Source organism: Sander lucioperca, chromosome 15 (assembly GCF_008315115.2).
Source record: "Sander lucioperca isolate FBNREF2018 chromosome 15, SLUC_FBN_1.2, whole genome shotgun sequence".
In the NCBI taxonomy this organism is placed as follows: domain Eukaryota; kingdom Metazoa; phylum Chordata; class Actinopteri; order Perciformes; family Percidae; genus Sander; species Sander lucioperca.
Window position 1 is genome coordinate 8,316,221 of NC_050187.1, and position 72,089 is coordinate 8,388,309.

General features: G+C 39.8%; 1 protein-coding gene across 2 annotated transcripts; it reads left to right on the forward strand.

Moving 5' to 3' along the window:
• Positions 1 to 16,080: 16,080 nt before the first annotated feature.
• LOC116047882 (B-cadherin-like) lies at positions 16,081 to 41,736 on the forward strand. 2 transcript variants are annotated; one of them, XM_031296907.2, is made up of 18 exons: positions 16,081 to 16,478; positions 17,391 to 17,505; positions 24,717 to 24,805; positions 25,130 to 25,342; positions 26,795 to 26,917; positions 27,666 to 27,821; positions 28,569 to 28,713; positions 29,317 to 29,489; positions 32,644 to 32,772; positions 33,334 to 33,519; positions 33,719 to 33,963; positions 35,654 to 35,796; positions 35,957 to 36,048; positions 36,655 to 36,787; positions 38,564 to 38,782; positions 39,569 to 39,699; positions 40,391 to 40,534; positions 40,868 to 41,736. In XM_031296907.2, exons 1-18 carry the CDS (start codon positions 16,428 to 16,430, stop codon positions 41,081 to 41,083), a joined length of 2,703 nt encoding a protein of 900 aa, XP_031152767.1. In that variant the 5' UTR covers positions 16,081 to 16,427; the 3' UTR covers positions 41,084 to 41,736. The 2 variants fall into 2 exon arrangements, with proteins under 2 accessions (XP_031152767.1, XP_031152766.1); XM_031296906.2 differs by having other exon boundaries at positions 16,082 to 16,478; positions 26,777 to 26,917.
• The last annotated feature ends 30,353 nt before the right edge of the window (positions 41,737 to 72,089 follow it).

Sequence of the window (72,089 nt, forward strand, 5' to 3'; positions counted from 1 at the left end):
ACCACCAGAACCAGACCGAGTACCCTACAGAGACAATCTCACATTTAGCCGGGCTTGTGTGTGTGTGTGTGTGTGTGTGTGTGTGTCCAATATCCAATGCTGTCCAAATTGCTCCAAAATCCAAACCCCAAGTTCATTGGGTACCCAGGAAACCAAGTGTTTATGAGATATTTCAAAGACAGACGCACATACATACATACATACATACACACACACACACACACAGAGTCGTCCCGATTTATTAGATAGATGATCTCTTATTTCTTGATTCCTAATTGCATTGTTGGCCAAAATCATATTTATAATTGCAGTCTCTTGTACATCTATAAACATGTGTCCTTGTCCTTCATGATATCTTTGCTTTTCCGCTCTGTAGAGAATTTAAAAACTGTGTGAGTGTGTGCAGTATAGTTACTATAAAAAAAATTACAAAATATTGTAGCAAAGCATGATAACCAACCTCATTCATACAATACAGTGCAGTAAATGGATGGCTATTAGAGCTACAAATGTTTATGCAATAGCCTATATAGTCATTCAATAGTTGCATGTCGTTTTTTGACCAGTAGCCATGGAAAATACATGTTTCCTTCGCCTTTGTTGAATCTGATTGCTATGATATGGAATATCCACGGAAGTAAAAATGTCAGCGGTCGGCACTACATGGGTCAGCACAAGGTAGAATACTTGCTCTGGATAAAGGGAAGGCTGAAGCACATAGGTAGAGAGGACAGATGCAGTATATATAGCTGCGGCTTTACAGCAGTATCAATTTCTCCTCCACTGTTGTTGTTGTTGTTGTTCTTCAGCACTTGTAGGATGTGATGATTGGTCATTGTGGAATTTGACCCGCCCTTCCTCCACTGTGATTGGATGGCAGGGTAAAAAATGTCCAGTGACGAGTGTAGCCTTTCACCCAAAATTCTCTGTAAACCGAAAGAAAACCAGGCAAAATCAAACAGGCAGCGCTTAGCGCAGAATACACTCTCAGCACCTCGTCACACTGCAGGTGTTTTTTTGCATCATGTGAATATGCAGCGCTTCCATGGCAAAGCATTAAAAATGTATATTGGCCTCAGGAAAAACACGCTTTCATGGACACACAACACTAGAAAATAGAGTGCACTTAGTGCTCTGTGGACAATTTAGTTAAAGTAACTACTTTGTATATGTAACTTTTAAATGTTTCTGAAACTGTGTAATTTTTCATCTAATGATCATAAATGACCTATAAAAGCAAATCAGACTTACAGTGAAAAGAGCTATTTTTATATAGTTTTTATTAATGCCTTTTCCCGGGTCCGATTTTTCCCGGAAGTCACAAAATGATTTATGGCCGGCAGACTGGCTCTACAATCATATTTTGATGGGTCACAAATTTCGGTGTAACACCGGAAAAGCCTGTCCAGCTAGGTAAAAGGTAGCAGGAGATTTCTTTTTATAGGCCTAATTGTATTTAATTTGATATGTTTTCTGTTGTAGTTATAGCTCATACTGGTCGGGAGCCATCATAGAAAAAAAGGAAATTAAACGAAGAACATTTAAAGGCTAAAAGGGAGAGTTAGAGACAACTGGCGAAAACCTGAGTCAATCTCGGTCGGGCTTTCAACAGATGGAGACAATTACGGGATTGTAAATTATTCAAAACTGACCCTGAATTGGCCCTCGCGTATTTCATTCATAAAATTACTTTACAATACGCAATGGGGTTGTATGTGAGTGGTCTACATTAATTTACGTCCCCCTTCCATTTAGCGCCCGGTTTTTATTTCTTTTCAGTCTGTGTTTGTGTTGGCTTACTATTTTCTTTTTGTCCCCCTGTATTTGTGTAAAGCGTCATGGGTTTCATGAAAGGCGATATATAAATGTAAGTTATTATTATTATTATTATTATTATTACGTTGGTTGCTACAACAAACTCTAATTGCTTTCGCTCATGACACAGTGAGAGTGATACTCGGTTTAGCTCACGATACATCCAAAGTAGGCTAAGTTACCGTATGCAACACTTGAAATGCAACGATGCATCTGTAATGTATTCTCTTACTGTAAGTGAATGATTTTCTGTCTGAGCAAAACATTCATCGTAAGTATATGACCTCCTGGTAACGATAACTCAGTAATACAGAACCATAAAGAAAAGACCTTTTATGACAGAAGGCGTGGTAAAAAAAACTACCGCTTTTGTCCAAAGCGGCCGCTAGAATCAACACAAACTGAAAGTTACAAATAGCCACTTTAATATAGAGATAACGTGCAGATTTTTTTTCCCCATTGACCAATCGATTGGTTGAAGAGTAGGACGAATTTCAGTTTTTTTCAGCCCTAGAAATCAGAGAAGTCCCGACCCACCACAACGGCAGGTGGGAGCACTCTTTCAACAGAGTTTCAGTCTGAGTTCCTCTTCTCACAGCATGACCAACAGACTCATCACAGCCTGACTCACAAGGCATCAGGGGCATGACACACACACATGTACGCACCATTTACCATTGTCCTAGTTTCTTTTTACTGTAGACTACTTTGTGCATCATACGATTCTTTGAAATAGGTTTCACAACATCAGCACATGGACAGAAGTGCTGCCTGGGCCTTTTACTGTAAATGAGGGGTAGTCTCAATTATTAGTTTTGTATTGCCTTTATGTTTTATCTGAATATTGTCTTGATCTGATCTTGTTTTAGCTGAAATATGCCTTATTTTCCTTTTTCATTGATTATAACTTTAATTCTGCTTGACATTTCATTGTATTTTAACATTAAAGGTGATTCTTCTTAGACTCATTTTAGTCATTGTCATTCGTTGTTTTTAGGTATTTAGGTATTTTAATATATATATATATATATATATATAATATTTATTTTAGTAGTTAGGTGCAGATGTATTAGCACAGAAGTGTTGGGTTTAGCAAGGGTTTTAGGTATGCCCTTGTGCTTATTTTATCTGTTTTGATTATTGCAGTGTTTATGTGCTTCATGTGGAGTCGGTAGGCCATTTGCCCAGCCCAACTACCCCTTTTTGTAATCAGCTACAGCCTTTATCTGTGGACTTGCCTGTGTTGGTGGGAACCTTCTTGTTTTGAGACTGACAAATGTGTATTCTCTGTGCCAAGGTGGCGTTGCTGATAATTTTGCTTTCGAGTACTACACATGTAATGTTGAAATTGGGTTGTAAAAGCCTTCAAAATGATATCAACGGATTTATTGATGTGTGTAACTCGGTGTATTCAAAAGTAATTGCTGAAAATACAGTATATGACTAAAGAAAGGAGGATAGTGGTGCAAGGGTATGAAAAAGTGATGAGAAGGAACTATTGCCAAAGAATGTGAAGGTATTGGCCTTATACGGACTTTGCAGACAGTAATGATGAACTGATCATTTAAAGTTGTATCATGACTAGTTTTGGTAAAGTTTTATACAATATATATTACCAGATTTAAAAAAAACAATCAGTTTTCATTTTTTTCCAGGGCTATGGCAGTGTAAGGTAAATAAGTAGCTGCTGACTATACACTATATTTTTTATTCTATTCTTATTTTAGTTTTATATACCTTTTTTCACTTTTCTATTTATCTGTACTGCAAACTAAACTTCCTGCCTGGGAAATAAAGGCTTATGTCACTTAATAGGCGACTTCAGCTTTCCCTGGATGGGGCACTTACTCACAGGTTTAGAAGACAATTTTGCATTTTACTCATGAAGCAGAAGCTTGTCTATTTCTAATCTACTCTTCTATTCATGAATGCAGACAAGTAATTTAATCTGCATTAGTTTAGTGGTTAGGCAGTAAACAAGAATGTGTTAAAACAATTATTCAAGAAGAGTAAGATGATCTCTCACCTCTCCTCTCCTCCCCTTTCTCATCCCCCCACTGCATTAATGTGGCTCTTCAGGTGAAACCAAAGCACAACACACATTCCAGGAAAAGCAATCATGATTGGGCCTGTCCTCAGTCAACACACACACACACACACACACACACACACACACACACACACACACACACACACACACAGAAGCTGGTTTCAGAAGCCAGAGTTTGTGTCTGCGTATGCATGCATTGTGATCATGTTAATGTGTATATGCGAAGCTCTATTCAGAAAGTGAATGGCTTTTTTGCCATTAAGATTTGATGGCAACTAAAAGCTTATAAATGGCTTGATGATGGGCTTTTACTGTAACAGGAAGTCCAGTGTTAGGGTGTTGGAAGTGCTTTTGTGATGTAGTCAGCTGCAGACATATAGATAAACACTGGACTCCTCTACAGAGACAGAGGGACACAGAGAGCTTATGTACTCTGATCCCTAGGAGTATTTCCTGTTATCCCACTGTGTATTACTGTAACACTGAGCAGGAACTAAGACTTGTCTGCTAGCACCTACTTCTTTTACATTACATTGTCACAGTTCAGAAATGTTGATGTATAATAATTAGGGCTGTCAGCATTAAAGTGTTAATTGCGATGCGATTAAGGGCCGGGCATAATGCGTTCATTTTTTTAAATCGCATTAATCGCATGCCGGCATTTATTAATTTATTTTACACTTCACTCAGTTTTGCGTCGTGCCTAACTATTGGCTACTACTACTACTACTACGTGGCTCCTATTTTAACCCCTTGCTGCACCGTTACTTATTATCAAGCTGCCATACTTCCTCATAACACATCCTGCTGGAGAAAGACAGCGACAACACAATCTGAATGGCGCTTTTTATTTTCCAAAACTCCCGGATGGCTCGTAGACAAGTCGAAAGCCATATGCACATTGTGTAAAGCCGAATTAAAATATCACCGAAGCACGTCAAGCTTGAGCTACCACCTACGAGCTAATTAACGTGACTCTGGTTGATGCTACCCACTAGCATGCTACCCATTCAGGCAAAGCACTATTTTGGAGAGTGCTACTTGCCGACCTGTGGATGAAACCAAATCCCAAAAAATTACTACAGCTCTTGCGAAATGGGTAGCAACTAACTGCAGACCTGTCAGCATCGTAGAGGACTCGGGTCTTAAAGACGTACTACGGTTTGCATGTTCTGACCCGTCTCATTGCCATCGAGGGGAACAGTAGTTTCACGCATACACATCCTGTCGGACACGGAGAAAGCAGCCCAACTGGAACTGCTGCAAAGTACAAACGCTGTCTCATTAACCGGTGATCACTGGACATCAGTGAGTAATTAAAATTATTTAGGAGTTACTAAACACTATATTGACTCTGGTAAGGATAGGGATTTTTAGTTAGGTACTTGGAGGAACTGTGCAATAATGACAGATTCACACATTTTTCTTTTGTTTACAGTAAATAAATACTAAACAAATACAAATCTTAAAGTCAAGTTCATAAAGTAACTTTCTTTGCATTAATTTGATTCCCAGTCAAGATACACTGGTAAGAATTGCTTTCCATTGTTAATATGTACTGAAAAAAATGCAAAATAATAGAACTTTAATCATATGATAAATATGCAATTAATCGTGATTAACTATAGAAATTCAGCGATTAATCGCGATTAAAAAGAATTATCGTTTGACAGCCATAATAATAATTTATCTACTTTATTAATTACTTGAAGGGATTTTGGTTGTAAAAGGAATGTCTTTTTGAGACTGTCCTCAAGAAAAACGACCCCATAGGTTGTTTGTACAAGCAGCAATTACGACCCATATTCACATCTATTGTAAGGCTAGGCGTCCTCCTCTAGTGGTTGTAGTACTTATGACGTGAGCAAAGCAGAAAGTCATGTAACATAGTAATAAGATGTGGTATTAACGTCCGTTGAGGGAGGGCAGGAGGGGAGGTGCATGGGTTAAACAAATACAGGACTTTTACCCAGGAGAACGCTGTTCGTGTGCCGTTTGAAAATAAAAGTAAACAAGTTTTAACTTTACTTAACAAACAGAACTATATCACAGTCGCTTCACCTGTAGTTCAAAGTTAGCCCTCCTACGTACTTATGCTCAATTTTCATTTTCCTTCAGTACACCGTCTGGATTTACGGTATATTCGCGAGTTTTCTCTGGCCAAATATTTGGCAGTCCAATCAGCGAACAGAGGGAGTAGCTGAGAACGATGACGTTGAGGTCGTGCGCTAGTTTGAATTGTGGGCAGAGAAAGATGCGAGCCAAGCCATTCAGTCCGTTGTGGCAACGCTGACGGAAATCCAGAAGTTAAAGCCCGAGGAAGAACAATCTTTGGTGAGTTTTGTTGGCTGCCATGATGTTGTGGCCCTCCTCCCCACGGGGTTCGGGAAAAGTTTGATTTTCCAGCTCGCTCCGTTAGTGGTGAAGGAGTCGGCTAAGGCGAACGCTAGCGATGCTAAGCCGATGTCACAACCAAACGTTAGTGATTGGTTATGGCAGATCCAGAGTGGCTCTGGGCACTGACAACAGAGTACCCGCCTTCAAGGAAGTTAACACTTGTCAAAGGGAGAGTGGCCAGACTCTCTGTACAAAGGAAATGTACGAGAGTCTGGTAGGACCAAGCTAGTTCAAAGTAACATTAGGGAGAAATATATACTGACAGCTAGAGTTTTAAATGGGTACTGCAGTCCAAATTCAAAATACTGGAGAGAGTCCTCTCCCCCAGCCCCTCCTTCACAGACTCGAAGCTCACACAGGTTGCCAAGTTAATGCTGAACCCAATGTCAATGTTAGCTTGATGCTGGCTAAACTTAACTGCAATGGTCCGCTAAAAAGACTGTGACCTAAAGGTGCTCTGTACCCAGGTCACATTCACCGTTTGTCAGCTAAACTTATGTGCTACACTTCGACAAACATAAATCAACAAAGAACCCTGTAACGCTAATCTGTCTCTACCGTAATAAGATCTCACAATGCCTTTGTTGTGGATGCTGTGGTCTCAGCCTGGCAACCTCCGTGAACTTCGAGTCTGGGGAGGAGGGAGTGGGGGAGACGACGCTCTCAAGAATTTTGAATTTGTACTGCAGTAAATATTTTAAACACTAGCCGTCAGTATTACATATTGCACCTTTAAACTGTTAAACTCACTCAGTGCTGTTGTTTTAAATCCACCAGTTTCCCCACTGCTGTCAGCAGATACTAGCTTATTCTAAACATTGACCTCACAGTTAATGATTAACTTGATAACCCTTTAGCAGCCACCACTAACAGCCTAGACAAAGTCAGACAATCTGCTGGGGAGTAAAAACAAAAAGTACTTATAGGTTTGCTTATTTTGTGGTCTGTGAGTATGGAAGCCCTTAGAGGCAATGAGCCAAAGGGACATACAGTAGAAGAAACAACAGTTTGCGGCTTGCAGCTCTCTCTCTGTCTGTCTCTCTCTGTCTCTCCCTCTCTCTCTCTCTGTGTCTCTCTCTCTGTCTCTCTCTCTCTCTCTCTCGCTCTCTTTCTATCCCTCTCTATAAATACATAATTGCAATTATAAATGTGTTGCCTTTCAACAAGAACACAGTTGGCAGAACAATGGCAGAAAGAAAAATAAAAATAGTCCTGACTGACAAGGTGCAAATGCTTTCCTCCAAACTTCAAGAAGGAATTTTAACGTGACAGAAAGATTTAATATTCCAGTCTGTCAGTGCTGTTGCTGTTTTCAAATGCACACCTTTGTGCGTAAATGCGCACAGCGTCACTTTTAATGGGGTCACACAGCAGTAGCGGACAGCAGCTCTACAGCTTTACTCTGCTCTCTGCTATGTTCACATTTTAGAGAATGTGTCTTGCTCCTGGGTGTGTGTGATGTATTTAGCCTTCCGCATGACTCTTCTACAAATATGAGCTACTGTATGAGCACTGCAACGATGATTGTGGAAACATGGCCTGATGGCTGGTATTTGAAATCTGTGCGGTAGGCTAACCAGAGTTTTATGGTGGCGTTGTATCGGTAATGTTAAAACATGCAAAAAACATTAATCAATCCATCTTTCTCCTGCTTACTCACTTGCTCGCTGAGTAGACTGCGTATGTGCGAAACCTAGACGTGAGATGGGTGGTTCTTCTGCGTACTATGAAATAGAATCCTGCTGGCGCCTATGCTCAGCTCCATTATGTTTTACAGTGGACATTAAATTAGTTAACTGAGAAGGTGCCGCATTTCAATAATGGTGCACTAAGCACTTCTTTCTGCAAGCTTTCTCACTCTTAAAACAGCTTATTTAAGCCTAAAAGTGTATCTCTTACGTAGGAGATAATTTCTATAGATAAACATTTTGGCCAACATTGCCCGTGAAAAAAAGTTTTCACCTTGCCTCTCAGGGCTTCCATAGATGAGTACACAAAAAACAGACATAATGATCAAAACTTAACAACTGAGCCATCTTTATGGCAACTGAGCAAAGACCATACGCTATGGTTGAAAGCTTCGGAAAAAGGTATTTTAATGGGTTTTGTTGTACTACTACTACTACTACTACTACTGGTGTGGACTAAATACACATGGTATAAAAAATAAACTGAGTCAATATATGTATGTATGTATGTGCGCATATACCAGTCCCTCCAGAAAAACGCGATTATGCGATCACATAATTCAATGCATAATCAGCCAAAGTTCGCATATTTATGCTGGGACCGCACTTTCGCCGCACTTTCGCCGCATAAATTGCCGATTTCCACGCAAAATATGCGGGGCTTTCATGATTTCATAATCCCCGCATTTTCGTTGCAAAAAAGTCACATATATCTTAAGAGAAAGTTGAAAAATATTGTGTTTACTTCTGTTGCCATGGGAACGTTATGAAGTGACGTAATTACGCGACGTGAACATCATCGAAAAGCTGCAAACCCCGCGATGAAGCCATGATGAAAAAGTTACTGCAATTTTTGCAAGTTCCCGCAATTTCATTGCATAAAATTACATAAATATCCCACATATTCCATCGCATTTTTTAAGAAAACGTGCCGCATAATCAAGGATTTTTGCCCGCAACAATCACAAAAAAACTCTGCATTTTTCTGGAAGGACTGATATACATATATATAGGCTATAGGATATATGAATATATATAATGTGAAATGTATATATATATAGGCTATGCATATACAATACAAATAATATTTAATTTATTAATACTAAAAAACAAAAAACAACAAAAAACGTTTAAAAAAATAAAAGTAGAATGTTCAATTTGTGTTATTTCATTGTATGCTAATTTGTAATATACAATGTGTCAAACTGTATTACTGTAATTCTCAAATAGTGGCTGAGTTTGTATTTGCCTCAACTGTAAAAAGAGCCAGGCATTTATTAAAAACAGGTTTGTAATCGTGACTGGCCTGTTTAATGTTGCTGGTGATGCTGACTGCAAACATCCCCCCTGTTTACCTGTTGTCTTGGTAAATTCAGTAGGCTATAATGTGTATTCCCATAGTGTTAGTCTCCCTTTGCCAGACCTATTTTTACAGAGCTGTGTCAGCATGTAAGGGTTGGCTACACCACACATACATTCTGGGATAGAAGATAAACAGTAAAAGAAAAGCAAACATTCCGCTGTTCTTTCCTAATGTGATATCAGTGCAGTTACTCATTGATCATGACCAGTTGTTTTACGACAAGACAAGAGTCTACAGTCATGCTGGCATACTTTTGCACAGCAGTGCTTTGAGCTAAATGCTAATGTTAGCATGGCAATATGGAGACAGTGACATTGCTAACATGCTGATGATTAGTAGGTATAATGTTAACTATGTTTGCTGCCACAGTTTGGAGTGTAAGCTTGTTAACATTTGGTTATTAGCACTAAACACAAAGTACAGGTGTGGCTGATGGAAATGTCATTAGTTTTTCAGGTATTTGGTTGGGTTCTTCCTGTAAGCTGTGCTCTAAAACTGCTTTATACTTAAATAACGTAATAACATTTGCTTGCTTGCTACTTCTCAGACACTATCTCTCCTACTACCAACTATTTGCTTTATCTGCCAATTAACCACATTCAAGTTCATCTGGAGTTTGGAAGCTTGTTATACATTCCAGTATGATAGTGAGGGACACAGTGTGTGTGTGTGTGTGTGTGTGTGTGTGTGTGTGTGTGTGTGTGTGTGTGTTAGTGTGTGTGTTAGGGATAAGTGATCTGGTCAGAATAAACTTTGTCTCTTATTTGATACACAAAAACAGTCAAGGTCAGTGGTTTTTTTTGTTCTACTTGAATAAGACGGGTGGTTGGTAGACTGCTACAGCTCGGTTTCCTTAGTCTTTACTCACTGAACTGTTAAAGTTGCAATACAAGTCAAGACATATATATCTGCATTAACAATACAAATAGACCATCAGATAACAGATGAAGTTTGACAGAGTCAGCACAAAGGCGTAGACTATTACTTCATTTGTTTAGCTTTAATTTAAATAATTTAGGCAGTTCAAACTGGCAGGGAAGGCTGGATGGCTTTATACATGGATATATTGTAATATCATCATACCCACCTTAAACTGGTATTAGGGAGTAGGGTGAGTATAGATCAACCTTACACTAAACACACCAAGATCGGTTTTAAATCAATGTACAGCACTTAAAACTAAAGATTAAGACAGTGTTTCAGGCTGAGTAGTGAAGGAAATGCTGCATATGTCAAGGCCTTCTCAAACCTGGAATTCCTAACATTGCTGGCTTCATCATTCTATTAAAGTAATGGCTTTTTGTTATTAAGACATTGGTGTATGTTACATAAATGTTCGTTATAGTTTTATTCAGACATAACAGGACCGCTACAGAAACAGATGCAGTAGTACTTAAAAGGGTTTGTTCCCTGGTATGTAAAACTGATTTTATTAAGTACTTATTCATACATGAGACCAACATGTAAAATTGCCATCACATTTATGTGACGTGCATGTCTGAAAAGGGCTGACATTAGAACCACTGACAGACGAATTATGATAAAAATGCCAATGACAGGTAAGAAATGGTATCAACAAAGTCACACAATGGTGATAGGTAATTACATAATTACTTGTTTCCCTAAACAAATGTAGTTAGACAAAACCAGTCACTCACTGTCACTTCCTGCACTTCGATACTTGCACTTATTTGATCATTACTCTTTTACTGTTTTTATTCTGTTTTATATGTCTTGTTAGGATTATTTTTTGTATGCACCCTGTGGAGTAGCGCTCCTAATTTCGCTGTATTGTAAAGTACAATGACAATAAAGGCATTCAATTCAATTAAGGAGAATAACGTGTAATTCATAATGAATTACTAATTTACATTTTAATTTATCCTTTAACAATACCTAAAAAAAAAGGTGTCTATTAAAAAGGTGATTAGAACTCTCGATTATTGGTATTTGGACATATTTTACAATCCAGTCCACCCCTACTTTTGAGTCAAAAAGATAAAGTCAAGAAGAGTAAAAAAAACTCCTTCAGTTGGACACCACCTGCAAGCGCAAAAAGCAGAGTTGGAGCAGATTTTGTCATGGGACCTTGGCAATGGAAAGGGACACCTGGAATGTGAAACATCACTTCTCTGTTGCGGGAGGGTGCTGAGCTGTGTTGGCTGTGGAACTCTACTCTCTGATAGGGGACGGTCTTTTTCCTGGAGAGCCAGCACAAACTAAGCAATAATGTGATGATTCCAAAGTGCTTATGCACGGTTCAATCTTACCCTGATGAACACTTGATGTTGACATGGTGGTTTCCAAAAGGCTAAATTATTGTCCACTTGGTGTAAAGTGTGCCATGTGAATCTAAATGAGCCAAAAACCAACAAATAATTACATTCCACCCATAGCCATTGAAGGCGTGATTACACCCATAGTCACACATAAGGAAATTAATGCCTTACTCTTCAGACCCAACAAACTAAAAATGTAATCTGACACTGCTCACTTCCTTCCTCCAACTACTGCCCCCTTTCTTCACTGCCACCTCATTCCATTCCTCCTCTTTTCTTTTCTCCCTCTCTATCCCACATTGACCCTTTTTAGTGGTGACCACTGTAAACTGACCAGTCTTTCTTCTGCCCACACATCCCTCTCTCTTTCTGTGGGAAGGATGGATGACTGATGGAGAGGAAGAGCAAAAGATAACATCATTTAATTGCTTTTCAAGAACTCCCCATTCTTTCATGTTTATCTACTCTAAAGCTGTAAGAGGGCTACAGTATATTACAATGCCTATGATGGAAGGGGCACATAAAATAACTTTTACAATTGAATGCTGCGACTGAAAATCTCAGATCTGTTAAGTCAAATTTCAGTTCTCCTTCCATCTTTTTTTTACTTTGTTAAAATTATTCATTGTGTTCAGACAGATGTTTACTGTAAAATAGGGTTTGAAGTACCTTCATGGCTCGCACACTCATCAGTAGGCATAGTTGGTGCAATATGATATAATAATAGAAGATGTTTCTTTTAGGATATTTCCAGTTATGTAACTATTTATTGTAGAAAAGTCTTGACAGGGTGTACAGGCATGCCTTTGTCTTGTACGTATTGCATTCATGTGTGTGTGTGTGTATGGTTCTGAAAAGTGAGAAGTTAGATACAATGTAAAAAAAACTATTAAACTACTCATTAAAGCACTAAAAATACACCACTATGCACAGCACTGCTACAAGGTAGAACCAAAAGACCTGGTGCTAACCATACTAAATTATCCCACTAAATAGAATAGGTAACAGCTAGGCAGCAATTAACAATAAAGATGTATATAGTTATATAACCCATATATAAGATTTATACAAGCATATGAAAATTCTGTCCTGGGTTTTAACTTATTAATAATCCAAAGGAAAAATCACAAAGACATGTAAAGGTCAGGCTCTTAATTATTGAAAAGTAGCTGTAGCGTATCGGTATCGGCAATACTGGCCCTGTATTTACTTGGTATAGGATCGATACCAAATTTTGCAGTATCGCACACCACTACTAGCCTACTGAACGCTCAAAACACTCTTGCGAACTGCGCTCTGCGCTGGCCGCCGGATAGATGGAACATACCACAGAGGGGGGGGGTGGGGGTGGAAGAGTCCAAGTGGTGCTGGCCTTTTTAACCTCGTTTAAGTAAATAATACTAAATACATTGAAAAATGCATTATTTGTGATTAAAAAAAATAATGGTGGTTAGCAATGTAGTAGATTAACGACCCCCACAGATGCATGATTTTACTGCTTTCATGGGAGCTCAGACCCCTCCTTATGGGCCACGTAACTCGAACCCTGGTGGTTGCACGCATAGACTGTTAAAACTAGGTTGACTCAGACTGTTTGATCCAGAAATGCAGTTGTAGACGTAAAGAAACTGTGCTGCGCGTGCTCCCCCTGCTCCCGCCCACGGCGATCGCTTTTTGGCACGACATGGCTTTAGCCACTTTCCAATCTCGCCGTCACTCCAGACTGTAAAACACCCTGGGGATAAATAAAATAATAACAAATATCGTTAATGTACAAAGACACAAACTATTTTTAACATTTCAGAACACAGTAACAGTTACATTAAAATTACGATGGTCCTATATTTCTTTTTAAACCATATTATATGTTATGTATTTATTGATCAGCCCCAAGTCAGAAAGTAAAAAAAAAAAAGCAAGAGGATCTAACGTTAACATTTCCTGCTCCTGAGATTGTCTTATGACATTACTGATGGTAAGTACATTAAGATTTAACGTTAGTGCTTTTACTTGCTTATCGATCATCAATAATTTAAGTTAACGTTACTTATATTTGAAGCAGTTAGCTAAATGGTTGCAGCTGTTAAATTGTTTGCAAACTGGTTTAGTTGAGTTAAGTTAATAAACATTAGCAAGGACTTGCTAGCCCCTTAGCAAAAAAATCCTGCTACAAGGTAAAGTTAGCTAGCTAACGTTAACGTCATATCATGATCATAACATCATGTATTAACAGTCATCATTTAAATAAACTAAGTAAAGTTACACAGCTAACGTTAAGTTGCAGGAATCAATACTAGACTTATGTTAAGCAAAGTCTTCTGTTAACATTAAATATAAAATAGTTAATGGCTGTGTTATCTAGCTAACGTTAGCATTGCTCAGACCCCCTCTCCCCTTGCGGCACATGCCGCTCAATACAGCGGCATTTGCCGGTGTCGCTGATGGCAAGCCACTGTGTTATAGCGGCATAAATCGATCCCCTATCACTATACCGACCTGTGCCGGTCGTCAGAGGAGTGGCATGCCGCTTGTGTTCCACCGGCACACCTTTTAACAGCAGGTGGAAGTGGTAGGCTACTGTCAGTGACAAACGGCAAAGTAATGTCATATATCCTTGCTGATGTACTCAGTGTTAAAAGGCTATTAAAGACAGCATGAGCTAACATGGCCATTATTAGCCTTGTCACCATAGATTTTATAATTATACATATATATGTTTATGTATATGCTCGCCACCGTAGCCAGTCTGACAAATCATTAACAGAAATATAAAGGGAATGCTGCGTCATACCTTTCTCTCGTTCGTTCTGTTGCTGGGATATGAGCGATGCTTTTGAAAGGAAAGTAACGTTAAAGTAATTTCATACAGTAATATCATCATTACCTATACCTAAGCCTAAATTCATATTAGAGCTGCCTTAGCTAAAATTCTTATATATCCAACAGATAGTTAAAGCTAACACCTTTAGAGCAAACTAAACTGTACTTTACGCCATAATAAAATGAAAAATAAAAGTCGAAAGGATGGTAACGTTATGTGGTCAAGCGAGACTGGAGAGAGGGAGGGCCCATACTGTCTATGGGGAGCGCCCAGGGGCGCTAGAACAAAGCAGCGAGTCAGAGAAATAAAACGTGTTTTCGCCGTTTCATCACTAGAAATGCAACTGTAGCAAGCATCTCAATATCACTAACGTTATCCACATTCATATTTAGACGAAAGAAATGATATATTTAGCTACAAAAAGCCTGGAAGTCGGAAGTTAGAACGGAAGTACAAAGAGTCGTCTCGTTGGTGTGAGCTGGCAGGTTTTAGAACGCTGCAGACCGGCTCGTTGCAAGAAGTTGCAAGTTTCAACTCGTCTTGAATCTTTGGTCTGCATTGGGCTTTAGGCTACTTTAATAAGAGTAAATCAAATTCAGCCTTATTGTGAATCAGCTAATGGTGTGTGTGTGTGTGTGTGTGTGTGTGTGTGTGTGTGTGTGTGTGGTGGTGGGGGGGGGTCAGTAGTCCCTTAGTAGTGGTCACTGACTGCAAAACGATCACAGTGCAAGCATATTAACCTGTCTTTCAGTCAACTGGCCCAGACAGTCAGGGGAAGAAAAGAATGTATGGATGAAGAAAGTGCTCCTTTCTTAGAGATGAATTATTGATGCTTATCCCTATTGAGAATGACTTCAATGAGCACATTAAGAAAATGGTTTATAGGAATCACTGTACTACAGCCTATTAGCTAATGATTTTGTTAATGATGTATGTTGCATACTTAAATGAAACACTGAAGATAGAGGTATGAAAGAAAGCTGAATAGACACATCCAGCAATTAGTATTAGCCACTATACCAACTCAGTATTTCTCTGGCAGGCTAGTTTTTGTGTGTCACCCTTCTTTAGAGTGTCCTGCCTATCAGTGGGCCTGAACTGTGTACTATGTAAATACAGCATCAATATTAAACACATCAAATCTTGCCTGAAATCTGTGGTGCATGGCGTTCTGAAATCTGCCTTGTCTCACTTTATTTTTGAATTAGGTAAGGATCTCATTTAGTTTTATGAATATGGGGAACCTGTAACTTCCACTGCTACCTTCAAAAGGCTGGTTTCATACTAATGACAGCACTCCTTAACTAGGTACATATTCTTTTGTCATTCTTGATGAACAACCATAGTTTGAAGTTTAATTCCCACAGGGTAGTGTATTATCGGACTCTCACGTCACCAAATATGAAAACATGTTGTCAATATTAGAATATAAAGTTTTGTCAATTTTACGCAATGTGTATGTGTGAAAGAAGAATAAAGATTTTGTCATGCCAATGAAGCCAACTGAAATTGAAAATCGAAAATAGAGAGAGAGAGAGAGAGAGAGAGAGAGAGAGAGAGAGAGAGAGAGAGAGAGAGAGAGAGAGAGGGGGGGAGGGGGTTGTCAGAATGAGGAAATGAGACAGACAGTTGTAGAATGCTGCTCTCTTAGCTCAGATACAGCTCATTGCTGGTAAATAAGAATCCTGTCGCTCTGTTGTATATGTGATACCTATTTAGGAATAGGAAGTAACAGAAACTGTCTGCTGGTATCTGTCTCTTTAGGTGTGTTCAGCCTGTATGACCATACACGGAACCCGGAACCCGCGCACCTGTAAACTGACGTCATACGCTGAAAATACCTGCAGCAACTCGTTCAGCTGAACTCAGTCACTTACTGAAGCTACTTTCTGGAGACAAGACAAAGAAGCCCAGGCCAATACTCGCAAAGGAATATATTTATAATTCACTTCACAATTCAGTTTTTTTGGTTTACTTTTATTGCGAAGAATATCGAAAGAGGATTTACAGACAAATGGGGACCGCTGGGCTCGCGGTTTTGGGCATTTTAATCGTCGTTTTTCAGGTGAGATTTCCTGCTGTCGTTGTAACGTTAACTCTTCAAATGGGCTTGCGCCCATTTCTGTCATTCCCTCGTGTTTAACTTAGAGAACGAGAAATAAACTGGTCACGTTAGTTAATTTAACCTTACTTATTTACATTTCAAAGAACACTATTTGGTTGTTTTTTTTAGAAACCTTTGTTTTGTGTCGATTTCTGATGATAATTTCGGTTATGTAGCAAACGGCTTTTTATTTAAGTAAAATCTCTACTTTTATTAGTCACATAACTTGCGCGGCTCTGCACTGTGTTTAACTTAACGGAGCTAAGTTGCTGGAGATAATAGCGACATTTTTATTTTAATAAATGCTGCTTCGACCATATACGTTAACAAGGCTGAATCTAAGAAAGGGCCTAGAATCTCACATAATTAAAAGCAATGCCTAGGCAAACGTGTCATCCCCACACAAGACAGCTTTTAAATCGGCTTTTTTAGAGTTTGACTTTTCCTTCCCTTGAGTCGGTGAGTCAACACAGGCCTCACCCTAGTTTCGTTGATGACGTTGTTGGCAGGTTGAATTCCAATTCCACATGAGATCGATAATTGATTCAATTGTTACTCAATTAAGAAGACACTACTTGTGATCATGTTTCAGTTTGTTTTTACCTTTCTTTGACCAAATTAATAGATCAACAAAAAAATTGAGAGATTAATTGATAATGCAAATATTTGTTAGTTGCTCGTCCCTGAATGGAACCTACGACTCATTGTGTGGTGGTTTAGTTTATCTACTTCGGTTGCAGATTACACAGGTGTTGAATAGTTTGTTTTAATCACAAGGAATCCCATATTAAGTTTCCTCAATAAATCCTCTTTGTTGCACATTTTCTGTACATCTGGATTATGATTCATTAAAACACAGTTTTCCTCTCTCAGGCCTCTGCTTTAGTGACTAATGAGGAGCCAACATGTGTACCTGGATTCGAGTCAGATATGTTGATTTTTAAAGTGTCCAGAAAGCACCTGAAGCAGAACACGAGACTTGGAAAAGGTAAGAATAATCCAGAAAGCTGATATCTTACTCATTGGCTAATGCAACCACTTCTGAAAAAAATGGTGTTCATTTCTAATGTTCAATAATATAATACATGAATTATTTTTTACATTGTACATTCTAGAAAGAACATTTTAGCTATGGAAGCATCTAGACTTAAGATAAAGTGCTCATATTATGCTTTTTGGCTTTTTCCCTTTCCTTTATTGTGTGTATGTGTGTGTGTGTGCTGTCAAACAATTCATTTTTAATTTTTTGAATTTCTACAGTTAATTGCATATTTTATCACATGATTAAAATTCTATTTTGCATTTCAGAACAGTTTAAGTACATATTAATCGAAAGCAATTTTTACCAGTGTATCTTGATTGGGAATCAAATGAATGCAAAGAAAGTTACTTTATGAACTTGATTTTAAGATTTGTAATTATGTATTTACTGTAAACAAGAAATGTGTGAATCTGTCATTATTGCACAATTCCTCCAAGTACCTAACTAAAAATCCTTATCCTTACTAGAGTCAATATAGTGTTTAGTAACTCCTAAATAATGTTGATTACTCACTGACGTCCAGTGATCACCGGTTAATGAGACAGCGTTTGCAGCACTTTGCATCTGTTCCAGTTGGGCTGCTTTCTCCGTGTCGTACAGGCTGTGTATGGTGAAACTACTGTCCCCCTCGACGGCAACGAGACAGGTCAACCGTAGTACGTCTTTAAGACCGGAGTCCTCTACGATGCTGACAGGTCTGCAGTTAGTTGCCACCCGTTTCGCAAGAGCTGTAGTAATTTTTTGGGATTTGGTTTCATCCACAGGTCGGCAAGTAGCACTCGTAGCATGCTAGTGGGTAGCATCACGTTAACTGTACTACTATGCTTAGCTCCGTAGGTGGTAGCTCAAGCTTGACGTGCTACGGTGATATTTTAATTCGGCTTTACACGATGTGCATATGGCTTTCGACTTGTCTACGAGCCGTCCGAGAGTAAATAAAAAGCGCCATTCAGATTGTGTTGCTGCTGTCTTTCTTCATTATGCCTGCAGCAGCAGGATGTGTTACGAGGAAGTGGCAGCTTGATGATAAGTAACGGTGCTGCAAAGGGTCAAAATAGTAGCCTGTTAGGCACGACGCAAAGCCGAGTGAAGTGTAAAATAAATTAATAAATGCCGGCATGCGATTAATTTGATTAAAAGAATTAATCGCATCGCGTCGGCCCTTATCGCATCGCGATTAACGCGTTAACGCTGACAGCCCTAAAGGGACTTACTATCTCGAACTGAAAACACTGTTCACAAACTGCTCCAAACAGCTCTATTGTAGTCCAGCCTTTACTTCCGTGACGAACGTGCATAACACACGTTTTAATGCTCACCTAGCTGCTAGTGTGGCACGCCCTCATACTCTGCTTCTGACTATAGCAGTGCTTACCTGGGTACTGCGCATGTGCGACTCCCAACAAAGATGGAATAGAAGTGAGATGCCTCACTCTATAGCTAAAACGTAGAGGTCAACACACAGGGTGAAAAGAGGAGCTGCAGCAATATGCAGTACAACAAAAATATGGTGTTTTTTGAAAATTAAACCATGTAAACCTATTCTGATATAACCTATAAATACAATTATGAACCTGAAAATGATAAACTGACAAAATCACTTTAAAGCTTAACTCCTCAGCTTTTCTAAAGTGTTCCTCTGGCTCACATGGCCTACAGATTAGCTGTTCACATTGTATTCACCCCTAGACAAACTCATGTCTCAGCTTGCACCTCTTATAATGCTTTTACCTGGAGGGCAAAACCATGTCCCTGAGCCTGTTTTGCAGGTCTTTCTTTACAAATAGTGTCAAATACTTGGGGAAAAACAGTACACAGCTTCAGTTTTGCATGTTTGTCAGGACATGGAAGTTTACCACTGCATTTCTTTCCCAACTGTCTCAGTAGAATAACTAACTTCCCTCTTTTGGTGTGGCCTATGTTTTTGTCTGATTGTTAAATCTTTGCTCGTCTAAGACAAGGTTATACGATAATGAATTGGGGATCCACTGATCTGAGTTTTTCAGTTCTGATACTGATACCTGGGCTTTGGGTATCGGTCGATACCAAGTACCATTTAAAAAGTTCCGCAAGTCTTAATGCCTAATTCAGAATTTTTGCTCAGATACGATTTTTTTGTTAGGCTGTTCACATTACCTTTTTAAAATGTGGTCTATATCAGATTCCAGTGTGAACTGTTTGCGGTTTTGAAATGACCCGCATGCGCAAAAGAACAATAACAATGACATCAGTGCTGTTGCACTAAAGTTAGGGAGGTTATGGAGGAAGTAAGCATTTTCGCTTTTATTTCAAAATGTATGTTTAATGGCAGCCATAACATTAATGAGCAGGTGCTGAGGAGGAGAAGAATGAAGAGAAAGAGAGCCAAATTGGCTATTTTGGCCTTTTGTGGGGTTATGGCTGCAAATTCACTATAGAGGTCTGTGTGACCCGACGACCGATTTGCACGTCAGGACCGCTACGGCCCTCCACCAGAGTTTCCTCTGGCTTCACCCTCGCACGCGCTCACGCTCCACCTCCCCGACGGTGCGGGCGAGACGGGCCGGTGGTGCGCCCGACCCCGAGGGACCGGGATCCCACTTCAGCCGGCGCGCGCCGGCCCTCACTTTCATTGCGCCACAGGGTGACCCTCTGACTCGCGCGCTCGTTGGTCCGTGTTTCAAGACGGCTCGGGTGGGTTGCTGACATTGCCTTTTTTACGTGAGCCGATCCCTGCCCTGGCGACGTGGTTGGGGCACACTGAGGACAGTCCGCCCAGGTTGACAGCTGCACTGGGAGCAGGGGGCCCCCGCCCCTCCCCGCAGGGAGAAAGGGCGCAGCGAGGGTTACGGTACAGATCCATTTGACCGTCAGGACTGAAGCGTGGTGTCGCGACGTCATACATCCATGGTTGATGCTCCATTCCCTTGACCGGGAGCTGATTGGACGAATGCCTGACGTGGGTCTGGCTTCTCGAGAATTTCATCAGTGTCATGGCGGCGCGTTGAATACAATCTAGTATTTTATGAAAATAGTTCAGCAAAACGTGTTTCTGTATTTAATTTGTAAAGAAGTACATAACATGTATCTGGTCATCGTAGATGTTGGTTTCTGACTGCCAGTGTTGGTAAGCGCGCAAGCGAGCCATCCTTTTACCAGAATCATGTCTGGTGGCAGACAGAATTGCATAATGAAATGCAATCCAAATGCACAATATATAACACAAGAACACTTTTTTTGTGCGATGGCCTTTCTAATACCTCTTTCACACCAATGGCCAGGGTGGGGCCAACCCTTCTTTTGGAAATTCAAACCAAGCCAGTCAATTGGGTATATTCCTGGTCATAATAATTCAGATACTACCATGGAGCAATGCATAACAATTACCTTAAGTGCTAGAAGTGGGCGGGGCTTTACACGTCATATTAAGTGAACACGCATATATCACCTACTCCAGTCCAGCTGTACACCACAAGAACTAATGTTTTGTAGCTACTTGACTTTGTCATTGTACAGTAGAGCAAGAGAAATAAATGTTTGTTTGGCAGTAAGTACGTTCTACAGCACAAATAACCATCAAACACGAATCAGATGATTTTGTGCAGATGCTGATTTCTCCTCTGCTTTTCTTTGCAGCAGCTGGACAAGGAATTGGCTGCTATAGTATCAATTTATGACAATTTTAAGAGGGAGAGCATTCTTTGCTTGATATCATTAAAAGTAAAAGTTGGGCTTTGCTGTCGGGTCATTTAAAAAAAAAAAAGCGAGATTCACGCTAGCACGCAGCAGCTGCACTGAGCAGTCCCAGTCGCGTGTCTCGTGCGAGAGAGAGCAGCGGGGGAGCAGCAGTTGTTTTTTCAAGGCGGTGACGTGACGACAGCCCCACTCACTCACATTGGTCTTTCCAACCAATCACTTAATTTGTCCTGCCCTGGTTGTTGGCAACCGTGGTCATGTGCAATTCACATTGAAATAGTGTGCAATTCACATTGAAATAGACCCTAGTCCTACCTAGGCATGGACCGGTTACTGGTTTCAAGGTATACTGTGGTTTGAAAAAGTCATGGTTTTAAAACCACTAACATTTTCTGTCATACCGTTCCTAAGGTATGAGCGTTATTTTGAGTTTTCAAGGACAGAAAGTGCACTTTAGAAATCCCTCTCCCTGCCAGTGTGCTGTGGGAAAAAAAAATACATTGTGTTCAAAGGAAAAACACAAAGTCGACCTTGGTATAACCCTGGTTGAGCTGTGAGCCAAGCAGTGGTGGAAGTTACAATATGTTATGATCGAGGAGCACACTAGCTAGTTGAAATACATATACTTATAGATTGAAATACCGCAGTGGGTGCTAAATATGGTTCACATGAGCCTAAGGGGCCGTTCACATTGTACGCGGCATGCGCTGCGCTCGCCGCTAGGTTGTCCTATTCCCAACTATATTTATTGTGCTCGCCGCCGGGCTCAGCGCAAATTTACGTCATACATGCGCCAATATTTTAATGCACGTCACGTCTGCGTCCGGTGTTTACATCAGACGTGCAGTAGGCTACATGCAACATTGTGTAGGATACACAGTAGTGATTTGGTGGAGATGATGTTTGTCTTTGAAACATAGGAAAGCCTTGTTCCGTTTGTGGATCCACGTGTGTTCGGTGTTAACTTTTTTTCTTTTTATTCAGACACATCACAGCGCACCGCGGCCGCTCTTGCGCATGCCGCGGTCAAAGTTGAACCATGTTGAACTTTGACCGCGGCACGCGCAAGAGCGGCCAGCCGCAAAATGCCGCTTGCGCTGCGCTTTGCTGAGTGCAGCGGCAGACCAGTTCTTGCGCGCGCAAGCCATTGACAATAATGGGTTTCATAGCGCAGCGCTGCCGTTTGCGCGTACAATGTGAATGGCCCTTAAGGCATGCAGTTTGTGTGTGTGTGTGTATATATATGTATATATATATATATATATATATATATATATATATATATATATATATATATATATATATATATATATATATATATATATATATCTATCTATATATCTATATCTTTGTTTTTCATCTTTTAAGAGCTGGGGGGGTATTGCACAAAAGTAGAATTTATAAATCCAGGATAACCGATAAAGCAAGGCTTGACCTAGTCTAATCTGTAGGTGCGTTTCATGAAGGCCAAGCTGAGGAGGAGCGACTAGGTCGAGCCAGGATGAAGTCATTCGGATAGATGCGCGTTACTTTCTCTAACAGGCCGTGAGGTTGATCACAGATTTACTGATGCTAAAATGGAGAATACGTGTTGTGCATACTTTACACAGAGTGAACAGCAGCTTCATATGGAATTATGACAACGTGAAATACATTATTTGTAAAAAAGAAACACGGCCGCTGTAATGAAACAGCGAGAGAAAGCGAGGCAGATGATCACGGACTGACTGAATGCGTAAATAGCCCAAAAATATACATTTACTGACCACTCTTCTTAATTGAAACCACCATACCATTCAAGGAGTTAGGCTAATTATTTGCACAAATGAGCAGTTGTACTCTTTGCCTTAAAAGTGAGCAGAACAGCCTAATGTTACTCAGGAAATTTACCATGAAGATCCATTAGAACCACAAATCTACAATGCTAGATTGTGATGTGTACATATCTCTCTCTCTCTCTCTCTCTCACTGTCTCTCCCTCTCTCGTATGGGCTAAAATATAAATTACCTAAGTAACATATTTACTCCCACTGCTCGCTTTTTAGGCAACGTGTACAACAGTTTGTTTGTGGAAATAAATGGTCAAACTCCTTGAATGGTTTCATTTAAGAGCAGTAGTTTGTAAATGTATATTTTTAGATATATCATTCATTCGGTCCGCTTCTGCCACGCTTTTTCTCAATTTTTTTTTTTTTTTTTTTACAGAGGCAGTTTCCTTCTTTATATATATTATATGCTTTACTTCCTCGTAGGCCCATATATTGACATAGAAAAGAGACACTGAAGAAATTGGCCTGAAATATATAAACTATAAAGATAATTAAGTGATAGCCTAAATTTAATGCACACTGTAAACCAGGGGACACCAACCTTTTAGAAACTGAGAGCTACTTCATGGGTACTGAGTCATACGAAGGGCTACCAGTTTGATACACTCTTCTGAAATAACTAATGTTCTCAGTTTGCCTTTAGTAATATATGATTATTAATGATACTCATCTATGTGAAGACACTGATCACGTTAATGATTTCTCATTATCAATAATTATCAACAATGACTTAACAAGGTGGGAAACAGATAAAATCAATATTCAATTTTCATTTTTAGAACAGGCCTGAGGGCTACTCATGTGGTCCTTGGGGGCTACCTGGTGCCCGCGGGCACCGTGTTGGTGACCCCTGCTGTAAACAATGATTGTAACAGTGTATTCATCAGTTATTTCCGCCCAGCAAAATATAGGATCAAAAACCATTGAGGTGTCCTCTCCTTGTTGTTTCATGAATTGTAGTATGTACATTAGCCTAAACTAGGCTATATAGTTACTGGTCCAGTGAACTAAAACTATAATTTAGGAGGATTGTACAGTTATAAAAACCTATAATAATTGTTCAATCCTTCCAAATTATAGTCCCAGTTCACTGGAGAGAACACAAATTGTGTGTCAAGAATGCCAAATACAGTGCAGATGGAAGAGGAACATACATGGTTCTTTGTTAAAGAATACTAAAAGATATAAATCAACTAAAATAATTAAAGGTGTATTTGTCCTTGACCAGTCTGCCATTGTTAGAACCACTAACACGTGTATAGCACTTTATATATTGTCCTTAAGGGTCGCCAAATACTCTTTGGCGGCCCTTAATATATAGCCTACCTGAGCGGCCCACCCCAAGTAAAGTTTGTGTGGGAAACATTGGACACGTCAATAATGAGTTTACTGCATTCTTTCGGATTTAATGCATCAGACGTACCTAGCAACATATGACTGACAGATGACTCTTTTTAAATGAATTAAATAAAATGTTGATGGATCATCTCATTTGTATGTCATTATTTGCTAAAGGTCACTTTGAATGTCAAGTAATGACAAAGTAGGACTTGTAGAATGAAAACGGATTAAAAGGGTGTACATTACTTTGTTCTGTTTTTTGTTTTCTCTATGTACTGCATTTGTAATGATGACAATTTCTTCTAATTGCAGTGGCCTTCACTGACTGCACAGACCGCACAAGATTTGTTTTCAGCAGTGATGACAGCCATTTCATGGTACAGACAGATGGCATATTGAAGGTCAGTACAGTTCAACAGACTCGATTGTAAAATTGCAGTTTCTAATGCTCACCTCTACAGATATCTCCCCCATAATTTTTATGCCTATACAAAGTAAAATTATTAGGGGATTGTGTCAGTGAAAATATAATTTCTCAGCAAGAATTTAGGTAGTTTATCCAAGATTCGGTAACAACACACAACTTTGACTTAACTTAGATTAAGAATGAGTAATATCCATTTCATTGAATGGAACCCATGTGAGTTCCAAAATGTGACAGCATGAATCCAAATCTATTGCGAGCATGTTGACCTTTTGATAACGAGTGGGTTTTTCCCCTCCAGGTAAAAAGACAGACTGATATTCATGGACAACGGGAATTCATTATCCACGCCTGGGACTCACAAGGTCACAAAATGAGTGTTCCTGTCAGAGTTTTGCACCATGGGCATCACCATGAGAGCCACCACCAAAATGTTGAGCATCATCATGGTGACCACAAAGGTCACAACCATCAACACCACCATACTGAAGTGGAGTATGCTAATAACACAGAGGTAGGATTAGAGACACTGTTAAAGGGGCGTAATGGAAACTTATAAACCCATTTGTAGTCTAAATTAACTTTTTCGAAACAATATATGCAAAATATGCTTTGCAAGTGCAGTATGCATCAAATTGCTGTTTATCAAGGATCTAGTACAATAAAGACATTGTTAAAGGCAGTATTGACAGTGTGAAGGCTCTTCATGCAAATAATTGTTTTCATATAAAACACTGCCCATCTGTGGTTGTGTATGACTGGCCAAGACTCACTGGTTCCATTTTGTTAGTCCAGGTCTTTTTCATAGCTATGTTATGGCAGTGATCAATTTCTTGTATGTCAATTTTAGATAATGCTTTTTTCTACACAGCATTACTATTTAAGTTTGTATGTCATTTATTATGGAGTGCTGTTTAATTGTTTATTATTGCCTATATGAAACTTTAGAACCTATTTTGTTAAAGCTAGAATAGATGATATAAGGGCTCCAATTTATTATCTGTGCAATTTTTTGCTGGCCCTGCACTGCTCTTTGCAATAACAAATGTTGTACAAAAAGATAATAATTAGTATAATTGGTAAAAACAGTTTAAGACCAAACTGCTTTTTATGCGCAAAATCAGCCTGTATGTGTCTGCTTAGATTTCCGTGGCTCCTCCTTAACTCTCTGGGGTCTGAGGGTTTTTCAGATACACAGATGATTTTGGCATGCCTGATATTGTTGCATGTAGGCAGTATTTTCCAAGTCACATGACTTGTATTCAGCACAGGTTTAGCTACAATAATAGCCAAGTAGAATGTATTTCATGATTGCACTTTGAAGTATGCAATTTGTGAAAGAAAATTACCTTACCAATTGTGACAACCTTTTTGGTCACTTGAGGAGATTCTGTGAAGTCTTGGGTATGTAACGAGCACAAATACTTTCATCTGCTCTCTTGTTTTATACAACTAATTTGTCTTTTGTTATCAAGGGTTGGTGGTGGGAGGGGTAATGACACTGAATTTGCAAAAGGGGCTGTTAACAGATCAGCCCGGGGGCTGGACATTTTCCTGAGATATTTTCAGTAAACTATAATTTTCATCACATAAGAGCTATCAAAACTGGTCAAATGACGTTTGAATGTTCCTTCTAAAAACACACAGCTTCGAACTATTGGAATAACTATTTTTGCACATATATGTCCATAAGATTGCAAATGTAGCCTACAACCAATGAGATATACATGACTACTTGTTTAGGCTCTACGTCCCTTTATCAGACAGTGTTTTCACAACATTGAGTCAAATACCACGTAGCAACACATCTTTCAGTCATTTTCCTTTCCTTCCTTTCATTTATGCATTGTCATTGTAATTTGCCTGATTCAGTTTTTTAGGCCAATTAGAATCCAATGTCTAGTGCCTGTTGCACTATAACTGGCTACAAATGTGCATGTTCTTTCAGAGTGCAACTGATCAACAGGTGCCCATTCTGCAATTTCCCAAGTTGGTTGAGGGGCTGAGGAGGAGCAAGAGAGAATGGGTTATTCCAGACCTCACTGTCGTTGAGAATGACAGAGGACCCTACCCCCTAAAAGTATCTCAAGTAAGAGAAAATAAAGCCCCTTGTACCTGAGTATTTGGTACTGAATTGTATTTTTAATATTTGTTTCTGAAAAGAATGACTTCATGTTGGTTTTCACTGCAGTTATTGTGTTCTGACTTTCAATTATTATTTTTGTTTATATTTTATTTAAAAAAAAAAACAAAAAAAAAACTTTACAGTAGTTTCCCACAGGTTGAGAATTTACTTGTGGTGGTGGGTGGCACAGGATGTGTCAGCGTGGCGTTTGATGGCTGGGTTCAGTAATATACTAATCAAACAAAGGTTTATCAACTATTTATTGAAGAAAGTTGTTATTACTAGATAATTTAGAAGTAATTATTTACAGATAAAGCAAACCACACTAGAAGATGATACTGGTGAATTGTAGCCTATGATGTGCTTTGTTGTTATCCAGATATCACAACATAATTGACTTGTGATCTTAATAACAGGATGTAGAATATTGTAACCAGGCGACTGTACCTCAAAAATGTAAATAGCCACGTTTTGACTAAATCAGAGATCAACCAACACCCCCCCCTCATGTGACTTATCAGTCTTTACCCTATCAGCTCACTACTCTAAACGACCTGGCGTAACAAGTATAACTCAAATACTTTTGCAAATAAATAAAATTTTAATTGAATTGCATTGCTTTCTTACTGTAGTGACAATTGTTTAACAATATTGTAACTATTGTTGTAGTAAGTGAGAATGGTATAACTCAGGCCTGTTGTGTTTTATCCAGATCCGTTCTAATGCGGATAAAGTAAAGAAGATCTTTTACAGCATCACTGGTCCAGGAGCTGATCAGCCTCCTGTTGGCCTTTTCACCATGGACAGAAACACTGGTATTTTGTATATCACAGAACCACTGGACAGAGAGAAACAAGACAGCTACATGGTAGGCATCTTCTCTGGTGTTAGCTTTATACATACCCTTTTTTTTGATCATCTGAACACACTTTGTAAATTTCCCTTCAGAATTCATTAGTTTTAAATCTGAATTAAACATGAAAGAGCTATATATTACTCCAAACTAGTTCTACTAATCAGCACAATCAGATGTTTATTCAAAACATTAGTCAACTTTCCAGCTTGTCTTTAAAGCTATACTTTGCAAAAACATGGGTGATTTTAATTAATGTAATTCAAAAATCAAATTTTCACACCTGAAAAGCAAATGTCCAAAGAAGCGTCTCATGCCGCACCTGCAACATAATACATTTTTCTGCTGCCCTACCATGCTTTGTATGTTCCAAAAAGTCAAATTTGCTTCAATATGGCAAAAGGCCTTTTTGTGTTACACCTCTGTGCTCATCATACATGGGAATTCTCTAATCTTGACTAATTGTCTTGCATATCTCGGTCATGTTTAAATTTCCCTCAGTTTATTGAATATAAAAATGCCAGGATTATTGTTATATCACATTGAAGTATCACCTGTACAAAACCAAACTTTATGTACGTTTTTTTAAAAAAAAAAAAAAAAAAAAAAAAAGCACGAACTACATCCACACCTTTTCACGTTTTGGTCAATAACGGGGTTTCTTGAATCGGTATGCATCTATTGTATTTTCCATGCCCGATCATCTACATGGAATATTCTTGCATGTACGTATTTAATACAAATGTGTTTATTCCTATGCAGTTTCAAGCCCATGCTGTAGCGGAAGGTTCAGGAAATGCTGAGGCCCCTATGGATATTACAGTGAAAGTAATTGACCAGAATGACAACAAACCTACCTTTAATCAAAGCACCTTTCTGGGAGAAGTTCCTGAGGCCTCACCAAAAGGTACCATCAGTGGATCTCATTTAAGCCTGAAAAAGATGTATGTCAGTGTTCAAAAGTATGTTTCACTTTTACAAGACAAAAAAAGCAGGATAGCACTTTTACTGTTTGACTTTATCCTTTGATATAGTAAAATCCAAGACCTTCTCTAACACCTTGTGGAAAATACTACTCAGTGGATGTGCTAGTGCTGAATGGGACTTTTTCTAATGTAACCTGTTAAACCACAAAATATTGTCTGCAAACGATATCAGTTTAAACAAATGTTTTGCGGTTCTCTCACTTTAATGATCCTATGTTCTTGACTTGCTATAGCTGTACAGTGGAATAAGACATAGAGGGGGGAAAAAACAAGTTTGAACAGATCTTCCAGTTGAAAGTATATAGGTCTAGGCAGGTGCCAATGTTGTGTCCAGAACACAAGCACACTAATTAAGCTAAAGCTCATGGCAGATGGCAAAATCAAAAACAACTTTGTCATGTTGGTCATTCCTCTCATCTAGTAGTCTAAATCTATGGCCCAGCTTTTTCTCCTTTTGAATGTTGTGCTCTGAATACTTTGACGAGTCTGTACTTAATTTTCACTTCTGACTTCCCTCTCTCCAGGTTTTGAGGTGATTAAGGTTGTGGCCACAGATATTGACCAGCCAAATACTGACAACTCAGATATCCGCTACCGTCTGATGAGCCAGGACCCACAGTTGCCCAGTGACTTCATGTTTGTTATCAACCCAGTCACAGGAGTCATCAGAGTCAGTGCCGGTGGCCTGGACAGAGAGGTAAGACTTTTTAAACAAATATCACTAGTGTTCGCTTCCTTTCATGCTACTGAAATGATCCCTATTCCAAAAAAAGTGCTCTACATAGGAAAACGGTGTAATAGTACATATGTTGTAGCGGTATGAAGCTACTGATTAAGCTCTCATACAGTTGATCATGGGAACTGTCATGGAGTGATCTTCACAGGTAGGGGTGGAAAAATCTATACATATTAGAGCTGTCAATCTTCCCCCATAATACCATTCAAATTTCATTTTTTTTTTTTTATATATATATATTCTAATAATATTCAAATATTTAATGCTCAAATGCAGCCTGTTATGTACTACACTTCTCAGGCCTATGTATTGTCAATGCCACTATAAGCATGTGGTGGTGGTTGTTAAACATTCTGTCCACTAGAGGGATATCAAACATTAGTCTGGCCTTGAAGGGGACCTGATTCATGGCGCATTTAGGCTGAATCTCATTTCTCTGTCTTACCCCTTCCCCTTCCCCCTACCCCTTCGTCCTTGTTAATAAGGCTAGTGGCGGAGGGGAAAAAACTGTTGGTGTTTTGGTCCTGATGGACCTCAGCCTCCTGCCAGAGGGGAGTGTCTCAAAGAGTTTGTGCCCGGGGTGGGAGGGGTCAGCCACAATCTTTGCAGCACGCCACAATATCGACATTGATGTATTTGGTCAAAAATATCTTTATCGTAACCCTACAGCTCTAGTTCCAACTACACATGAATACAAGATGAAGAGTTGCGAGAACACGAGGCAACCATGCGCCATGGACCGCAGGTTTTCTACTCCGCTCCGATCGCCAACAGCTGTTTGCTGTCAGTGCAGCCACTCTTTCTCACTCGAACACATTTACTGCACACAGTCACACACATTTTCAACCCAGTGGTATTTTTTTTTTTTTTGTGGGCTTCCGGCTGTGATGGAGCTCCATCTAGCTCACAGCAGGCCGGGGTCTGTGAAGGAGGACAGGCCGGGCAGCGAGGCAGCAACCCAGGCAGCACTGGCCGCTGAACTCTGACGCACAGTCGGACACAATTTGCAATTGGCCATCAATTTTCGTAAAACGGCCCATATTTGACCTCTACATAGTTGATTTCTCGCATAAAAAAAGTCTCAGAAGTGAATTTAGTGGTAAAATAGCAGATGAACAATGTATACAATTTTTGAGATTTGCACGACCTATTCAGAAGACTACCTGATCTCAGATCAGTGGTGTAGCCTATGTAAATGTTTGGGCGTGACAAAGAGAGACTAGAGCCAAATGACGTCAACTCGGTGGTTCGTTGAGATTTGCCCGTTTTTGCAGAGGAAAGAGGTGTCAATGGGATTTTGAGGTTGTACGTATGTCCTATTTACCCACAAAACTGTCGTTATTCAACTATGACAAGGTAAAATCGGTTTTGCATTCTATCACCCCTTTAACGAATCGGAATCAAGAATTGTTGAAATCCAAACGATACCCAAACCTATTCCCATGCAGAAGAAACTGTACGACGTGCCAATTAGCCTGAAGTAGTTTGTAGAACTGAGTTTTTTTTTTTTTTTTTTTTTTTTGTGGTGCAGTTGTTACCTGGTGACTTCAGATTTGTTGTTGTGGTAACATTGCTGTAATGTACTTGGAATTCTGAAATCATTGCCTTTATCCATTATCTTTCTGTCTATGGTGTCAAGTCCAAAATGCATCCTCGGATCACTTTGCAGATGGTTTTGTCATGATGGCTCAGCACTGCTTGCTAGTTTCCTTCATTTTGCATTAACAAAAAGAGCACTTTACTGTAATTGCCTAATGAAAAACGCAACAGAAAATGCAATGGATCTTGTAATGGTACACCTTACAAATGCCTCCTGATTGAGTAGAAGGTGGGGTCTATTGATTTTATACATGGCATATTTTGAGTTTGGGCCGCTAGTACACATTAAATGTCAGTTTTGTTTTTGCATATTTTAAGGGTAGTTAGAATATTGAATTTAAATTGACCTCCCAAGGGTCTTTACCCTTGTACTAGTACCACAATAACTACTGTATTGGTCCAAATAGAGGACAGGGTTTTTTTCCTAGAAAAAGTGGGGTCATCTTATAATCGGGCTCTAGACTTTCAGCTGTTTAAGTCACAGAACGTAAGGGACGTCACCTGTTTCAACAGCCAATAGAGAAGTCGGCTATAAACTATAGAAATAAAATGATCCATAATCCATTTTATTTTAATGTTACAAACTGCTGGTCGAAAAAGCAGAGTTTTAGACAAAGCCTCAACAAGCACCCGGAAGCGCGGTAACGTTATATGGTAGAGAGCCCAGTGGTGTTAGAACAAAGCAGTGAATCAGAGAAATAAAACGTGTTTTTGCTGATTCATCACTAGAAGTGTACCTGTAGCAAGCATCTCAATATCACTAACGTTATCCACATTCATACATAGACGAAACAAACGATATATCCAGCTACAAAAAAGCCTAAAAGTCGGAAGTTAAAACGGAAGTACAACAAGTCATGGAGATGTTACACCGTCTAAAAATGCAAACGGCCAGAGAAAATGTTACCGTGGTCCTCAAAGCGGCTGCTTCTAAGAGATTGACAGGAGAGTGTGTGATTACCGGACAGAAAAACAGAATGATGGGATGCCCATTACCAGAGCAGTCATTCAGCTGATGGCCTTGGAAATATTTACCGTTACTTTTAAATGTGACACTTTCATTTAAAAAGATATTGAAAATATTTTATTTAAACGATGTTAAAAACAACCTTGTTTTATTCAATGTGTTTTTATTAGAATTATTTTCAAATAAAATAATTTTCTTTTATGAAAACAATATTTGGCTTTTAAGTATCCAAAAATGTCTTGGTCTTGAAAAAGGGGGGTCGTCTTATATTCGGACCAATACTGTACTTTCATATCACTGTCTGCAACCACTTTAAAAGCACACTTCTTTTCTTAGCAGAAGGCAATTTCTAAAGCAAAAGGAGTTGAGAAGGTGTAATCATGTAACATCACACCAGCTGAGGCTAGTGGAAATTTCATTAGTTTTGCAGCTATATCAGCTATATGAAGTGTCTTAAAGAATTCTGCGCCAAAAGAGTCTGTAAAATGACAGCAAAATATTTAAGCCATTAGTTGATGAGTTAAACATATTGTGTGTCTTTTCTAACAGAAATACCCCAAATACACTCTGGTGGTACAAGCAGCAGACATGCTAGGAGAAGGATTGTCTGGAGAAGCAAAAGTAATCCTTACTGTCACAGATAGCAACGACAATGCTCCAGCCTTCACTCAGCTGTCGGTAAGTACAATGTAATTTTGACTGGAAAGCTGTTCGCTAAATACTCCTCAGAGCCTCAGTTCTCCATGCATAGCTTAGCAACCATAACTAGGCATAGCAGATCTGTCAAGCTTCAGAGTTCTCACCATGCTGAAGCAGTGTCCATTGGGCTGAAGTAAACTATATTCAGTGAAAACTAAAAACAAACTCTGAAAAAGGGACGAAAATGTCAAGTGTCGAAAAAAGTTTTGGGGTAAAGGGTTAAAGCTGACTATGTATGAACCGCCAGTTCATTTTCTTTTAACGCTGCATTTCACGTTTGATGAAACTTTCACTCTAAAAAGATATATTGGATTTTGAAATGCAAGTTTAAGCACTTTTTGGCTTTAAGTGAGTGAGTGACTTATATTTATCGGGGAATCTCACATCTGTACGGGGAAGTAATGAACTGCATGATGATGCTGATCATTAAATTTAAGGTTTAAAAAAATTGTTGAACAAGCAACAACAGCAAAAAAAAAAATTCCAGTCTTTGTTTTCTCTGTTTGTTTCACTTTTAACACATCCCTTGCATTCTCCCAGTATACGGCAGCAGTTGATGAAAATAAAGTCGACGCTCAGATCTTAACAATGTCAGTAACGGACGGTGACGAACCACATTCCCCAGCCTGGAACGCCAAGTTCACGATTGTCAGTGGTGATCCTGGAGGACTTTTTACCGTGAAAACAGGAAGTAACAAACAAGAAGGAATCATTTCTACTGCCAAGGTAGGATGTAAACTAATAATTCTCAGATAAGCCGCAATATTAAAGTTGAGAGATATTGATGCTTTTTTTTTTTTTTTTAAATTCATTGTTTTTCAGTGACCTATTGTCAATTTATAAGATAACAATCACTTTTTTGTATTTAAGTAAAAAGTGGGCGTTTTAGTTTTACAGCAGTATGCTTTTCCTTCCATCCAACCAGGGTCTTGACTTTGAGAAGAGCAGCACACACACTTTGTTGGTTGCAGTGGAGAATGAGATTCCTTTTGCTGTTCCACTGCCCACTGCCACCGCCACAGTGGTGGTGACTGTGCAGGATGTCAATGAAGCTCCAGTCTTTTTTCCAGTAGAGAAGCTTGTGGTAAAACGCGAGGACCTTGCCGTTGCCAGTGATGTGGTGCAGTACACCGCTTCTGACCCAGACACTGCACGCAAACAGAATGTCACGTAAGATCAAACTCTGATGTTCCTTATTTTCAACTTGTATTTAAACACAATATTATCATGCTAGAGAAAATTAGATTAAGAAATGTGTTACTTTAGGTGACACCTTTAATTCTTTAACGCCAGGCATCAATAAGTGCATTCATCACTAAAATGTCTTAGCCTGCAGATGGTGACTGTATTACTCAAGATAAAATGTAAGAGTAGCTGAGATTTTAGTGAATGTGATAAAGCTTATTTAAAGGCTGCAGCTCTATCAGTTTGTAATTTTCAGTACATCCTAGGTCAACACTTAGTAGACTTAGTGATAGTACCAGGCCTGGGCAGTATATTGACTTTTTTAAGATATATCCATATCTTTTCAAACAAGATATAGGATGGGACAATACCATTTATATTGTTATAGTTTGATGTTGTGTTACTTAACCCATTTCTTCCGTAAATCTGTGCCTGTGTTGCATCTCTCCTCTCACACTCTCCTGGCAACCCCATCCCGACTCGCTCACATGCTCTCCTACAACATGGAAGGAGATGCAGTTCCTCACGGGGATTTCTCTAAAATACGTTTACCTCATTATTTGAAGCTTTGGCCAGGTTTAACATGAAAATCCGGCATTGTAACTAGAGTTGTCAGCATTAATGCGTTAATCACGATGAGATTAAAGACAGAGCATAATGCGTTATAATTCTGTTAATCGCGTGTACCAAAGATTCTTTATTATACACGTCACTGGTGCTGTTACCAAGTAATCTTTGCTACGAAGAATCGCTACACTCTAGAATCTTTGGCTGCTACTATTTTGACCCTTTGAGGCACCTTTACTTGTTGTCAAGCTGCCACAGACACTTCCTACCTCCTGTGCAGCCTTTGGAGATGATCAACACAGTTCTAAATGGCGTGTTTTAATTAAAAAAAAACTCTGGACGGCTCCGTCGACCAGTCAAAAGCAGTATGCACCTGAAATGGAACTAAAATATCACCGAAGCACTTCAAGTTTAAGCTATCATCTCGAGCTAAGCATGCAGCTAGTAAAGCTAATCAGGTTGATGCTAGTGGACTATTTTGGAGAGTGCAAGTCGCCACAGACCTGTGGATGAAACTAAATCGAAAGAATTAACTGAAGCGCTTGCTAAATGGGTGGCAACTAACTGCAGACCATCTTGACATCTTGTGCATGCACTTTTGCTGTATAATTTATTTTGACATTTTTAAAAGCAAGCTTAAGGCAAGCTATATTTCTGAAGACATTGATTGTGTTACCTCAGTCTTATTGCACATCTTTTGATTTGAAATAATCAAATAAATCTAAAAGTCAAGTTCATAAAGTACCTTTGCATTCATTTGATTCCCAATCAAGATACACTGGTAATAATTGGTTTACATTGATGATACAGTGCAAAATAATAGAATTTTAATCATGTGATAAAACATGCGATTTATCGTGATTAACTATTGAAATTCAGCGATTAATCGTGATTAAGAAAAACTTAATCGTTTGACAGCCCTAATTCTAACATTATAAATATGACAGAAAATACAGAAAAAACATAATAGGTCACCTTTAAGTAATAGAAATTAAAGTGTAGACCGTATTTACTACATGTTAACCGGTGTTACTCAAGTGATCTGATCCAATCTGTTGTATTCTGGTCGCTTGTTACATCTGTCTGTGGTTATCTTGTTTATGTCCAGGTATAAAATAATTAGTGACCCTGCTGGCTGGCTGAACGTGGCCAAAGCGACAGGCCTGATTACAGTAAAAAGTCTCATGGACAGAGAGTCTACCTTCGTCAAGGACAACAAATACACAGCACTCATTGGTGCATATGACGATGGTAGGTGGGAGGCAAATCTTAAACTTGTACATGCTTATCTGGTTTTCTGCACTGCTTTAGTGCCAAAAAGTTTGGGCTTTATCTTACTGTGATGTTTTAGCGCCCATATAATTTTCAGTTATTCTCCTGATGTATGTGTATATGTCTGTCACCTCACCAGATGAAGTCCCAGCTACAGGAACTGGTACTCTAATAATCCAGCTCGAAGATGTCAATGACAATGCACCCACCGTTGAGGAACGTGCAATCAAGGTGAGTCTCCCTTGCCAAACTGTTAAAGGACCAGTGTGTAGGATTTAGTGGCATCTTTTGGTGAGGTTGCAGATTGCAACAAGTGTGTAGTCAAAACTGTGGTGTCATTCAGGTTAGGGCAAGTAAATATACAAAAAGGTTTCCTTATTAGAACAAGCAACATTTTTATTGCCTAAATTGCATACGATTACAATGTTAGCAGTTAATATATTTAAGCACTGGCTGCACAAGCCACCAAGCTCCCTTATTCTTTCGTTCTGGGCTACTGAAGAAACATGTTGGGCTCTGCGGAAGAGGACTTTGACTTGTAGATATGAAGGGCTCATTTTAAACTAATGAAAATGATTCGGAGTTTCACTTGGTTTATACAGTAATGAAAATATAGTTAGGAATATTTTTTTTTCTTTTCTGCCTATAGGTTCTCCTAAATCCTACAACTGGTCCTTTTTTTATTTTTTAAAGCAATTTCAATACAGAAACATTTTAAATTGACATTTTGGGTGCAGAACTTGTGATGGGAGGGGTTTTAAAATATATCACACAAAAGCCACTGCCACTGCAGTAATGAGTAAACAAAGACTTAAGTCTGACATTCTGTTTTCCCAGGTGTGTAACAAACAATCAGCTCAACAGCTGCTGACGGTAACCGATAAAGACGGACCAGGCTTTGGTGCTCCATACAGCGTCTCTTTACAGGGCATGGCAGCAAAGAACTGGACCGCTAGGATGAACGAATCCAGTATGTTGTGTGTGTGTGTGTGTGTGAGAATGGTATTTAGTGCCTGTACTGTAAAAGCGCTTTGAGTAGTCGTTAAGACTACAAAAGCGTTAAATAAATGCAATCCATTACTACTGCCATCAAATAGCCAGTTTCAGGAGAAACTTATAGGTCATTTCTAGGGGGGAAAAAAAATTTAAGTTTTAAAAGGCCAGCAGACAAAAAACAATTAGGTCAAGAAAGAGGTTAAAAAAAATGTTCACTGTTGAGAGCTGAAGGTTTTCCACGTTGTTTTTTGCTGTTCTGTTCAGCTGGCCAAAAAGTCAAAGTTTATATATAAGGTAGTCCATTCTCCCAGGCTAGTTAGTAAGTAAGCTCCACACATTTCAGGTTGTTTCAGGTACTGGGTCAGAGATGCTTTAGTTTAGGTATAAGAGATTGTTTGCTGATATTTGAATGATTGGAGTTTATTGGGGAGGTGATATACAGCATGAGTGTAAGCAATGTCTTAGAGAGAAGACACACCAGCCCGATAATCGGGCGTCGGGTCGTCTGGCGAGGTCCGTGACTCGAGTCTGTTCGGTGTGTCCCGTGCCGTCGGCCGTCCGAGGAGCCGTCGGCCTTCATTTGGGCCGACCCGACATGTTCAGTCGGAGACAGGGCAGTTGGGACTCACCCGGAAATGGGGAGCGGATGAGCCGCTCAAAATCTGACAAATCTTTTAAACTGACCTTTGTCAATCTGAAATGAAGACAGATTCAGCAACTGCATGGCCTATTTCTCGCTTAAAATGTTTTCAGAAACACGTTTCGGTGAACTATTTTAGTACAATATGAGATCGTATTCTGAACAAGCCGCCATGACAGTCTGGCTGTGAATTTCCAGAGAAAAAAAGAACCATGTGACGCGTTCGTCCAATCAGCTGCCGGTTTTCATTTTCTGGGAAATAATCAGACTGTTAATGGAAACAATACAGAGCAGCGCCGTCTGCTGCTATGGAGACGTATTACGTTTCGCGCACGCGCAGAGCGTACGCTCAAGTCGGCGTTGCCTCAGTGTGTTCTGAGGCATTTTTTGGACCTCGGGGACGCGACTGATCAGTCCGACTGCCTTTTCTGCCGACGGTCGGCCTGTTTGGTTGGTGTGTCAGGGCCCTTAGCAAAACACCTCAGTGAAAATGAGCCCTTCATGCAATGCATTTGCAAAGAAGCTAGTTTGTTTAGGCCAAGATATGCTTTAACAGTGTTTTCCACAGGTTGAGAATTCACTTGTGGTGGTGGGTGGCAAGGGACGTGGGTGGCGTGGGATGTGATGGCGCATCATGCCATCACGTTCAGTAATTAACTAGTCAAATGAAGGTTTATAAACTATTTATTGAAAAAGTGACTACATAACCAGATAATTTAGAAAGAAATAACTATTTACATATTATTTATAGTGCTACTATAGAGGATCTTTGCTACTACCAACGTTGTACTAACATAAGCCTGGCTACCTGGCCTGAAGTGAATTGTTAGCGCTGTGACATGCCCGCGAGTTCACGAGGGGCAGGGGCTGGAGGCCACTGGTCTGTGTGCTATAAAATTACATCGTTGATTGAGGGGGGAAAATTGTAATTCGGAATTTATCTAGGGCGGGTATCAATCTACCTGGGCGGGGAGCCCGAGTATAAATATTGTTTTACTTTTCTGTGAAAGCGTTTATGTGAAATCATTGTTGGAATTAGACAAAATTACAAACTTAAACGGCACATCAACTGCACAGGGGCTATAATGGTAATTTTCCTCTTTGTTGCAGAAACGGGCATCATCCTGAATTTAGCCACAGAGCTAGCCAGTGGAGAGTACACTGTGGTCCTGAGGGTTACAGACAACCAGGGCCTGGGGCAGGACAGCACGGTGCAGGCCACAGTGTGTGACTGCGCTGGGGAAGAAGTGTTATGCAGAAGGGGTGTGGCAGGTGGCACTGACCTGCCTGTAATCCTGGGAATACTTGGAGGCATCCTGTTGCTGCTCAGTAAGTCTGATATTTGATTTACGTTGTATATGTAAAGATGCTTATGCTTTCTCTGCGATGTAGGAGGTGGTTGGACTTGTAATAGTCTATATCCTATCCAATTCCAAAATTGTTCGTCTATTTATTTCCACGGTTCAACGCATGAGACGACTGAACACCCAGGTGTTGTTATCACTACGTGCACATTATAAGACTAGAATATAGTTTGGCTGTGCAATGTCTTTATTCATTTCTGCCAGTTAGTGCATTTTCACTGTGTATAAGTTAGAGACTACATGCATTATTGTGTTTGACACTGAGGATATCTGAGACAGTGGTCTGGCTCAAATGAGTTACGTTTTATTTCATTGTGAAATTGAGAATAACGCTCAGACTAAATCGTTTAGTCTATTTCTTTGTATTGCGAAATTGAAATGAAATATGGACTATTACAATCAATATGTTGAAATTAATTAAAAGGACTCCATTTCTGTAAAAAAAAATCTCTGTCTGTTGTGTGCGTGTGTCAAGATAATAGCCTAGGCCTACCGTGCGCATATACTGCGCAAAAGTGCCACTCGCGCCTAGGCTATTTAATTGTATAGCCTTGTTAGGCAATGTGCAGGATGTGCCAACTTTTTTTTATGAGATAGAGAGACCCCCTTAAAGACAAAAAGATAATTCGAGCACTGCGCCAGACCCTCCTCCACAGTGCCGCGGTGGAGGAAGTTCTGGCAAAGTGAGACTAGACTTGTGATGACTTAATCATGGGTGTGTTGTATTAAGCTTTGTGCTCTGTATGTTCAGTGCTGGTGTTGCTGCTGCTGCTATTTGCAAGACGGAGAAGAGGAGAAAAGAAGGAACCTCTACTGCAAGACGACGATATCAGAGACAACATTTATTACTATGATGAAGAGGGAGGGGGGGAAGACGATCAGGTAAATTATGACCGAGGTTTGGAATAATTTCTTCCTGCCAGGGCTCAATCAGGTGGGCATCAGACCGTTACTTAAAATAATCAAGGAGGTACATCAAACCAAATTGGCTACATGTTTCTGGCAGTCACAGCTGAGCAGCGCTGCTGGTCATGCACGTAGTTAAAATTAATAGAAAGATGTTCACCAGCCAGACTGTTTTCAAACATCTGTAGCTTATCAGTTCTCTGATCAGGTGTTTTTTTTAGTGATAGCGCCACATCTTTTTACACATTTTCTGGAGGAAAACCCAGTGGAAGTTGACTCAAGTGATTAGGGCCAGGTGATAATTCAATATGATCCTCTACTTTTAGTAAAATTGTATCACAACTATCATTTAAGATTAAATATATGATTTAAGCAACTGTAACACCTGAGGTTTTTTATCAAAGCATAATATTGGACAATTGTCCAAGAAGTTTAAAAAAAATCCCTTTTTTAAAAAACTTTTTAAACTCTTTTTGCAAACATTTAAATTACCTGATTAACATTGTGCGCAGCAGTTCATTGTTTTAGGTAGTTGAAGTGGAGCTGATTTTAATGCAAAATATTGATCTGCTACATTACATGTATTGTATAAATGTACAAATGGATGTTTTAGTTAAAATAAAGATGCTGTATCTTATGTGTGAACCCCTACATATGTCACCATCAGGACTTTGATCTGAGTGTTCTCCACCGTGGTTTGGACAACCGGCCCGAAGTGTTCAGAAACGACGTAGTGCCGAACTTCATGCCGGCTCCTCAGTACCGGCCTCGCCCCGCCAACCCAGAGGAAATTGGCAACTTCATTGATGATGTGAGTCAAACATTCGAGAGCTCATACAAACGCATTCAAATCTAACATTGTTAGACATCATTGTTTTTAGAGGGGGGGGTAAACACATTTGTTTGAAATCACAAATCACATTGGTCAACACAATCTTCAACATTATTCAATTCAAACCCCATTGGGCTCCATTTGATGTCCAATTGTTTATGGCCCTGTTTGTTCGTCATGGCATTATTTTTTAAATATGGTTTTTGATACTTGTCGCATCCTCCTCTCTCCCCATCTTTTCTGACTTGATTCTGCTGTATAAAAAAAATACAAAACGTATGTCAAATAACATATATCCTCTGCTCCTCTCAGAACCTGAAGGCAGCCGACAACGACCCAACAGCACCTCCCTATGACTCTCTGCTGGTGTTTGATTATGAAGGGGGTGGCTCTGATGCAGGAAGCCTCTCCTCTCTGAACTCATCGAGCAGCGGAGACCAGGACTACAACTGCCTCAATGAGTGGGGACCCCGCTTCAAGAAACTGGCAGACATGTACGGAGGAGGAGAAGATGATGACTTGCTGTAAATGTACCAAAGATCAAATAATTTGGATAGGCAGATGCACATGGCTGAATGTATGTTAGATTGATTTAAACATGGACTGATAAAGGACTGCATCCCAGTGAAAGTATAGTACAGCTAGACACCAGTAAGCCCAAAGATGGTTTTTATTCTGTTTGTGGGTATTGACTGTTTATTGTCAGTACAGTCCTGTTAGCAACAACAGGCACTGCTCAGAAGCCAAAGGATGATTTTTTTTTTTTTTTTTTTTATAAATGAGTTCCCCATTTTGAATGGTTAAGCTCTGTCTTTTAGATACCTGTTTAAATCTAGGCTGGACACTGTTTTCTCTTTATTTTCTGTTCATTGAGTCTTGGAGCCAAATTATCTGGCTCATGGTTGATTTATGAATTTTGTGCAGATATTTCAGCCGGTGTTGTAGCTTACTGGGTAACATTTGTTATTTTGGCAACGTACGGTACTTTACACTCTTTCTGTTTTTGTGTGTGTTTTGTACTACTACTTCAGTTAAATTGCATTGTTTTGTATTTCTGTTTGAGGAATGAAATTACAAATGATTAAGGGGAATTCTAGTTAGCCAGCCAACACAACATCACCCTTTGAGGCTGTAGTCAATGAGGTATCAAATGCTTTTTTTAAAATGTTGAATTGGTTGTTGTTGAAATGTTAAGTGTCTGCTTAGTTGACCTCTTTATCACATTGTATGTCTAAATGCTTTTTGGCGCTACCTCCAATGGTACTTTATTACGAACGCTTTGTTTTGATTTTTTTTTTTTTTTTTTTTTTTTTTATAAAGTTACTCTTAATACAATAATGTGTTTGTGACTGGTCTTTTATTTCAGTAAAGGACCGTTTGGTATTCATGGGATGGACCACTGGAGGAAAATAGGGGAGGGTCATGTCTTTTATTCTTTGTTGAGGGGAGGGTCACCCAACATTTTTTAGCCGGGGGGCACCCAACTTTTGTATTAATGAAAACGGCTAAATTTCAAAGTGGCTTGTTTGGTGCATATTTTTTTTATGTAGCTCTTCGTCTTGGCCCTCTTGCTACCAGATGGGTCTGACCCATGAGTTTGCAGGGGGAGCACTGTCCCCTGGTGGCTGAAACGGGTAATTGCATTGTTTAAAAAATGAGTGGAATTATTACATCGGGCATGACCAGATATTTTATAAATATCTTAACTAACACAAAACAACTAAATGGTGGTAGGTAATAGAGGGCTGCATTGGGATTGGGTCCCGCGGGACCCAACGCAAATCTCGCGGGAGCGGGCGGTTTTAACTTTGCTGCGGGCGGGAGCGGGCGGCTAAAAAAAACACTGCGGGATCGGGATGTAGCCTGGAACCCCCACACGCCAGCAGAAACCATAGATATACATATATACGGACTGAGTATATACTGTATAGGCCATTTATGAGCGGACACTAGCGTGTCTGAGCCTCCCAGGACGGGGGAGCTCGCTCCCTCATCCTCTGCTCCTTTCTCCCTCTCCTCTCTCCCTCATCCTCGGCCCCTTCCTCCCCCTCTCTCCCTATCCTTCTGCTCCTTCCTCCCCGTCTAACAGCAGCAAGCACCTGCCTTCTTTGCCTTCATCTTCTCCATATTAATCTATAAAATGACGTGTTTTCTCATGCGGGACGGGAGAAGACACAACGTCAATGCATCTCTATTATTGTGCGGGCATAAATTCTCAGAGTTTTGCGGGAGTGGACGTACACATTGCGGGAGCGGGCGAGAGTGTAACACACATGTTGCGGGTGCGGGCGGTAATGGTCAGAAATTCGCCGGGAGCGGGATGAAGAAAACAGTCCAGCGCAGGGCTCTAGTAGGTAATACATCAGATTTCATATACTGCTAAAATATTACCTGGCTGACGATGGGAGCAGCAGGACGCAAAAAACGAAAATTACTGTTGCGATAGTCTGGACATCTTGCCGTGCCAACCTTGCAAAAAAGGTTTCCTTAATGCCATGTATATAAATGTGATGTCAGCAATTGATTGCGGGTTTTGTGTAGATTTTGACTTTTATACGTTTATTCCACTCTGTTTAAACGGCGAAGTGGAGAGGCCTCGTTCACCTGTTTGGAGCTGGCTGGTGAATGTGACGCTCGTATAGGCCTTGCTGGATACACCGTGACCCTTTTTGTGGATCTACTGATCGCTGTGGATTACTTTTTTTTCCGTGTCATTGGATTATGGCAAAATACAGATCTTTTTTTATCAACGTGTCAACGTTTTATGGTGTGACTGCGCTTCGTTTCTGCGTTTGGAGAGGCATCTCAACAGACTGTAGGTCGAACACTGATTGTTCACTGTTACATTTTAGTTGAATTTAAGTGTCGGGGCATTCCGCCACCGTCTATTGTGTTCCAAAACAGCCGTGCCGCGATTGGATTTCATAAGGGCGAATTGTTAAATTGTTACAATGTAATTTAAAATCTGCTTAAAAAAAAAAACATATGTTTTGGAATATAATGTGAAGGTTCGGCAGCTTTACCTACAGTCAGGTCCATAAATATTGGGACATCGACACAATTCTAATCTTTTTGGCTCTATACACCACCACAATGGATTTTAAATGAAACGAACAAGATGTGCTTTAACTGCAGACTTTCAGCTTTAATTTGAGGGTATTTGCATCCAAATCAGGTGAACGGTGTAGGAATTACAACAGTTTGTATATGTGCCTCCCACTTTTTAAGGGACCAAAAGTAATGGGACAATTGGCTGCTCAGCTTTTCCATGGCCAGGTGTGTGTTATTCCCTCATTATCCCATTAACAAGGAGCAGATAAAAGGTCCAGAGTTCATTTCAAGTGTGCTATTTGCATTTGGAATCTGTTGCTGTCAACTCTCAATATGAGATCCAAAGAGCTGTCACTATCAGTGAAGCAAGCCATCATTAGGCTGAAAAAACAAAACAAACCCATCAGAGAGATAGCAAAAACATTAGGTGTGGCTAAATCAACTGTTTGGAACATTCTTAAAAAGAAAGAACGCACCGGTGAGCTCAGCAACACCAAAAGACCCGGAAGACCACGGAAAACAACTGTGGTGGATGACCGAAGAATTCTTTCCCTGGTGAAGAAAACACCCTTCACAACAGTTGGCCAGATCAAGAACACTCTCCAGGAGGTAGGTGTATGTGTGTCAAAGTCAACAATCAAGAGAAGACTTCACCAGAGTGAATACAGAGGGTTCACCACAAGATGTAAACCATTGGTGAGCCTCAAAAACAGGAAGGCCAGATTAGAGTTTGCCAAACAACATCTAAAAAAGCCTTCACAGTTCTGGAACAACATCCTATGGACAGATGAGACCAAGATCAACTTTTACCAGAGTGATGGGAAGAGAAGAGTATGGAGAAGGAAAGGAACTGCTCATGATCCAAAGCATACCACCTCATCAGTGAAGCATAGTGGTGGTAGTGTCATGGCGTGGGCATGTATGGCTGCCAATGGAACTGGTTCTCTTGTATTTATTGATGATGTGACTGCTGACAAAAGCAGCAGGATGAATTCTGAAGTGTTTCAGGCAATATTATCTGCTCATATTCAGCCAAATGCTTCAGAACTCATTGGACGGCACTTCACAGTGCAGATGGACAATGACCCGAAGCATACTGCAAAAGCAACCAAAGAGTTTTTTAAGGGAAAGAAGTGGAATGTTATGCAATGGCCAAGTCAATCACCTGACCTGAATCCGATTGAGCATGCATTTCACTTGCTGAAGACAAAACTGAAGGGAAAATGCCCCAAGAACAAGCAGGAACTGAAGACAGTTGCAGTAGAGGCCTGGCAGAGCATCACCAGGGATGAAACCCAGCGTCTGGTGATGTCTATGCGTTCCAGACTTCAGGCTGTAATTGACTGCAAAGGATTTGCAACCAAGTATTAAAAAGTGAAAGTTTGATTTATGATTGTTAATCTGTCCCATTACTTTTGGTCCCTTAAAAAGTGGCAGGCACATATACAAACTGTTGTAATTCCTACACCGTTCACCTGATTTGGATGTAAATACCCTCAAATTAAAGCTGACAGTCTGCAGTTAAAGCACATCTTGTTCGTTTCATTTCCAATCCATTGTGGTGGTGTATAGAGCCAAAAAGATTAGAATTGTGTCGATGTCCCAATATTTATGGACTTGACTGTATGTGCTAAAAAATACAATGACTGGGGAAGCCTAGTGACAAGTCCATAGCAACCAGTGTTGAATTTATTTCCCAGTGTCCTTTGCTGAATAGTCTCAATGTTTTATTGTTTTATTTCATGTGAATACTAGTTTACTAGAGGAGTAACTTAGTATTTGAAGAAATGCAGTGATGTAGAAAGTGTGCATTTAGTTTCCATGCTTATTGTGTTTCCACAACAATGTTAGTGAGTAAATCTACTGAAATGGCCACCACACCATAACAGAGGAGTGTGGTGCATAAGATGAGAATGCAGAGGTTAACTAGTGTATTTCATGGCTGTAAAAAAATCATATGGCATATGTACGTATATGCTAAGTGCAAACTAACACATAAGGGGAGGGTCATTTCTCTTTTTCAAATAATTTTGGAGGGTCATAGAAAAATTGTTACTGGCGAGGGGAGGGTCAAGTCTATTTAGCCTAAAGGTCCCAAAACTCCTCCGGTGGCCCCTTAAATAACGTACAGTCCCTAATGGAGAGTATTTCACGAAAAGACAGACATTAAAATGTGTACAGTAGCCTACAGCAAAGCAGCAGTCATGACAGAAGTATTGCAGGAGAGAGTCAAGTTCTTGAGTACTCGTGTGACAGTCATAGTGCAAGACTTCCCCTCAATGCAGGTGATTGCAGAGAAAGCTGTTTTAACACATGCACAGCAGTTTCTATTTACCCTGGCTAATTAGATCTCGGCCAATGTACTTAAAGTTGCTCCCCAAAACCCAACTGTCTGAGCCAGATGAGCATGGTGTTTGCTAAATTGGGTCCTAAAGGCATTTGATTTCAGTTTTCCTGTCCAATTGATGCTAGCCTATGTAATTTGCAGGGGGGGCTACGCATTAACAGAAGAGAAACTATTCAACAGGAACAGACTCCGACAACACTAGTGGTGTTCTGACAGTTCTCGCCACCCATGCAGGTTGAGTTACATACTAGTCTGATGAACTAATAAGCCTCTCACTTTTGATGACCTACCCTAGCAAACAACATTGTTTAGCACCTACTTAGGTAAAGTAGAGTAGCTCTTACTGATCACCCAAACACATGTATCACTTATATTACTATTATTTCACAAACGCACACATTATTTCAAGAAAATGTAACCTATTGTTTTCAATTTTTGCATTTAAAGCTAATGTAATTTGCAGGGACAAATTTCATACGGTTGTCATGTGCCCATCGGACCCAATGTCACACTGCACCTGAGGAGAATAACACTGGTCAGACATTTCTCAATAGAAGATAGAAGACAGAGTAGGCTACTAGTTCAAAACATTTTATATAATCAATCATTTACAGGGACAGGACCTACAGGACATACTTTACTGTTTCCAAGCTTGCATTTACCCATGTTAAATTGTGATATCACCAGTTAATATGGGCGTATATTTCTCTCATATGTTAACCTGTGTTAACTTAGACTAAAAGTCCAATGTATAGATAGAAATCACAAAATCATTTCAGTTGTGTGTAGTGTAGTGGTATAGATGATATAAAAGCTAGTCTGTTAACTTTTTTGTCCATGACATCCAAGGTTCAAATCCCCGCTGGATCTCTAGTGCGTTGTTTCGTTGAATTTTTTTCCGTTCATACGGTATGTGTCGTATTTTTGTGGATAATGCTTAAACGGACATAAACTGGTGATGTTTTCAGCGATATCCATTATTTTGTCTCAATTGCAAATACTTTGTGAAAATGTGAGCCTCTGGCACTCGAGGAGCGGAGGCAGAGCAGAACGCAGGGCAGGGCCTTGTTGAATATTCACTGATTTCATGCAAATATCACCAGTTAACATGATCACCAGCTAAACTGGCACACCGGCATGTGTATGTGTGTGTGTGGGGAGTAGGTGATAGAGCGAGGGAGAATGAGAGAGTGACGGCGATTAGCTTTGGAGCGAGTACCGACTCTAGAGTCATATAGTGAGAGAAACAAAGTGTCTCCCCTGTGTTTTCTGACCAAGGTGGAAAATCTGTAGCAGGAATAGTTAACCATCTCCTTGATTTCATAACGCAATACCTGTCTCTCTCTCGTTGACTGACTCGCTTGTGTTGTTCGCTGTGTGTCTGACTATGTGTGCTTTCGAACACCCGCCCAACTCTACCTCTGATTGGCTTACCATGACATTTTACTCAACCTCAGCCAATCGTCAGCATTTATGCGCTTGTGTCGTGCACTGCCCACTAACCAAGGAAGAACAGTAAAAAAAAGTATTTGCCTCTCGGCTCAGACTCAGAGATCTAGTTGGTCTGATGAAAAAAACAGCTTCAAATATAGTAATGCGACGCATTTTTTGGCAGTAACGGTAACGGCGTTATTAAGATGGGAAGAGTAAACAATTAGATCACTCGTTACTGAAAAAAAGTAACGCCGTTATTTATAACGCTGTTATTCCCATCACTGTCCGCCACAGACCAGGAAAAACCTAGTCTAAAGTCAGTGGCGCATTATTCAGATGCTATTTTAAGGGCGCATGCTGACTTACAAAGTTCTCAATGCTTCGGTTAACATTTTGGGACCCTCATTATGCTACCGTTGAAGGTTGGTGATATTTTGAGCCTTTTTAGTGGTATAAATAGTGATTTGTTTTTACGTTTCCTGTGCCCCGAATACTAGCGTTGTAAGCTAATCGGCGGTCCGCGCTAGCGTCTTTCAAGCTAAAAACTCATTCGATTAGCATGAAAACATGTCCCAGAGAGTGACAGAGTGGATATACATCTGTTAATAACCCCTAGGTTTGTTTTGCGCCGGAATTGTCCTTTAACCCAAATGCCCCAGCAGCAGCACGGGAGAGGAGAGACAGAAGAGTTGCATTGTCTATAGAGGTAATCCCGGTCTAATGTTAGACTACATTGCAAAAATATCACCATGAATTCATAACCTTGTAATTCAGTGAGAGTGAGCCCAAAACATCGGAAAGTATGTTTTTGTGACATTTCTTTATTTATATTTTGTCAAAAAGAAAAATCAATAGCAAATGTCGGTCTCCTCGGCTGTGAACCACTCCCCCACTAACACAGAATGTTTAGAGAACGTTGGGGAACATTAGTTTCTGGTTCCCTAAAGGTTAGTTCGAACCAAACCAAAAACTAACGTTTAGGGAACGTTCCCTCAGGGTTATAACGTTCCCTAAACGTTAGGGGAACCAACCAACTGCAACGTTCTCCTGTGGTTGCACTGTACCTCCACACAACGTTCCCGTTTGGTTGTTTTTGGTTGTTTTTTGGTTGTTCTGAGTGCGGTTTGGAATGATTATTTAAACCAGCTCCATTTAAGTTTTTGAAGTAGCATATAAAAGGTTTGCAGTCACTTGATTTAGATTCACTCAAAAATGATTGGTCTTATAAAATCTAAGTAAGAAACAGCATAGCAAGAGAATATATTTATTTTTAGGCTGATATCAATTTTGCTAAAAACAATAGTTTTGTACTCGATTTCGTTTTTTTAACTGTATTAGGTGAAAATACGTAAAACAAGAATCTATCAATAGATCGATTTTCACAACTAAGAAAATGCACTTTCTTTTCACTTCTAACAAGTTCAGTGTATAAATCCAACCGTTACACCCCCAAACCAATAGGGGGAGTGCCTCTGCTTTCAAATGACCAATTGAAGTCCCGTCCTGACTTCCGTATTGTGCTATTTAAAAAAATAAAAATAAATTGTGCATACACCAAAATCCTTCTGGATACACATAACTTGCCTGGGACCCGTCTTCTTTCAGTGGCTTTCAGGTAAATGGACGCTCGAGATAAATTGGTGTGTATGAGCACATGTATATTGGAGCCCTTAACGTTAGACATGTTTTAGTTAGTGCTAGCTCCCAACTTAAAGGTGCTCTAAGTGATGTTGGGTGACGTTACTCCTTGTTGATGTTCTAAGTATTTCAGAGACCGCGTTTTTTTTACAGTGTGTTTAGGGGACCGGCAGTGGATAGTGAGGAGATGTTTGCTGTATGTCACAACAAATGTTGTAGCCTAAAAAACGCGTGACATCGCTTAGAGTACCTTTAACTGACCAGTTTGTTGCCTACAAGCTTGCGAATGCTTGTAGTTACATTTTTGAATTAATTTTTTCATCTCTTTATAGAAGTACACACTTAGCACTCACACTGTTTGTGAGTTTCACGTAGTATTAAACAAATAATAGTTCGGTAAAATATTTTTATAATAGTTTTCTGCCATCACTGTTAGAATTAATACATTCAGAACATGTTTAATTTATTCCTGTACCGTTGGTATTTTACACTCACTCATTTGCATGTATGCAAAGCAAGGCTTCTGATTAGGTGGCAATTGATGTCAATGGTAAGCGTCTCTTTTCAGAATTGTAATGTTCAGACATTCCAATGGTCTCTATTCAGAATTGTTCATCCAATGCCGTGATAAATGTGCTGTAGCATTGTGTGATTGCGCCTCTATCAGCTTTAGAAACTGGTTAGACAATTACAGCATAATCCTATCCCTGAAATTGAAAATCTAAAACAGTTAAATTAAAAAAGCCATTTCACTATGTTCTTCTCTGCAAAACTTGAGCAATATCCTTTTCTCTGCTCTGCTTTCTCACACCAAACAACGACGTTAGACGTCATCAGAAAGCGCATTTTGGGAAATGTATGGATCAGTTACGTTGCATTTTTGTGTGTTTCTGCTCATGTAGAGCATCAATGCGGTACGTGTATGTTTTTAAATGTTGGCCTGAACCATATTTGTACAACCAAACTTCGGAAAATTGGTGTGTATATTATAAAATAATGTGTATAGTGGATAATGTCCGAAACATGATGCAGTATGATCTGTCTGCTTACTCAAGCAAATAAGGATGTGTAATGTCACAAACCGTAGCATTATACTTTTACGTTTAAACAGTAGAAAATGAAAGTAGTAGTAGAAAGTAGTAAAAAAACTCCATATCTAATGTTTAAGTGCAGGAAAGAGATAAAAAAACAAACAAAAAAACACTATACATGGGTAGCAGTGCTCGAATTATCTTTTTGTCTTTAAGGGGGTCTCTCTATCTCATAAAAAAAAGTTGGCACACCCTGCACATAGCCTAACAAGGCTATACAATGAAATAGCCTAGGCGCGAGTGGCACTTTTGCGCAGTATATGCGCACAGTAGGCCTAGGCTATTATCTTGACATACGCACACAACAGACAGAATTTTTTTTTTACAGAAATTGAGTCCTTTTAATTAATTTCAACATATTATTGATTGTAATAGTCCATATTTAATTTCAATTTCGCAATACAAAGAAATAGACTAAAAAATTTAGTCTGAGTGTCATTCTCAATTTCACAATGAAATAAAACGTAACTCATTTGAACCAGACCACCGTCTCAGATATCCTCAGTGTCAAACACAATAATGCATGTAGTCTTTAACTTATACAGAGGGAAAATGCACTAACTGGCAGAAATGAATAAAGCCATTGCACAGCCAAACTATGTTCTAGTCTTATAATGTGCACGTAGTGATAACAACACCTGGGTATTCAGTCGTCTCGTGTGTTGAACCGTGGAAATAAATAGACGAACAATTTTGGAATTTGCACTGCGATGTTGTCGGGAAGCCTATTCACTGAATATTCCGCCATCAGAGATTGCATTGTATTGCTGACAGGTGTTTCAAAATATCTGGGAACTTTTCCAGAGCTACAGATAGGATAGCTACAGATTCATTTATTTAAGATGTATTGGTGATATTTACCTCAAAAGCACATTAAGCTAAAAGCAAGGTGACTTCTTCGGACTTGCGAGTGCTGTCAAATCGATCGTAGCCTATGCGGTTTGCTCACATAGCCTAGTGGTGTGGTGGTGAAGTGCAGTCATGCTGTGTTCCTGAGCGTAGGGTAGGCTCAGGTCGCCTAGTAGCCTATATTTTATATTTTAATTTAACATCTTTAATGGTAAGAGACCGCACAGGGATGGATAATGAGCGTTGTTTAAGATTAAATTACAATGCCACATATGGCAGACACCTTCAGATGTGAGAGACCCCCTCAGATTTTTGACTTTGTTGCTTTCATGGGAGCCAGTCCTCACTCTATGGGAGCTTGGCTCCCTCTGGCTCCCACGTAATTCGAGCACTGGTGGGTAGTACCACTGAGTCGGAGAAAGAAACACACTCCATTTTAGTTTGAAATTACCCTCTAAAATGCTGATTGGCCAGGTTGCATGATGTCAAGGCGTTACTGATTGGTTGGAAGAAATGGATAAGTCTACGTAGAACACAGCAGACCGTTCACTATCAGGAAGTCTTGGAAAAACAACCAACGACCAACAACAACAACAACCAACAACCTACACAGCTTAATATTCTCGCGGAAAAGTAAGTAAAATACGTTACAGTTGTAGTTGATGTTGTGGTTGTAATGCAAGGGTTTGGGGTTTTAACCTTTAAGCTCTTTCCCTCGTAGGGCTCTGTTATATTCCATTGTTTGGCTCTGTTATATTCCGGTACTGCGCATGCTCAGATGACTGTTGGGTCCTGTAGCTGTAATAATGGATATAGCTCCAGCTAATGGCTGTAATTCACCATGTGTTCTATTAATACATCCATGGTATTATCTTATGATACATCCGAGGGATATATTGATGTATGTATGTATGTATGCTGCAAAGCCTGTTACATGAATTTAACTTAACTCATTAGCGTTTCCCAAAACTGCCGAGGCTATCGGCTCAAGCTAAATAATGGAGCTAGAAAGCTAGGTAGCTAATGTTAACGTAATATCTTATATGTCCCAAAGAGCCGATGTGGGTTTAGAGTTTAACACTTATCTTACGATACATCCGCGGACAATATGCTGTAAAGCCTGTAACGGATATATTATATATAATGTTTAACGTTAGTGAATATTTTAGACAATGAAACGGCGAGTTCATGAGTTCGCTTCGATTATGTAAGAGACACAAGAGAGAAATTCATGAATGCGCATGTTGCTACCGGTTGCTACGACACCCAAACAAATTGTTGGAGCAAAGTTTCATGTTATGTCGAGCCGTCTTAGTGTTTTTAAAAATAGTGATTTTGATGCCATAGTAGTGCCCCTAGCTCTCCCATTCAAAAGGCCATTAAACCCAAAAAACGAGAATACAGTAAATCTTAAAGTTATCTTAAGTTAAAGTGGCGCTTCGTCCTAATCATGCTTTTAAACGAAATTTGCATATATAATATATATATATATATATATATATATATATATATATATTTATATATACGTGTATGCTTTGCTGCATTGTATGTTTTGTGTCATCGTGTTAACCTGCTTGCGTTCTTGTTATACCGGTTCTTTTGGGAATTTATTTATTAGCATTTTTATGGATGCTGTGTCCCTACAATGAGAAATCCTGTCACATGCAATGTTAACACTGTATACATTTTTAGGTTTCATTTCAACAGGAACTCATAGGTTGTATTACATTTGTATACAATGAGTACAAGGACAGAGCGGCAGGCCTACACAAAGCGATGGAAAAGGGCACGACGAGAGCTGGCACGACTGGAACAGACTGAGCGTATTCACCAACATCAAGAACCACAGCTACAACTGCCAGAGGAGTGTGAAGAGGAGCCAGAGCTCATGGCAATGCCAGCAAGTTCTGTCAGCAGCTCTGAGGAGGACAGTAGCAGTGTTGCTTCTTCAGACCTGGAAATGCGGGAGACGCCCATGGACAAACCTATGGATGAGACCAGTGACTCCTGCAGCGAGGAACACAACCCACAAGGTTCACTCAGGAACTTCTTACAACACTGGGCTTTAAAACACCAGATTCAACACTCTGCTCTTGATGATCTTCTTGTGGGACTGAAAGCCAGTGGACATCCAGAGTTGCCGACAACAGCCAGAACCCTTCTATCAACCCCGAGAGATATCAGGTCAACCACAGTATCAGGAATGGAGTATGTCCACTTTGGTTTAAGGAGAACTCTTGAAGGACAACTCAACCAGTACCCAAGGGAGGCTCTGAAAAAAATAAACACACTGGAGTTGTCACTCAATGTTGACGGACTTCCGCTATTCAAAAGCAGCAAGATCAGTCTGTGGCCCGTCTTGTATGCCATCCATCTGACTCCAACTCGTGTTTTTCCTGTAACTTCTGGTCCTTCAAAACCTAAGGATTTGGATTTTCTCAATGATGTGGTTGCAGAAGTGCAGGATCTGCTTGAAAATGGATTTCAAGGAAAGAAGGTTTTGATGCGTTGTGTTGTATGTGATGCTCCAGCCAAGGCAATGGTCAAAGCAATCAAACTGAGCACCGGATACAATGGATGTGACAAATGTACACAGAAAGGGCAATGGTACGGTGGCCCTGAAGTGCAAATCACAACAGCAATAAGAAAAACGCGACGGCAAATATGAAAACACGACGGCGAATATGAAAACACGACGGCGAATATGAAAACACGACGGCAAATAGGAAAACACGACGGCAAATATGAAAACACGACGGCAAATAGGAAAACACGACGGCAAATAGGAAAACACGACGGCAAATGGAAAAACACGACAGCAAATAGGAAAACACTTCAATAAATCACAAAACACAACGGCATTAACTTCTACCGGAAAAGGTAGGGCCTATCTAGCAGTGGACGGACCCTCCTGATTGGACAGACGCACTGTCTGTCTTTCGCGCTCCCAAATCACCCACAATCCTATGCGCGCGGCTTTACCGGCTCGTTAAAAAAACAACAATGGCGGACCTAAGTGGGAGTTGGAGCGGCATCGCTGATGGCACAATTAACATTTAAATGTAAGTATATTTAGTGTTTGCTGTACATTTGTTATCACCGTTAATGTGTTACATCAATGTCAAGTGTTACGCATTAATGCTGGTACAAATTGCTATTATAATTAGGTAGATACACCCCGAGCTAACGTTAAGCTAACTGAACCTATCATTTAACATTAGGCTGTTAGCTAGCTAGCTGTGTTGCTGTCTTTTATGCCATTTGTGTTCGTAAAGTTTAATGTCCGGTGGCATTTTCATCTCTTTTTGTAAGCCGTTACTGTATATGCGTAATGTTAGCAGAGATTTAGAAATTGGTGTGTTTATCAGTTGTAGCTGCAGGATTGGAGGTAAAGCTGCACCTTGTTAACTTCACTAGCAACGTTAAATGAAAGCTAAAATGTATGAGTAGTTTCCCATGTAACAAGTATAACATTCCGTTATAGCATTTATAATGGTAAAGATCTTTTTCTTGTGTTTGCTGTCTTTTAACAGGGACTAAGGAACAAATGGAGGCTGCACTACAATGCTGAAGTTGGCATCCGATTCGCAGCTTCCGATTTGGCAGTTAAGGGGAAATTTAAGGGGAACTTAAAACTGTCCGATTCAGCAGGGAAACATAATTTACATTGCTAAGTGACTGATCCTCCGTTTTTTGAACCTCCTACTGTATTGAATGAGTGTTAGTCATTAAGGTAAATTATTAATTATGTCTAAAACACACTTTTAGATTTGTGAAAGCTTTATTGTCTTTATGAGAACACAATAAAGGGAGATTTCACCGTTTTTCTAAACTTGTCAAATCAGGACTAAATTATCCCAGAGAGTCTAAGGATTCTTAAAAACACAGTTTGAGATTTGTGAAAGCTTTATTCTATTTGTGAAAATGCAATAAAGGGAGGTTTTACTGTATTTTTCACATATAGACTACATTGGACCAGGTCCAGATCCAAAACCACAATACTTAAGACTTGTCAAATCAGGACTAAATTATCCCAGAGAGGCTAAATAAACTGTTTTATTTTATTGCCACAGCATGGCCTTTGCTAATTGACATTCAACGTACAAGTCCACGTCTCTCCATGTCATTTCTTATATCCATGAGCAGGTCTTCCTTCTCACTTCAAAAGAAAAGTAGAAAAAATTATTTTTACCTTTTGGAAATCAATCCAAATATCGTCATAGATTTGCCAGTGGTTTAATTTACTCTTCAAATCCTTCTCATATACATATAACATAAGTGTTGTTTTCTCACCTTTCCTCAGAAAAAGAGGCAGGACTGAATATTTATTAAGATTTTTTTTAATTCATACTTCATAGGCCATTGTCTCAGGTGAGGAGCAACCCCACTTCTGGGGAACGCTGGGTCCCGATCTTCTTTGATGATGAAACCCAGCTGGACAGGATTGTGAAATACCTGTCAAACTTCCTTGACAGCTGTGACACACTCTCTGATAAAGTGTGCACCATGGTGTCTTCTGACAGGATCAAATACATCCTAAATGTGTTGCTGTCAGAGATAGGTCCACAGCAGTTCCACATTATATTCATGAAGCCATTTTTTTCTATGACTTAAAGTGGCTATATGTAACTTTCAATTTGTGTTAATCCTAGCGGCCAGTTTGGACAAAAGTGGTAGTATTTTCACCACACTTGCTGTCGTAAAGGTCTTTTCTTTACGGTGCTGTATTGCCCACTGTAGATTACCAAGTTTGCGTTACCGTGTTTACACAAGTACAGGGGAAGACCTGCTCATGGATATAATAAATGACATGGAGAGAGTGAGTTAATTCTTGTCCAGTTTTGACAAGTTTAGGTATTGTGGTTTTGGATGTGGACTTGGTCCAATGTGGTCTACATATGCAAAAAACAGTAAAATCTCCCTTTATGGCATTTTCACAAATAGAATAAAGCTTTCACAAATCCCAAACTGTGTTTTTAAGACTCCTTAGCCTCTCTGGGATAATGTAGTCCAGATTTGACAAGTCTAGGTGGATCTAGACCTAGTCTAATGTGGTTTATATGTGAAAAAAAACTTATTGTGTTCTCATAAAGACAATAAAGCTTTCACAAATCTAAAAGTGTGTTTTAGACATAATTATAAATTTACCTTAATGACTAACACTCATTCAATACAGTAAGAGGTTAAAAAAACAGTTTTAAGTTCCCCTTAACTGCCAAATCAGAAGCTGCGAATCGGATGCCAACTTCAGCGTCGTGGCTGCACTAGCGTCACCAGAAGGGAGAGATGAGGAGGAGAGGGAAAGCAAAAGACAAGCAGGGAGACAGAGGCCAAAAAGAGATGTTGAATAGATTATTTGCTATATTAGAGATTGCCATTCAAAAAATAAATGCATTAAATTAACTAGTTTCTCTGTGTCTTAAGTTTTTGGGTGTGTATATAATATAAACTGTTTTTCAATGTTTATTTTTCCATCAAATTATGACCTGGACACAGGAAACTTCTAACTGAGTAATTATATTCAGATGCTACCTGTTTTAATAACTAGTTAGGTATACAAGCTCTAAAAAGACATTAATGAAACGTGTATCTGTATTATAACATTTATTCAAACATGACTATATACTGTACACAAGTATATTCAACATGAAGCGGCGATCAGACTCAGCTCCCGATGATGGTGTTGCTTCCGGACTGCAGACAGAAGGAGAAAGATTAGGTTAGTCCAGTAGTTATCCAACCTGTCCTGGTAAGATTAGAATTGTATCATAAGTATATTTAAGCATACTGAAACATGAAGGTACTTCATGTAACTGTGTAGTGGTGTAGTTTCTTCATCATGGTCTTAACTGACAACTGTTGACCATTTAACACACTTACACCTTCCTTTACTGTATTAGTGGGTGTTTATCAATGGAGGTATTATGACTTTTCATATGTTGGTTGTAGCCTTGTAGCTTGTGTGTTTACAGTACTATTTACCCTTTCTCACTTGCAGTTTAATGTATATCATACTGCCTGTGGTAGCTCATTAGCTGGTAGCGTTTACCTTGTAGTTGCTGATCATATTTTGCACTGCATTTGTCTGAAAGCTAGAAGCTACTGGACAATGAGCTAATGTTGCATACATGCAGTAAACTACAAGCTAATGTAAACGGTTAGCTACTGCAATTCTCCTTACCGGTAAGTGTTATGACTACTACAAACATGAACTCCCACGAGTTTTTAATTTATTGACATGGGATAAATAAGACAAAACGACTATTGCTTACATTAAAGCCTATCGGTGTCGGTAACGTTACCTACCTTTGCACGTTGCGAGCAAAGTTCCTGACAGAATATTCTCCTCCTGCAAGCAGACTGACGCCGATTCACCAACAGCACAGTTCATAGTTCCACATCCATTTCGTCCAGTGTTTTGAAATGAGAAACGGCTAGTCCGTTTGTTAAATGCATAGACAGTGAGGCACTTTTATTTTTTCACCTCCCCTTCCTGTCAAAAGACAGACAGTGCGTCTGTCCAATCAGGAGGGTCCGTCCTCTACTAGATAGGCCCTACCTTTTCCGGTAGAAGTTAATGCCGTTGTGTTTTGTGATTTGTTGAAGTGTTTTCCTATTTGCCGTCGTGTTTTCCTATTTGCCGTCGTGTTTTCATATTTGCCGTCGTGTTTTCATATTTGCCGTCGTGTTTTCATATTTGCCGTCGTGTTTTCCTATTTGCCGTCGTGTTTTCCTATTTGCCGTCGTGTTTTCATATTTGCCGTCGTGTTTTCCTATTTGCCATCGTGTTTTCATATTTGCCGTCGTGTTTTCATATTTGCCGTCGTGTTTTCCTATTTGCTGTCGTGTTTTCTTATTTGCCGTTTTGTTTTCATATTTGCTGTCGTGTTTTCCTATTTGCTGTCGTGTTTTCATATTTGCCGTCGTGTTTTCATATTTGCCGTCGTGTTTTCCTATTTGCTGTCGTGTTTTCTTATTTGCCGTTTTGTTTTCATATTTGCTGTCGTGTTTTCATTTTTTCTGTTGTGTTTTCCTATTTGCCGTCATGTTTTATGATTTGTTGTTGCGTTTCTCTAATTGCTGTGGTGATTTGCACTTCAGGGCCACCGTACAATGGGTGGATGGCCGTGTAACATACCCTGAGGTTCAAAACACCCTGCGAACCAATGAGATGTTTAGAAGAGAGATGGCTACTAAGGAAACAGAGGGGCTTACAGTTTCCCCGTTTCTCAACTTCCCATTGATATGATCAAAATGTTTTCCATTGACTACATGCACCAAGCTTGTTTAGGTGTAATGAGGAAACTGCTGGTGGAATGGGTGAGGGGAAACAGGCAGGTCAGACTGCAGTCTGCTGGACAAGTTCAACAAGTCAGCGGAAGACTAGCTTGTTTGAGAAAATCTATTCCAAGTTGCTTTACCAGGAAGCCACGGAACTTGGAAGAAGGGGACCGATGGAAGGCTACAGAGCTGCGTCAGTTTGCCCTGTACACAGGAAAAATGGTGCTCAAGGACATTCTGTCAAGCCCGCTGTATAAGCATTTCATGGCTTTCAGCGTGGCACTGAATATTTTGGTTTCACCCAATCTGGCACGCAAACACGCCGACTACAGCAGAAGTCTGATGGTGTATTTTGTGTCAAAGACAGCAGAGCTGTAATTTTGCACTTCATGGTGTATAATGTTCATGCCATGCTCCATTTAACAGATGAAGCAGAAACTTTTGGATGCCTGGATGCATGCAGTGCCTTTCGGTTTGAAAACTACTTAGGACAACTGAAACGTCTGGTCCGATTGGGAAGAAGACCACTCATTCAAGTGGCCAAAAGGCTCTCGGAGATTGAACAGTGTCAGACCGGCACCGTTCCAGCACAAAGAAGGAAAATCTCAAGACCAAACAATGCTTACATCTTGGAAGGTGACAAATGCTGCGAGGCCATTGAGGAGAGGAAGGACATGGTTTTGTGCAATGTGTTTGAGAAGGTGGAGCCTCTGTTCACAGATCCTTGTGATTCAAAAATCACCGGGTGCTTCAGGGTGAAAAAGAGAGACTGTTTTGTGAAGCTGGTGCCTGCATGTGAACTCACAAGACAGGCTATTATGATCGAGGAGCCACAGACCAACATTTTCTTGACAGTCCTGCATGATTTTTAGGAGACATGCTAACAACTTCAACCCCATGTGTCTATAGCCTAACCATGAACCTTGACAGGCACAACAAGGAGGCGGGCAGCCCCCCCTCCCCCCCCCCCCCACACACACACACACTGCACATAGCTGTACATATCTGTCTATATGGTTCATACTGAATATCCATAATTATTCTGTTTTTCTATAATATGTTGCTGTTAACTTATATCTAATTTTTTTTAGATATTTAGATTTAGATAGTTCCTTCATCCTTTTTCAAAACTAAATAAACAATGCATTGCAAAAACACCCAGAGGACTTTGTCTGTGACTGTTCTTAATGCTATCTCTATTTGCCATGCCAATAATGCCGTTGTCTCTTAACAGATGAAGAACTGCACAATTGTTCAAATTGTTCGTTTTCAGACAGTGCTATGGAGGTTGTGCCATCTTCATGGGTGGTCAGATCTACAGAGTTATGCAGTTGTGTAGATTTGTTTTTTGTCACTTCTTTTACCATTCTAAATGTTCTCCTCACCACATTATAAGAAATTATCTGAAATGAAGTACATTTTTCCAAAAGGTTTTCCACTGCTATTGGACTGCGCACAATGTGAGGGCCCAAGTCAAAGCGTGCCATTTGCCCAACAAAAGCTGGGCCAAATATCCAGTGAAGAAAATCTGGCTGTGTACAGGTGACCTATTGCTATATATATATATATATATATATATATAAAAAAAATATATATATTTTTTTTATTTTTTTAATAATAGTTTTCTCTGTATGGAAATACTGCTTTGTTCTGCTACTGGCTCACAAAAACGTTCTCTTAATGTAGATTCCTACGCCAAAGCCATGGAGAAATGTCAGTGGCTGATGGACACTTCCAGCGTTGAGACGGAAGACGATGCAAGCATTCACAAAAGTCAGTGTAGACTCCCAACGAGGTACATGGCAGATTCTTCAAGTGATGGTAAGACCTCTTAAGTACAGACTACATTATTTACACAATTCAAATATTCGTTTTGCAATCAGTACAAATTGTATGGTCTTTTTATTTCAGATGAATCCGTTCCACGACCAAAAAAACATTGTCCGGAAGCCCTGTCCGGAAGTTAACATTTATGCATGCATTTAAGAAACCAGAGTCATAGTTCCTACCAAGGAAGTACTGACATTCAACCTGGTGCATATCATGTGACTGTTCTGACTGTTGACCAGACTTGATGCGACCGCCAAATTTGGTGAGTTTTTGAATATGTTAAGCCCATCAAAAAGGCAATTCATTTGCCGGGAAAAAGAATAATAATAATAATTGAAGCTGCAAGCAGCGATGGACGGGCCCTCGCTCCTCTGCACGCGTTGGGCTTACCGGCGGTCGCCGCTCCTTGCGACCGTGCATTTGCGCGTCACTCAGACACTGCAAATCATCATCAATGAAAAGGGAACTCCCTGCTGAGTTCAATGATACCTCATACAAGACTCTACATCATACAGTTCATTAGCCGTGACAGGGGGCGTGGCCAAAGCATAGGGGTCGGGGGAAACCTTTACCAAATAAAAATGAAGTCTCTGCTGAGTTCATTGATACGTCACATAAGACTCTACCTTAAACAGGTCACCAGTTATGAAAGGGGGCGTGGCTTAAGCATAGGGGGGCGAGCCAAACCGTCACCAATGAAGAAGGAACTCTCTGCTGAGTTCAATGACACCTCACACAAGACTCTACCTTAAACGGTTCAAATGTTATGAAAGGGGGCGTGGCCTGAGTAAGTGGGCGTGGTTAAAGTATAGGGGGCGGCTCAATATCACATGTAGACCACACATTATAAGTTTCATGTAAATCGGATGATGTTTGTCATATATGGCGCATTTCCTGTTGCCAGCGGGGGGCGCTATCACCAAAAGTAAATATTGGCCTGTAGATGTCCTCAGGCCTGGACCCTTGTCAATCGTGAGAAATTTCGGGCAGATACGACAATGTACACTCAAGTTACAACAACTTCTTTGTTCATCGCTAAACACTCAAAATCGCCGCCACGCCCACACCGTTTGAAGAAAAGTTTTTCTTTTAATAACTTCTCTAGGAGGAGTTCATTAAAGTATAGCACCTTGACTTTAAGGCCTACTTCCTGTTGCCACTAGGGGGCGCTATGACTTTGAGTAAATTTTGTCTAGTGAATGTCCTCAGAGTTAGAGTGTTATGAATCCTGAAAAGTTTCGAGCCAGTTGAACAATGTACCCTGAGTTACACCCACTTCCTGTTTCGGCGGCGAAACGCACAAAATGGCCGCCCCGCCACGGCCACGCCCTATGACGAAAAGTTATTCTTTTAACAACTTTTCATCTTTAAGATGGCACAGACCAAATTTGAAGTTGATCGGATGAAATCTCTAGGAGGAGTTTGTACGACATTTGGAAATGGCCAAAATCACACTAATTTCGAACTTTGAAATCAAAATCGCGGACTTGGGTTTAGGGTATGGCTCTAATGACGTTTTTTATACGTCTTTACATGCTACATATGTGTACCAAGTTTCGTGAGTCTACGATAAACGCACTGCAGGGGCTCAATTTTTTAAGTTTTGTAGGGGGCGCTAGCGAGCCATTTTTGTGCGCCTATTCCCGAAACCCTTAAAATACGTAGATTTTCACAAGACTTGAAGCGCCCGCCAATTTTGGTTTTTAATATGTTAAGCCCCTCAAAAAGCCAATTCATTTGGTGTAATAACAATTCCTTCAGTTTCAATAGGGCCTTTGCCGCTGTCGGCGCTCGGGCCCTAATAATAATAATTCCTTCAGTTCCAATAGGGCCTTCACTGCTGTCGGCGCTCGGGCCCTAATGACTACGATACACATTGGGACATTACCATTCATAGCATGGAAAAAACATACAGGACAGAGCCAATGTATCTTAAATACTATAACAAACTGGAAAGGTATATGCAAAAGCCTAAAAATAAATAGTGAATGTATACTCCTCAGAGAAATGGTGCATGACCCAGATTTTATTCCAAACAGAGCTGATAAAATCTTAGATTACTGGGCTAGTTAAAGGACAATTCCGGTGCAAAACGAACCTAGGGGTTATTAACTGATGTGTACCCACTCTGTCGCTCTCTGGGACATGTTTTCATGCTAATCAAATGAGTTTGGAGCTTTAACGAGGCTACCGCGGACCTCTGGTTAGCTTGAAATGCTGTCATGACTAGTCGAACGCCGTGCAACGTGGAATTCCCATACTGTCTATGGAGCTTCCACTTTGCACGGCGTTCGACTAGTCATGACTGGTTTCCAAGATGGCTCCCGCAAGTAAACATGAACGCGTCTGTCTTTATAATCTATCTTTTTAATAAACTATCTGTACACTTACAACGTTGTCAATGCTTCGGTTCACATTTAGGGACCCTAATTATGCTAACGTTAAAGTGTGGTGATATTTCGAGCTTTTTTAGTGGTATTAAATAGCGATTTAATTTGAGTGTCCCCATGCTCCAAGGTAGCCTCAATAAAGCTCCAAACTCATTCGATTAGCATGAAAACATGTCCCAGAGAGCGACAGAGAGCGACAGAGTCAGTTAATAACCCCTAGGTTCGTTTTGCGCCGGAATTGTCCTTTAAGGGCTAGTAACATACTCTCATACTACTTACAAAATACTCAATAAATTCATATGAAATGATAGCCTCCAAATATGATTTAGAACAAACACATTTTTTTTAAAGTATTTATAGGTAAGAAGTTACCTTATGAAATATCTAGAAGAGTATGAATCAAAAAATGGCTTAATACAATACTTGATTGAAAATAAAATAAAAGTAAAAGAAAAGCTTTCAAATGTTACAAAATATTACAAAAACTCACTATTGTAGAAAATAATTTAAAAGAAAAATGGGAAAAAGAAGTGGAAATGATCATATCAGCAGAAGAATGGAAAGAGTCACTAACTGGAAACTTTCAGACATCACAATCAAAATACTGGAGGGAGTTTGCCTGGAAAGTGAGTACATAAGTATGGGAAATGTTAGCCCTTAGATGGGACTAGTTGCTGGAGAGGATATGGGGAACAAGTAGCAAACTATACACACACATTCTTCACATGTCCAATATTAATACCCTTTTGGGAAAAGGTAGAGAAAACCCTAAAGTATATTTTTGATTTAAAAGGACCTCTGAAAATTGAAAATACTTTGGGTATTAACCAACAATAAATTTTACTTTCAGAAGACATGCATCTTTTTAACATACTACGTGTGACTGCCATGAAGCAGGTGACAAGGACATGGAAACAGTCAAATCCGCTGAAATTAAATTCATGGCTGTCAACAAAAGAGCAAACTTTTTTATTATGGTTTTGTTGTGGCATTTTGCAGTTATTATTTATTAGATATTAATTTCTTTGTACATGTATAAAAAGGAAATGTGCAATGGACTCAGAAGTGTTAACGATTGTCTAGAAGGGGGTGAAAGAACATTGCAATTTTTTTAAAGAGATTGTGTTGTGGTAGACACATCCGTCAATGGTTTCAAGAGGTATCACAATAAAAAGCCAATTTAGGCCATTATCAAAAATATGGAATACAAACAGATAATGTCAACACATTACTCCTGGTGTCTCCTGTAGTCTCCCATAGATTCCCCAAATGAGGGAATCACAAATCCATATTTTCTGGTAGTGGGGGACTGCATTCGCGCTCTACCCTGTAATAAAGATGAAAAATAGATCTGATGTATTATGGTGTAAGTATGAAGATTCTGTCCTGTCTGTATGGGCAGTTTTCTGAAATGGACCAACAAAGTCAAACTTACGGTTTGCGGAAAAGTATGGAACTGTCAGGCTGCATCTCTTACCCAGTTTCCCTTTTGGCTTGGCAATTTTGGGCCTTTGGCAGCTGCCCTGCTGAAGAGTATAAAATATTATCTGATAATAATTTCCTTCATCCTTAATAACAAATAAATATTAAGACAACCTTAAGACAACCTCAAAAATGGAATTATAGTTGAATCTAACTTCATATATCTATATATCGATGAAGTTTAATTTCCGGGATTGTTCAGGTGCTGCCGGAAATTCTGCCGGATGTCCCTAATTTTCGTCTGGATGTCCGTCACCTTCCGCTTTCTTTGTGTTGGCGTTCTAAACTCCAGTTGATTTATGAGGACTATGGTTAACTGCTCCTCAGATATCTGCAGGGTAAATCCAGACAGCTAGCTAGACTATCTGTTGAGTTTTCTCTTGCACGACTAAAACAACATTTGAACGTACACGTTTTACCAAAACAAGTTCCTTCCCAAGGCTATTTTCCAGAGGCACTGTTGCTCCTTCCGGCATGTGTGTGTGTGTGTGTGTTGTGTGTGTCAAGCCTGGGTTACCTGGCTTCGCACTGTTATACCCATTGTTGTCCAGCAGATGGAGAGAAATTCTCATCTATATATCTATATACAGTATGGCAATAGACAGCATTTAACATGGCTGAGATTAAACAACAGTGGAACATGAATTACCTTGATTTTCATAATGACTTCTTCTCTAAAGAGTAATGGATGTTAAGACTTACATTGTAGTGTTACATTTCTATTGAAGAAATTCTTCTTAATTACAATACTTAGCAGCTTTGTCATAAAATGTCCACTCAGTGACATGCAGTTACGCAACATTGGACAGTTTGATGATTCAGGTTTTGCAGCATTCCCATCTGTGTTTCACTTGAAGCCAGAACCCACCCCTGTCTGTATCAAGGTTTTAAAGAGTGGGAAGTCCCTTTTGCTACCTTTGTTGCTTTCACTTAGACATTAGTCTCCAATCACAACAGCTGCACAAGGATTCAGTGTCCCAAGACCAGTGACATGGGCCTATGAAGTGATTTTCAAACAGTCTGCCTGTCTGAAAGGAAATACATCAAATGAGCATATAAGAGATCAAAGTCATTTTGTTTTTAATTGATGTTGAATCAAATGACCCTTTAAAATAGACTTGTCTCTCATAGTTCCAAACATACTGAGAATCCTCACCTTAACCTGCAGCTCTATAGAGCTTTTTACCTCTTTTTTTGTTTTTACTTCCAAGTCACATGTTTGAATCTCACCAATCTCATTAACGCCTCCTTATAGACTTAAAACGGAAAGCAGTTTCCAGCCAATAATCAGACAAGCTGAGTGTATGCAATCTGGTCTGCATGGAATGGTAGTAGGTGGCCGCATATATGAAAAAAAAACACATAACCCTAAAAAAATTCTAACAAAAGGTTTCTCAGCTGGTTTTTGTAGTATTAAGTGTCCTATTAGGTGTTCTTATTAACATACTAAAAGATTACCAAAGTTTGACCACTAGAAAGGTGTAATTTTCAAGATGGCGTCCAAGATGGGCAGAACACCCTTAAAAAATCCTAAATCCTTCAATATTTGACCTAGCCAAGTAATCTTGGTGTCTAACCCCATGTTGTCTGGGTCTTTGAATCCATTGGACTTGTCTAATTTGCACTGACATGATTACATACTTATGGAATGCATGATTTTGTGAGATTACTGTAAGGTTGTTTGGGGGTGAACCAGAGATGTAAACGGTTTAGCCTATGTCATGTAACTCCTACTCAGTAGGCTATGTGTTTTTGGACATACCCTTTTTTTGCTTAAAAAACAGACTTCACATTAAATGTAAAAGTTATTTAACCAGTACTGGGCAGGCCTTAGCTCTGACCTTGTCATCGAGTAGACATTGATGCGATCCTTGAAAAGCAGTGGAGGCTTGACCCATGGAAGTGGAATGACTGAAGAAATGCAAGCATTGTGGACCATGTCTACACCCATCACATCTGAATACAACAACGCCATGCAGGAATTTAATGACCTCACCTACACGACAAGCGAGCAGCACCGAGAATCCTCAGAAGCAAGGATGAAAAGAGATCACTCTGATCTAGAAAAGATCAAGGAAAAGCTTAGCATTTGCACACCATTCTCTCCAGACCCATCTCTGAGAAACATTGTAACTGGTGTTGTTGCCAAAGAGGAGGTGAATGTGCGTGAGTTTGAGACTGTTGGCAATGAGATCATTGAAAAGATGATTGGAAAACCCATTTTGGAATATCCTTCAAACGGAAAGAGCGGGCAAAAACCCTTGCAGATGACTCCACCATCAAAGTTGCCCAAGATTGAACCATTGATCCTGCTTTGCTGTTCCAACGGTTCCTGATCATGTCGAAAACTGGACAGTTTTCACTGGAAGATGTAATGAGCTACGAGCTCTGCCCATTTCTTGCAGCCCTGTTCGGATGCAAGTAAATCTTCTGTAAAGCCAACAAGCCCCAACTAGCGCAGGCAGTCACTGAGTTCTTAAGCAAGAAATCTAACAAAACTGTCCTGGATTCCATCCCTACAACTGAGCATTATGTTCTTGACGGTGTCTCCCTGGTTCACCGCTTGGCATGGAAAAAGGGTGACAGTTGCGTCACGTCATATGCAGACTTTACCATACGCCATTATGGTAAAGCAACAGTCGTTTTTGATGGTTATAGCCAGTGGTGGAATGTAACGAAGTACAAATACTTTGTACTTAAGTACATTTTTCAGGTATCTGTACTTTAAGTAGAATCAATAGTGCATACATTTTGCAGCAATTATCTATACTTTCTACTCCACTACATTTCTACAACGTTCCGTTACATTTTCTGATCAGTTTTTCCCCCTGCCAAAACGTCTTCCTGACTGTCATGTTTGTTTCACCAGTGAAGTTTGGTTGCTATAGATATATATGGGGCACCGCGGATCCTTCATCGGCTTCTAAGCCGGTTCCGGTGCTCCAGAGCCTGGGCGCAGCGCTGCTGACCCTCGGTAATACAACCTCCGGTAAAAGTGAAAATAAAAATGTTTGTTTTTTATTATTCCCGTTTTTAAATCATAGTTGCCATCGATTTCTCTCCACAGCGTCGTTTACTCCTCCGCCAGGCAGCGTAAGACGCGTTCATATCTTATTTATTTGGCTGGACCTCTTCACATCTCCTCCCCATGTTCGCTGCTTCACATACTTTATTTGCTTATGCTGTCTTAAAATACATCTGTGAATAAAACCAACCGCATTCAGATTCTAACAACATATTTCCGTTTTATGCTGGTTAGGATAAGGACTTTTTTTAAAAGCCAGGCCTTGTTTGTGGTAGTGGACAGTATGGATACTGTCGAAGCTCAGCATCAAAATAACTGAACCAGCCCTTTGTAAATCACGGGTCGCTAGACACAGCGCCCTCACTGACCAAGGTGCAAACTGTCTCTGGTTATTTGTACTTTTACTACTGAGATTCAGTACTCCCTCCACCACTGGTTATAGCGAAGGTCCTTCCATCAAAGACAATACGCATCAGAGACGTGGTGAAAACCCTCACCCCATCGTTAACTTCAATGCAGAGACTGAGTTTTTGGGAAGAAAGGATGATTTCTTTTCCAGATCTTGCAACAAACAAGGACTTATCAATCTTATGACCACATCAGGTGATGCAGACATAGACATTGTCAAAGCTGCAGTCAAGGCCTCAGAACATCAGCCCAAAACCTTGATTGGGGAGGATACAGACTTACTCATTCTTCTCCTCTACTATGCTGGGACGAACAATAGAGGCCTCTATTTTCGTTCAAAGCTACTAAAGTGTACAACATCAGTGAGATGAAACAAGTCCTGGGTAGTGACTTGTGTTCCCAGTTGCTGTTTATTCATGCCTTCACAGGATGTGATACAACTTCTAGTGTTGGCAAACAGACAGCATTCCAGAAACTTGTGAATGGTGAATCAACCATCCAGTCCTGTGCAAATGTGTTTCTGCACCCACATCAAGCAAGGGATGTGATAGAGGACCATGGGACCAAGGCAATGGCAGTGTTGTTTGGCGGAAAGAGTACCGATTCACTTGCCTCTTTGCGCTACAACCTTTTTAGCAAGAAAATTGTTACCGCCAAATCATTTGTTACCCCATAATATCTGCCTCCAATTGAGTCCTCAACCAAATACCACTGCCAAAGAGTTTACTTCCAGATCATGGTGTGGATTGGAAAGGAAGGTGACATGAACACAGTGGATTGGGGATGGAAACTGGTGGACAACCGGTTCCTGCCAGTTATGACCAGTAAGACTGCTGCCCCAGAAAGCCTCCTGCAGATGATCCACTGTAATTGCACAACTGCCTGCCAAACACAACAACAATTGCAGGGCATATGGACTAGAGCTGAAGATCTTTGCCTTAATTTCTATCATTTTACACGGGCTCGGGCTGGGCTCGGGCTTGCGCTCCAGGAGAATGTATAAATGACTCGTTCTTGACGAAAGACAAAAGAGCTGTGTGCGTGCGGCGCAGTCTCTTTTTTCTTTCTCTCCCCTTTCTGCCGAGTGGCGTGCGTGCCCGCTCGCTGTGTGAAGCGCATGTCCGCGCTATTCTCCGACATGTACTCTAATCACTTTGTTCAGTCGGGCTGTAAACGGGTTCGGGCTTTTAAAAAGCTGTCAATCAAAATGTACTTGTTGGGCTTGGGCCGAATTCTGTCGGGCTCGGTCCTTTTTCGGGCCGAACTTTTAAGGCCCGATTACAGCTCTAATATGGACTACCATGCATGCTTGTGGACCATGTCAAGTTGGGAATTGTGAGAATCACTATAATCAACCTCTATGGGAGGAAGAGTTTGACAACTAATGGAAAATCTAAAAAAAGGTCACAGTGCAAAAAAGTATAAAAAATAAACCAGAATAAGAGGAAACAACTGAAGAAAATAGAAAAAGATATGTATAAATAAGAAAAGTATTTCAAAAGTATAAAAAACAAAAGGCAAAAAAACCAAAACGCATTATAAAAAATATTTAAAAAATCTGTAAAAAAATAAAACACAAAAAATAAAAGGGGTTAGCGGTACTGAGCCTTCACGTGGAAGGCCTGTTTTGACAAATTTTACAGTACCACCAGTACAATGAATTTATTCAAACGATATGAGGAGGAGGATAAATATGGGATGGTATATTAAGGGAAATTGTATTATTAAATTGTATGTAATTGTATTCACCCTTATTTTTCACATAAATGTTTGTAACCAATTGCTTTAATATAACATTGTATCTATCATGCAAATATGCTAATTAGAATACTAGATGGCCAAAACATGTAATAGGCACCAGTATTCCTAGTCTAGGAGGAATACAAAGGAGTAATGGTCATTTTAAGGACCTCACGGCCGCCATTTTGAAAATGGGGCCTTTCTTGGAGTCAAACTTTGGTAAACTTTTAGTATGTTTTTAAGTACATCTGATACTGTAACCACTGAGAAATATTTTGTTAGAATTTTTTTGGGGTCAAGCCATATTTGCAGCTGACTATAGAGTTAAAGTAAACAAGTGGCTGGTGAAAAAAGTTAAGCATCTTAAAGCTAAAGAAAGATAATTTTCTTGAAACTTAGATCAACCAGAGAAAAACTGTGATTGTTGGATTTAAATAGGTTCCTCATAAGCGACATGCAAGTTTTAAAGGTATTCTGTGACGTTTTTCTGTAAACAAAGTTTCTGTTTACAGTTAGTGTTTCTCCCCGCTAAGGTTCAAGATTTTTATTGTGACACCAATTATATGCGAAGCTGGGCAACTCAACCCACTGATGTGCTGTGCTCAGTGGTGGAGGAAGTACTGAATCTCAGTACTTAAGTAAAAGTACAAATAACCAGAGATATATTTACTTTAGTAAAAGTAAAAGTACAACAATGAAAACCCTACTTAAGTAAAAGTAAAAAGTACCTGATTTTAAATGTACTTTAAGTATTAAAAGTAAAAGTACTTTAGCATAACGATTTATTCTCTTAATGTCTATATTCTAATAATTTAAAAAAACAGTATGGGCTGTGGCATTTTAATTAAGTTCGTTTTAGGTTCATTTAATTGTGCTTACCATCTGTGGCCCAGTTTACATTGGTTATCTATCTATCAGGGTGATCTGCATGAAGCTGGACGTTGCATTATTTCCCACTGAATGCTGCACACATTTATTTAGCAAGAACATACGGGCTTGGACAACAAGTACGTGGCTTCACAGCTGAGGAGGACCAGGAGTGTTTTTAAGATAGATATACGGGTTGTATATCAACCCTATGTGAACGGATGCTTCACATAGGACCAAGCAGAGTATCGGGAGCAGCAGCAGTAACAGGAGCAGCAGTAGTACCGGGAGCGGTATGCGCCTGGCCAATAAATGCTATTGAAGGGCGAGTCTTGGCGTGGCCATAGTGGGATTCGTAATATCGCAAGCGGCACTGGGAGCTGGACGGCCGCTGCTGAAGGCTTCCCTGTGGACTGCAAATCGCACAAATTATTTTAGACTACAAAAATGGAGGACTAAATGTGATTTCAGTTCATGTAATTTGCTTTTTTTCTTAATTTGTAGACCAGCAGTTACAGTTGAAACTGTTAGTCAATTTTTCAATAGTGAATTTCAATCAATTTAATGTGTGTCACGTGAAATCATGTAAAATTACAATTTAAGTTAAATCTGTCAGTTCCTTTCATTTCTGCAATAAAAAGCATCGTGCTAATTTTGGATCCTAATGTCATGGGTGTTGTCCTTTTCTTTTGATGAGTAACAAACCACGGATTCCTGTAAAGCAGGCCTTCCGGGTGAGTTGATGCTTGCTGCTGGAAAAACAGAAAACATTAGCCACACATCGTCAGACCTTGATACTTGAAGACTGGGTACTGTTCTATTGTTTTATTCAAATGCACTATGGGTTCATAGCTCAAGAGTAAAATGTAATGGTTGGCCTGGCTTCTCTGTTTTGAAGGTGGATTTGCTCCCTGTGTTGACTAATGACTGTAATTCTAAAGAGGAACGACGCCTACACTCACAGAGCCATGACAATAGACTGGTAGTTAAACACACGCAGAAAGGATAAAGAGAGGTTAAGGTGTAGGGTGTGGTCTGAAGCTTTAGAGATAAACAACAGACAGGCCTTGTCCTTAGGCAGTATTCACCTTTCCAAGTAATATGGGGAATTAAGAATGCAGAGAAATTCTTCTGGTTTGTACAAACCAGTGAAGTTCCATGTAGGAGAAAAAAGCACTTGCTTACAGCTTGTCAACCGTTTTTTTTTTTACCCCCAGACCGACTGTACTGGTTTCCTACACTGTCCAAGCAGATTGGCTCCTACTAAAGATGTTTGAAAACAGCTCACGGTGATTTTCTAAAGCAGCTGGCAATTGTAATCTTTATTTTACAAATGTTACTCAAACACAGGGATAGATGCTAATAACTGGCCCCTGAGCTACCAAGCCCCTAAATTTGGTGGCCAAAGAACATCATGTAAACTTATAAAATCAGTACAGAAAAAGCAATTTCACGCAACTTAACACAGCCTTCCTTAACTGTGACACTTCAATTAATTAAAAAACTAACAGAATTAAAATGTATGATTATTTATTCAAATTTAAAACAAGTTATTTGTAATATATATATATATATATTTTCTCTCACAGTCTCTTACTTCACTCAATCTTTTTCAACCCCAAGTCTCTGCCTCATACACACTCTCCTTCCCTCCTTTCACTTTTATCTTTCACTTTTTCTTTTCTGTTTTATTTTTGTCAATACTGAAATAACAATCTCAATAAAATATTATCTTTAAGGTCATTATACTTCCACGGAAAGGGGAGTATCTGACTAATTATCTCACACTAAGTGTGGTAAAGATTGAGTGATGTGTGAGCCGGAGAGAGGAGCTCACAACACTCAGAACATACAAGCACTACTTTGTGTGTTTGAGGAGGTGAAAGGTTATATATTTGATGAGCGACCGTGTCTTTAAAGTCAAAATTAAAGTAATGTGCCGTTTTGCTTACAGCCAGTAAAAGCCGTCTCTACGTATTTGTTTTCATAAGCGGTTTACACTTTCTGCGTACATATCTCAACCTCTGTCACCCAAATCAGGGAGCGGTACTGCGGTGTGTATCAAATTCCATTAGCATTAAATAGTGGATGCACAGGCGAT

Coding starts and splice junctions, on each gene's coding strand:
- LOC116047882 (XM_031296906.2), top strand. CDS start 16,428: ATGGGGACCGCTGGGCTCGCGGTTTTGGGCATTTTAATCGTCGTTTTT. Junction 27,822..28,568: donor AGAAACAAGACAGCTACATG/GTAGGCATCTTC, acceptor ATTCCTATGCAG/TTTCAAGCCCATGCTGTAGC. Junction 28,714..29,316: donor TCCTGAGGCCTCACCAAAAG/GTACCATCAGTG, acceptor CCCTCTCTCCAG/GTTTTGAGGTGATTAAGGTT.